This window comes from Ranitomeya variabilis, chromosome 6 (genome assembly GCF_051348905.1).
Source record: "Ranitomeya variabilis isolate aRanVar5 chromosome 6, aRanVar5.hap1, whole genome shotgun sequence".
NCBI lineage: Eukaryota > Metazoa > Chordata > Amphibia > Anura > Dendrobatidae > Ranitomeya > Ranitomeya variabilis.
In genome coordinates, this window is record NC_135237.1 from 447549740 (window position 1) to 447621828 (window position 72089).

The following is a 72089-nucleotide window of genomic DNA, read 5'->3' on the forward strand; positions in this document are numbered from 1 at the left end:
AGGACAATTTTATCTTTTTTGCTGTCATTGGTAATCTTTTGTTGGCATATGGTACGTTTTATGGATTTAACAATGGAGGTTATTAGGTGATCCCAACTGTTCACTGGAGTACATATCATCTTAAATTTCCCTTCCAAACACATTATCTCTTCATTTCTAGGAATTAAATCCATGGACAGTGTTAAAATATATCAAGTCTATAAGTCACAACTGTCCTGATGTATTTATATAGAGATTGACTCCTAACCTTTAAGTCTCAATATAATAATAATAATTGTATTTCTATAGCACCAACATATTCCGCAGCACTTTACATTTTAGAGGGGACTTGTACAGATAATAGACATTACAGAATAACAATAAACACATAGATCAAAACAGATACCAAGAAGAATGAGGGCCCTGCTCACAAGCTTACAATCTATGAGGACATAGGGGAGACACGAGAGGTGGATGGTAACAATTGCTTTCATTGTTCGGACCAGCCATAGTGTAAGGATCGGGTGTTCATGTAAAGCTGCATGAACCGGTTATCAGCCTAAGTATGTAGCAGCACAGACACATAGGGCTATTAACTGCATAAAGTGTATGAGAACAATATAAATTTAGATGACAATTCACACATGTTGATAAATCAGATATTTAACCCCTTTACAAGTATGTGATTGCGGGCAAGATCGTGTATGGAGGGGGGCCGAAGCTGAGTTCTCTCCAGATACAGCAAATACCGGTTTTATTATCAAACGTGTATGAAGGGAGATCTGGCCATGGCTCTTTTAAATACCACTTTAAATCTATGACAGGGGCATTTAAATTGAATAAACGCTGCTGCTCGCGCTTACAGACTCCCAGTGGCGCCATGTGACTAGATCACAGGCTGTCGATTGCTTACCATGGCAGGTGGGGGCCTGCTGAAGGCCAACCTTTGCCAATATAATGGTGCTCCTCTGAAGCTCAGCTATGTGCTGGGCTTCAAAGGAGACCAAGACATAATACTATAGTATTACAGTATATAATGTAAGCTGTCGAATGATCACAGGTTTAAATTCCTTTAAGGGACTGAAAAATAAAGTAAAAAAACAAACAAACATTTTTTAAAATTATAAAAAATTAAAAAATAGGTTAAATCACCCCACATTCCCACCATTAAAAATAAAAAATAAAAAATAAACATATCTGGTATCACTGCATTTGCAAAAATTTAGTTTATCAAACTATACAATTAATTAACCCAATCAGAAAACGCCATAACGAGAAAGAAGAATTAAAACGCTAGAAATGCAGTCACTGCTCCTCCCTAACAGAAATGCAATAAGAAAAGATCAAAAAACCCTGTGTACAACATAAAATGGTATGAATATAACTCTCAACTCTTCACACAAAAAAACACTCATACTGCTCAACCGATGGAAAAATGAAAATGTTACAGGGCTCGGAAATTGGTGACACAAACCAAAATAATAAAAAGAAAATTCAGAATTATTTTTCTCCATCTAAGCAAAAGAAATCTATACAAATCTGATATTTCTGTATTCATACTGATTTGATGAATCATGATTCAGTTTGACTTTCACCACACAATGCACACCATAGGTACAAAACCTAACACTCCATGGTAGAATTGCATTATTATCACAATTTCACCAGAAAATGTAATTTTATTTAGAAATTATGGCCAAACAGATTTCTTTCAAAAACACTTTTCAGGCAAGAAGGCCAGCATTAAATTGTTTCTACAAAATTAGGAAGCACATCTGATTTCTTCTAAAGACAGCAACACTATTGTCCACAGGTTGTGTCTGGTAATTCAGCTTATCCCCAAGGTTGCAAACCATTCAGAAATTCCTGGACTGTCTGTAAAATAATTTGATATGTCCATGATCTTTTTGAAGCTGGAGAGACTTTTACAGATTATTATGACTGTATCTATTGTACAAGTCACAGTGAATGCAGTTTATGTCTTCAAATAATATTTATGGTCTGTAGACATGTATCACTTATAATTAAAGCTGGACAGACCCTTGGATGATTGTGTCTGGCGGGTTCGGCCGAAAAGTAAAAAGAAAAGTTTTGGTTCGGGTACCAGAACATTACCCGGACCCGAACCCAGACCCCATTGACTTGAATGGCGGGCCTGAATATCCAGTGTATGCCACATTGTAATGTGCATTTCAATGCGGATAACACTGCTTTTTATCAGTGGTAAAATCATTACTGCCTGTTAGAAACAGCGTTCCCAAGCTGTCACGCTGTTTTTTTTAAATTATTTATTTAAAGCGCAAAAGCCGGCTGATGAAAACTCCCGTCATCCGCACCTGTTCTCGCTATTATTAGCGGCAGCAGGCGTAGGCTAATGGAAGCAGTAGTCCCATCACACTAGTGACCAGAGGTAAACTTTTTACCTCCAATCACAGCTGCAGGCGCACGCTGTCATTTGACAGCACGTAAAGCGCGGCTGTCTGACCGGCAGTAATGATTTTACCGCTGATCAGAAGCAGTGTTTGCCACACTGTCATACACATGACAGCGCAACAAAAACCCAGTGATCGGGAAGCCAAGCCCGAACAGTAACATGGACATCCAGATGAAGTCCATGTTCACTGTCTGTGCCCAAACAGTAGTTGTTTGGTGCGAACTTTGAACTTTACTGTTCAGGTTTGCTCGTCTCTACTTATCATCGGCATGATTTATTATGGCCATCTATTGTGTTCATAAAAAAAGTTGGCTGTCTGTGAGTTTTTTGAGAAGCTATCTATAAAAAATAAAAAATCAGTTTGGCAACCCTACTTAACCCTAGAGACTTCAATAATGCTGCTTTGCCACAGATACAGTATTACCCATGAACCAGTTTGTCCTGTTCCTAAAATAAAGGACACATGTCTCTCTAATTTCAGATAACAGGGTGATAGTAATTTACTTGAAAGGTTTTTTAATCTTTTAGAGGCAGCCAGTCTAGATCTAGTATTTGTTTTTGGTAACAGAATGTTGAAAGTGGTGGGAAAGCAGAATTTGATGTTGTATTAAGGCATACATCAGTAGTGATATAAATAAACTCACATGTCAAGTGAAATAAATGATGCCAGATGGCCAAATCATAAGAAAAGAACCACTAGGGAATACATTAATTTGTTTACTACAATTACAGGAGATACAAGAAATTCATGAAAAAACTAAATGGAGCCATCCAAAGAATAGAAAATACACAACATTGTTCTAGGATTGAGAATTGTCTACAATTCCTGTAGCAATGAGAAGAAAAATATATATATATAATATTGTAAGAAATTAGCAAAGAACTGCAGAGATAGCCCAGATAATTTCAGTTCATTGTATGCTGGACAAAAGTCAGACATAATTACTCTAGAAGCCAATGTCGGATTAAAGCGCATCAGATGCACCAGAGGAAATAATTCTGAGAGCTTGCCATCAATCTACACAGAACATGTGCATAAATGATGCTATTATTGCTATTATCATTGTGCACACAGGACTTATCAGTAATAGAGATGAGCGAATATATTTGAGTATACAGTATTTGGAATCTACTCAAATATTAGAAATATCCACATTTGTCAAAATGCGGATTTTTTCAACTCGCTTCTGCCTGGATTCAGCAAAATGGCAGATGCTGACTGCCATTTTGTTGAACTATATAGCCATCAAAAGTTTAATAAATATATTTATACTCCCCTTACCACTCACCTCACTGATCTCTGGTCCTCATTGTCACCTGGCTGGTCCTTATCACATCTTCTGACTGCCACTATGAGTGCAGAATTCCTGATCCTCTTCATGCTAAGCTAATATTTTTCGCTTTGATAAGACCTGGAATGGTTCTGTGCCTTCTTGTGCAAGGTCACTTCACATATCATAATGAAATGAAAGTGTGACCTTACGCATGCTTGGTTAGTGCCAACCTGGGGATTCAGCACTCGTGGCGGCAATTAGAAGTGATGCCGAGAAGTGGAGGGGCTGGAAAGGTGAGCGGTAAGGTGAGTGTAATATTTTTTTTCATATTCTACATCATGCGTTTATTATGCTCTGGAGTCTGGAGAGAACTTTTCCTTGGAAGATTTACACAAATGGGTGTATTTTACGTTTGCCTGATATACTCAATCCTAATAATTAATACATTCTAACAAAGAATTTGCAATTAACTAATAAAAATCGTCTCTAGCAGCAACTATTGGGCTCCAAATTGGGATCATATTGGAAAGTCTTCTGGAAATAAAGTACCATAGCAGAAGATCAATTGGTACATTAGTGAGTCTGGTTAAATTTCAAAGAGCTATAAAGCAACTAAAAGTATGTTTTAGTAAGTGATTTTAAAAGCAATCATATTGTTTGAATCTCTTAATAAAAAAAACCCACAGTATCTGCTGAACAGGGTTTCCCTGCTGGACCCCACAGCATTCACCTATAATTTGTTAAAAAACCTGGCTGATATTCAGATAAAGTGTTTCGATACCAAGTTGGTATCTTCATTAGGTAGAAAACCAAAGATCCTTGCGGTATATGACTTTTGTATTTAGATTGTTTTCTGTTCTTTATGATAGGGATCTTTGTACCCAACTACTGGTTTTGTATTGTCTCTGCATATTAATCTGTTTAGATTTTCATAATCAAGTGTGTAGATTATGGCATGGCATGAAAGTTCTTTGTCCTGATGAAGATACCAATTTAGTATTGAAACACATAGCTTGAATATAATACCAAAAATGAAACTTGACTAAATATTCTATCCTCTGGATGTTCATTATCAGCAGTGCCCATTTGTTGCTTTTTTTCTAGATTGTTGTGTATTTTGCTGAATTGTTTGTTCCACCATTGCTCAAAAAAGAGCAGCAGCTTTAAAATCATAATAGTATAATTATAATCGTAATAGCCTTTACCAAGGTTGTGCATGAAGTTGCACAACCACAGAAGCTGAGCACATCCACCTCTTATTTACCTACATTTTTTCCTTGCATTGTGTTTGTTGCACTAGGAGACTCTGTGTCTCTTTTTTATTTTTCGAAGCAACTAAATTCACATTTACACTGGCCAATTATCCATCAGATTGTAATGATAATGTATAATGTGAATGGGTGGAACGACTAATCCATGCGCCGAAAAACATTCGTTCATCGTGCATGAGATTGTTTAGTCGAGAGAAAAAAATTCATGTTCAAACTTAGAAAATCGTGCAATAGTGGTGGAATTGTTTGCCCATTTAACAATTTGACAGACTAAAAGAGGATGTGGAAATTCAAGACCTAAATAATGGGTATCTGTCTGTGTGAACACAGTGCAAATCTTCCATATTCCAATGTAATATTCACAATTTAACCACTTCATATAGGAGTCTTTTCCTGTATAAACACTTGTCTGACATTGTTTGCTAGCTGTGAGTTACAACTGCTTTGTTCATCATTGAAAAGATTATCTTCTAGAGTAACTGAACACTAAATCAATAAGTTGTTTGCGTAATTCAGGACCGGGCAACTTCTCCACTGTAAGAGATACTCTTTCAAAACGGCTTTTGCTATGAATTGAAGGTTTGAACAAAGATTCCTTTGCTATTGAATGAGAATCCCATAATATCTTAAAGGAAAATTTGTTTTGTAAAGCGGACAAAAAGCAAATAAAAAAGTGAAAGAAAAGTACCCCGAAACACAGTGTCTGCAAATTGAGATTCTGGTTTGGCTGTTATCCTAAGTCATGTGACAAGGCTCGCTAAAGGTCAACATTGACTTGTAGGATTGCTACCTTCCAATAGGTGGCACTAGAGTTCTAGCTCTCTTCCTCTCTAAAGAGACAATTTGCATAATTAGTATATTACGCAGAGGAGCATTGCAGCTTTAAGTCTCCTCATCTCGGCATGCTTAGCATGTCGATCTCCGCAAGGAGAAATGCTACTTCTTGGATAACAGTCTGACGCCTCTCAGACAGCCAAACCAGATCTCCGCTTTGCACTGACGAGGGGCAGTACCCCAAAACACAGTTTCTGCAAATTTAGATTTTGGTTTGGCTATTATCCTAAGTCATGTGACAAGGCTCGTTAAAGGGTCGACATTAACTTGTAGGACTGCTAGCTTCCAATAGGTGGCACTAGAGTTCTAGCTCTCTTCCTCTCTGAAGAGACAATTTGTATAATTAGCATATTACCCAGAGGAGCATTGCGGCTTTAAGTCTCCTCATCTCGGCATGCTTAGCATGTCGATCTCCGCAAGGAGAAACTCTACTTCTTGGATAATGATCTGTTTTCTTAAGGTACCGTCACATTAAGAGACGCTACAGCGACATAGACAACGATGCCGATCGCTGCAGCGTCGCTGTTTCGTCGTTGTGTGGTCGCTGGAGAGCTGTCACACAGACAGCTCTCCAGCGACCAACGATGTCGAAGTCCCCGGGTAACCAGGGTAAACATCGGGTTACTAAGCGCAGGGCCGCACTTAGTAACCCGATGTTTACCCTGGTTACCAGTGTAAATGTAAAAAAAACACTACATACTTACATTCCGGTGCCTGTCGCGTCCGCCGGCGTCCGCTTCCCTGCACTGTGTAAGCGCCGGCCCTAAAGCAGAGCGGTGACGTCACTGCTGTGCTTTGCTTTACGGCTGGCACTGACACATTCAGTGCAGGAAGCTCTGAGCAGCAGCGCGGACGCCGGGGGACGTGACAGACATCAGAGGGTGAGTATGTAGTGTTTTTTTTAACTTTTACAATGGTAACCAGGGTAAATATCGGGTTACTAAGCGCTGCCCTGCGCTTAGTAATCCGATATTTACCCTGGTTACCATTGTAAAACATTGCTGGCATCGTTGCTTTTGCTGTCAAACACAACGATACACGCCGATCTGACGACCAAATAAAGTTCTGGACTTTAAGCTCCGACCAACGATATCACAGCAGGATCCAGATCGCTGCTGCGTGTCAAACACAACGATATCGCTATCCAGGACGCTGCAACATCACGGATCGCTATCGTTATCGTTGGAAAGTTGGTCAGTGTGAAGGTACCTTTACTCACACTAAATAAGATTGTTTGCGGAGCTGGACTTATCACTTCTTATCTCTACTTGTTGCATCTAGGCATAGACAGAGTCCAGGTACCGATTCCACAATAGTGAGCTGGATAATCCTGATATGGCATTTGAGTGACTTGTTGGATGTATAAAGATTTGTCTTTCTTCACCTATCTTCGGGCTCAACATATCCCGAAATGATTGGCATGAGATCACCAGCATTGAAAAGCAAAAATATGATTTTTCAATAATCTGTCAGGGTTTTTTCTGTATATATGTCTAGGTGTCCATTCTGTAGTTTTGATAGGAACTGTTAGAAACTGTAATCCTTAAAATTCACATAAAGGTAAATTTGGAGTGGGAACCAGAAGTGAGATAATAATAATAAAGTAAATAGTTATAAGTCACACATACTGAAAATACATTTGCTAATTTAGAAAAAGAATTTTGGAAAATTACATTAACAATTACAAAATATAGCTGAAATGGATGAAATTTATTTATAAGTGCAAATACTGAGAAAGACATTTTGGTGTCCCTGCTGGGCTTCTTATTTTCACATTACAACTTTTTTAATTTAGATTTAACAAACTTTTTCTTTTATGTATTTTGTGTCAGCACTTCTGTGAAATATATTACATATTTACATGGGTGGAAATTAATTTAGTTCTCAATTTGCTTTAGTTCAAATAGCAGAATGTTAGTCAGGAAAGTGGGATTCAGTATGTGGAAACAGAAGGTAGAATTTTATGTGCAGCTTCTCTTTTATGAGGTACTGAACATTAATATTTGCTTTTGATGTCTTTTTATCATTCAAAAAATTAAATTGAAGTTGAAGCAATATTTATTGGCCATATATTTTATGTCTAATTGTACACTACATATGGTACATTAAAATACTTTTATCTACTGAGTTCAGGTGTTTCAGGTTTGTCCATGCCACTGGACTTTAGAGAAATGGAAACGTGTTTCAGGATAACACTTAAAAAAGCTTCCCTAACTAGAAGTCTAATGGATGAATCTAGGTTTGCCTCACATGTGTATAAACCTGCTTACTGGAATAAATAGTGGCTAGCTACTGCTTAAATAGCTATAGCGGTATAGAGCTCTTTATTGGGATTTTAGCCGAGCCCTTTATTTCCAATAGAGTGGCAATGTTAAATGGGATGTCTGGGACTTAAAGATCTTTCACAAATTCTTCGAAAAGTGCTGAGAGAGAAGGAGGACCGCAGCATCAGAGTGAAGTGCAACTGGAAGGAGGAGCATCACGGGAGAAGCTGAAGACGGCACAAGACGGCGGTCCTATTACCGCAAAATATTACTGTCAGTGAGATCAAATTATACAAATAAAGTTTTGCACGATCATGCTGGCACAGTTATGGTATATTAGCCCAAGTTACAGTAGGAATGCAGCATTCTGGCTGCAAACCAGAGCTTACTAGGTCACATAATCGCTGAGTACGTAGGAAGAAACATCGGCAGTTCCTCCTAATATGGCTGTGTAGGCAGCAATCGAGAAGGCAGTTACAGTAACAAATTGTCTTTTGCTTCTCTATATGGTGTCCAACTGTGTCTGAGGGCCAGATTCCCGCTCCTACAACTTCACACTCATAAGCAACTGCTCTACTATGCAGTGATGCTTTGGAACATAAATGCAGAGCAGAACGTGGATCGCCTGAACGTTTATCTATGACCAGTCTGGAAGTAGTTAAAAAATATGAATAAGTTTACTAAATATAGACAATCAACAAAAATATAAGCATTTTGATAGAGGTAGTAGTCTTCTCAAGTGGTTCTTATGTTAAGCATCTATCAAATGTAACCAATGTACGGTATCATCTACAGGGTGAGCCATTTATATGGATACACCTAAATAAAATGGGAATGGTTGGTGATATCAACTTCCTGTTTGTGGCACATTAGTATATGGGAGGGGGAAACTCTTAAAGATGGGTGGTGACCATGGCGGCAATTTTGGATCCAACTTTATTTTGTTCTATGGGAAGAGGGTTATATGACACATCAAACTTATTGAGAATTTCACAAGAAAAACAATGTTGTACTTGGTTTTAACGTAACTTAGCTGCTATACATATAAAGCTCATTTATAATGTGCTGGACACATGGAAGCGAGTAATCGCTAAATGGCCGTCATCCGTCTCTCACCTCCCCCAGCATTCCTCTCACGCCCTGCTTATTCTCTCTGTTGTCCATGGCATGAATGTGAAATAAAGGACATGTAACTTTTCACTTCAGCTGGTGAGTGCTGCATTTTTTTCTTCATGAATCATTGGGACACTTGTTTTTTTATGCAAGCACCTGTGTATTAGCTGAATACCTATACCGCAAAAAGTTCAGATAAATAGCTCTGTCTGTCTACAGTGGTGATTTGTGGTTCCCTAGTTGCCGTTCATTTTCTCTTTTGCTGGACTACTCATTTATAATATGAAATACCCTTATTATGCTATCATTATATAATCTATGACCCCAATTCTTGTCTCAGTTGCCACAACCTGGCTGCAAACCCCAAGGTATTGGATGGTGTTGTCTTGTATTTGAAATCATTCTTGATTGGAGATTTGGGATATTAATCTTATACGTATCAATGAAATGTCATTGCTGGATTTAGTTGTCTTTTTTTGGATCACCTCCAGCTATCATTTTTCTCTGTTGAAAATAATTTCCTAGTGGATGTTTTTATGCTTAGTTCTGTCTCTGTTCAGAAACATTTAAAGTCCCCTGGTTTAATTTGACATATTTGCTGTAATCTCCATGACCTTCTGTACGATGGATGAAGATTTGCTTCTTATTACTTGCCCTTAATGTGTCATTCATCTTTCGATACACCTGTGATCATCAGTATCCACAGCATAACATACATTTATTCTATTCCCAAAAGTCTTCAGTTTAATGCAGTAAAAAATGTGTTTTTAATCATTCAAACTGTATAACGCTGTACTTCTGAAATAAGAAAGTTCATCTTAATATGTTTTATATAGAATTTTGCATAATCTAAAAAACCTGCTGTTTCACTGGAATTGGAAGATTCTATGAAAACTAATATTGGAAGGCAGCAAAATTCAAAACTATTCACATTTTATCAGGTATAGAAATTTGATTTCTAAAACACCTGTACAAGACCAAATTGTCCCTATTATGTTTATGGCTGTCCTGGACAGAGGAAAAGCATGAGCACAAAATTATTAGATAATGAAATGTTTCATGCTTTCTTGGAACACAGTATTTGAGCTAACAATTTAGATTTTCAAATATGGCCTCCTTGATATAGCTAAAATATGAGCACACAATTATTAGACACTGAAATGCCCCTGTGCTTTCTGGAGCATAGTGTTGGAACAAACAATTTCGATTCTCACATGTAGACTCCTGACTCGAGCAGAATATTAGCAACACAAAAGAGTTGTCCCCTGGTGTCTTTGGACCACACAGTGAGCAAAAATGATTGATCTGCAGCAAAGTCCAGCCACAGAGGATCCTACTAGTGATCAGCACGCTCGGTTGACCTCCGAGTATTTTTTAGTGCTCGGAGATTTAGTTTTTATTGCTGCAGCTGAATGATTTACATCTGTTAGCCAGCAAGTACATGTGGGGATTCCCTAGCAACCAGGCAACCTCCACATGTACTTATGCTGGCTAACAGATGTAAATCATTCAGCTGCGGCAATAAAAACTAAATCTACAAGGACTAAAAAATACTCGGAGGTCACCCGAGCGTGCTCGGGAAATCTCGAGTAACCAGTATATTCGCTCATCACCAGATCCTACGCATCTGAACTAGCTGACTGACAATCAACCATCTACATAACTTCCGACTGCCCAGTAGCAGCAGCAGGAGTGGCCTCTCTGCGCTGCTACACTGACAAAATGGCACAAAAGCAACATGCTCGCTCTTTATATGGAGAGGGACATGTGACTTCAGCAGCCAATGACACAAGCCCTTGTTGTGGATGATTCCTGTGCCCTGATTGACTGCTGGAATCACCACACATAAAGTTAAGAAAAGGAAACAAAGGGGCCACCACCACTCCTCTAACCTCTCCACACCCCTCCCCTCATCAAACATGTCCCCCTGATCCCTCCCCACATCATACAGTGCCACTATCTTAGCCAAAGTCATAACAAAAGCATTGGTGGAAATGCAATGATTTACTAACTGTGATCAAATTTTGCCAACTTTGATTAAAAATGCTTGTGAAACTGAACAAAATTCAGAATGTTCTACGTTAGTGCCGAATTTGAAATTGGTGAATGTTTTCCAAACAAGTTCGCTCATCTCTGGTCACCACTTTTAAAAAAAAAGTGTGTTAATCTTACTATGGTTATCTATGCAATAATGTTTAACCTCTTTCGAACATGGACAATTTCCATTTTTGCATTTTTGTTTTTCCTCCCCATAAAAATATGAGGGCTTGTTTTTTCACCGGATGAGTTGGAATTTTTTACCCATCTTCATCTAGCTTAAAATTAAGGGTATAATTCAAAATTACAAGTGCAATAAAATTTACAAATTCTGATAATGTTGTTTGGGAAATTGTTTTTACAGTGTACATTGTGTGGTAAAAATGCCTTGGTAATAATATTCTCCTCATCAGTACGTTTGCAACAATAGCAAATGTGTCCATTTTTTTTTTAAATTATTTTAATGGTGAATAAAAAATTAGAAATTTGTAAAAAAAAAAAAAAAATTATAGTGTTGCCATTTTCCAAGGCCTGTAATATTTTCATTTTTCAGTTCATTAAGCTGTCTGAGAGCTAATATGCATGGGGAAAGAGAACAATTTTATTGAAACTATTTTTGGATAGATATGACAGCTTTTTTGCAATATTGTGATGACCATAATTTTGGGGTTATGCCTATTTTTCTGTTTATTGTGTTTACTTATTGGGTTAATTATTTTTATATTTTGATAAATCAGGTTATTCTAGATAAGGCGATACCACATAGGTGTATTTTTTATTTTTTTTTACTTTTTACTGTATTTATTAATCCCCATAGCGGACTTGAACCTTTGATTGTCTGATTGCTTGTACAACATATAACCATACCACACTGTTGTTACATATAGTGATAATGACGGGCTCCTTTGAAGCTCAGCCATAGGCTAGGTTTGAAAGAAGCTCCATGATGACAGGCATGGAGGAGGTCTTCAAGAGCTCTCCAGCTTTCATTGCAACTTATCAATACTCTCTGATCATGTCATGAGGGCACCCACAGTTACATAGAATGTTGAGTTCCCATGCCCGCGCACTGCCAATGTTGCTGTCAGAGTTTGACAGCTGCATTTTGCAGGTTAGCAGTTTTGGTCGGAGTTCCTTTTCATTTCTGCCTGATAGAGGCAGGTCCTGGCTGTGTGTCACAGCGATTATCTGACAACTATCAGTTGCGTTCACTCAGAGAGCCCACTCCATACACCCAATACTGACTTGCACTGTACATGTATGGTGGATGCCAGTAAAGGGTTAGAGCAGGGGTCTCAAACTTCATTCCTCGAGGGCTGCAAACCATGCGTGTTTTCAAGATTTCCTTAGCGTTGCACAAGGTGCTGGAATCATTCTCTGCAGGTGGTTAAATTATCACCTGTGCAGTACAAGGAAATCCTGAAAACATGACCTGTTTGCAGTCCTTGAGGAATGCAGTTTGAGGCCTCTGAGTTAGAGGAAGTCTGTTGCCCCCTATGAAAAGCACAATGACTCTGTTACACCCGGTTATGGCCCTGCACCTGGTTCTGGCGCTTCCCCAGTTCTGGTCCCTCACCTACTCCTGCTCCCGAGGCTGCCCCTGTACCACTGCGAGGTCCCTGTCAGGATCCTTGCTCTCTGTCAGTCCCTTGGCGTTCTGCTGCTGCTCCTCTCTCCCCTACTTCCTGGCATGCTGCCAGCAGGCCTCCAGGGAGAATGCTTAGGACACGCATGCACTTACCTCCAGTCTCTTAAAGGGACAGCGCACATTTTTTGAAAATTCCAATAAATCAATGGCAGCACACTGATTACTACTTCTGGCCCCTAGGTCATAGGGAGGGTGCTGGAGAAGCAAGCATCTGCTCTTGCTATTTACGGTTCTGTTCCTGTTCTGACTGGGTTGTTATAGCATTCCGTTTTGCACTCTGCTTATACTGTTTGTTTTCACAGAATATCAGTGACCAGTGGTTCTACTATCCTAAAGGTACCTTCATACTCAGCAACTTTACAACGAGAACGACAATGATCCGTGACATTGCAGCGTCCTGGTTAGCGATCTCATTGTGTTTGACACGCAGCAGCGATCAGATCCCGCTGTGATATCGCTGGTCGGAGCTAGAAGTCCAGAACTTTATTTGGTCGTCAGGTCGGCGTGTATCGTCGTGTTTGACAGCAAAAGCAACGATGCCAGCAATGTTTTACATGGAGCTAACGACCTGTGAGAACGATAAGTGAGTCACCGTTACGTCACTGGATCGCTCCTGCATCGTTCTGGAGCTGCTGTGTTTGACGTCTCTACAGCGACCTAAACAGCGATGCTGCAGTGATCGGCTCGTTGTCTATATTGCTGCAGCATCGCTAAGTGTGACGGTACCTTTAGACGACACCTGTACCTTTATACTCAAGTGCCATTCCATTCCGCCACTCGCCATCCGAACCCCTGAACAACACTAAAGGTGCTGGAGCCAGCTTCATCCCATCTACCTGTAATCTGACTTCCCTTGCCAGAGCCAGCTTCATATCTCATACCTGGTGTCCGCCGGTCAGCTCCATCATATCTGTTATATCTGTTTATCCATTTTGTCCCACTGGGACAGCTGCCACATCTCCGGGGTCTAACTGGAGGTAGCACCTGCGTCCCCCAGGTATTCCATTCTGGTCCTGCTTGAGGGATCTTACTACGGATACCTGGGGCCCACTAGTTACACCCCCTTTAGAGCCCCCTGGACCGAGGTCCCGAGGTATCACTCAAAAAATAAGACGAATGTGAACTTCAACACCTGTGCCTCCGCTTCCATTCGTTACAGACTCTATTCTTTGCAAAATAAAATTTATGAAAATATTCTAATTAAGGGGCTCGGTGGCCAACTGGCATTGCCACTAGGCTTAGTACACCAATCCACCCAATGGTTTTGCATACACACTGTTTTGGCACTAAAAATCAACAATGCAGCCTCCAATGCAGAAAAATTTCCCTTATAATACCTTCTATTATTAGGGAATACCTTCTGTATTGCCTTGCCTATGTGAAATAATCTGGAAAAGAAAATAATTCTCTTATTCTTCTTAGTCTAAATACCTTAGCCTTCATAAAGTTAATAAATAAATGTATTTCAACAGCTCCTCAAGTTTTTATTTGGCCTTAATGATTTTATTTTATGACATATGCCCTCTCTCAGATATTAGACACCAGCATTAAGAATGAACCACATTCTACAAGGTTTATTTAGTTAAATGTTTATTCAATTTCCTTCAATTTTCAGCTGAACAATGTATACAGCTGCTATTTAACCGCACTTGAATTGATTTAAGGAAAATCCATGATCTGTTTTTAATGGAATGTGGATGAGACATTTCATGGGACCATGTTAAGCTGGGTAATTTCATTAAGTTTAGCAATTCTAAAAGGTAAATCGATTGTTGTGACCCTTTTTACCTTTCATCCTATCAGTGCCATTGTTTTATTCCACCTGCTGATATTCTACTTTGTAACAGCTATTCTCTCATTACAGAGCACATTTACCGCTGTGTTCAATTTTGTTTTAATTAATTCTAGGTGGTTTTTTTTCATCCAATAAGTTGACTCATTTTACAATAGCACACCTATTCACTACTTAGGCCATGTGCACACGTTCAGGATTGTTAGCGTTTTTTTCGCGTTTTTTTCGCTATAAAAACGTGATAAAAACGCGAAAAAAACGCTAACATATGCCTCCTATTATTTACAAGGTATTCCGCATTTTTTGTGCAAATGTTGCGATTTTTTCCGCGAAAAAATCGCATAGCGGAAAAAAAAGCAACATGTTCATTAAAAATGCGGAATTGCGGGGATTCCGCACACCTAGGGGTCCATTGATCTGCTTACTTCCCGCACGGGGCTGTGCCCACGATGCGGGAAGTAAGCAGATTATGTGCGGTTGGTACCCAGGGTGGAGGAGAGGAAACTCTCCTCCACGCACTGGGCACCATATAATTGGTAAAAAAATAAGAAATAAAATAAAAAACAGTCCTATACTCACCCTCGATGTCCGGCGCTGTGTTCCCGCCTCTGTGCTGCACGCTGGCTGGTTCCTGTAGCTGGTGTGCGCTGAAGGACCTCGCCGAATGACGTCACTGTCCTGTGATTGGTCGTGAGCGGTCATGTGACCGCTCACGTGACCGGACCGTGACGTCACGGAAGGTCCTGTGCGCACACGCCAGCTAGAGAAAGAGGAACGGACGCCGCTGAGGAGATGTCTGGGTGAGTATAAGCATTTTTTTATTTTTTTTATTATTTTTAACATTCTATCTTTTACTATAGATGCTGCATAAGCTGCATCTATAGTAAAAAGTTGGTCACACTTGTCAAACGCTATGTTTGACAAGTGTGACCAACCTGTCAGTCAGTTTTCCAAGCGATGCTACAGATCGCTTGGAAAACTTTAGCATTCTGCAAGCTAATTACGCTTGCAGAATGCTAAAAAAACGCGAAAAAAACGGAAAAAAAACGCAAAAAAAAAAATGCGGATTTCTTGCAGAAAATTTCAGGTTTTCTTCAGGAATTTTCTGCAAGAAATCCGCAACGTGTGCACATACCCTTAATGTTCAGCATCTGAGAAGTTACAAACTATTTTCCATGCTATCAAACTGTTATTTATGTTATGTGATTATTACTAATGATGAGTGAGTGTGCTTGGTGATACTCGGATATCACTCGAGTATCCAGGTGCTTGGATATGCTCGGCACTTGACAAACATTTGGCTGGTGCTTTGATTGAATGCAAAAATCCCCACCCACATGTTTGGCACCTGTTACTCGGCAATAAACATGTGGAGGTTGCCTTCCAGTGACTGTAGCCATCTTGGTAGTAGCATTACTGTGTCTGGCTGACTGCATAACCTCATCAGAGGTTATAAAAGAACTGGGGCTGCCACACTCGGCACAATGTCGCCATAGCACAGCTCAGGGACAGTTCTTGTTGGAGGGAGAAAGTAGTTGCCCAGATCTGTGTGCACAATTTATGAATCAGAGTTCTATAGTTGTGATATTGTACTGCACCATCACAATAAAAATCCTTCTTAAGGCTAATCTCTTGCTTTTCTGTTTCTATGGGATACATTCTGCAATTAGCCTAGGAACAGCTGGAGCAAGGACAGTGGCTGAATACAGCCCATAGGCTGGGCTTAGGGGTTTGTATTCCATTGCTAAAAATATAGCTGCTACAGATGACCACCTTTTTAGGGGGTGAAGAAATAATCTGTATTGTCATCCATACAGTTTAACATGCTTTGAGTGAAATTATGATGGTTTAAAATTTGTATAAAACGCTTGGTCTGCTACAGTTGACCATTTTTTTTTGTTTACAAAATTTAGAATTGTCATTAGTGTTGAGCATTCCGATACCGCAAGTATCGGGTATCGGCTGATACTTGCGGTATCGGAATTCCGATACCGAGTTCCGATATTTTTGTGATATCGGAAATCGGAAGTGTGCGGTGCGTATGATTCCCAGGGTCTGGAGGAGAGGAGACTCTCCTTCAGGCCCTGGGATCCATAGTCATGTAAAAAATAAATAATACAAATAAAAAATATTGATATACTCACCCCTCAGGCGGCCCCTGCTCTTAGCGGTGCCTCCGTTCCTAAGAATGCAGGGGTGAAGGACCTTCGATGACGTCGCGGCTTGTGATTGGTCGCGTGAGCGGTCACATGAGTTGTCACACGACCAATCACAAGCCGTGACCTCATCGAAGGTCCTTCACCCTGCATTCTTAGGAACGGAGGCACAGCTAAGAGCAGGGGCCGCCGGAGGGGTGAGTATATCAATATTTTTTATTTTTATTCTTTATTTTATACATGAATATGGATCCCAGGGCCTGAAGGAGAGTTTCCTCTCTTTCAGACCCTGGGAACCATTCCAATACTTTGTGTCCCATTGATATGCATTGGTATCGGGTATCGGTATCGGCGATATCCGATATTTTTGGGATATCGGCCGATCCAATCCGATACCGATACCTTTGCATATCGGAAGGTATCGCTCAACACTAATTGTCATCCATACAGTTTAACATGCTTTGTACAAAATTACGGTGGTTTAAAATTTTTAAAAACCGCTTGGCATGCTACAGTTTACCAAATTTTTTTGGTCCAAAAATTGACTATTGTCATACATATAGTTCAACATGCTTTGTGTGAAATGACAGTGGTTTGAAATTTTTAAGACATACTGCTAGAGAAGTTAGATTGTAAGCCCATCGATAATAATGTCTGTAAAGCGCTGCGGAATAAAATAGCGCTATATAAGCAATAGATAATAAATAAAATAAATTTAAAAAACGCTTGGTCTACTACAGTTGACCACATTTTTTTATTAAAAAGTCTTAGTTTCAATTAATCAAGGAAATTTGGTCTCCAGAGACCTAGTAATTACCAAAGGTGTAAGGTGTGTGGCAAGGGACAGGGAAGTAGAAGTGTTGCTCATGGTGAACGCAGATGGCGAGGACGTGGGGTAGATTCAACTACATCTGTTTTGCTGGAGCACAAGCAAAACAACCATCCATGACACAAAGGTTACTGTCCCACTTTGCAGGGAGGCACGGGACACCACTTCTGAAGATAAACCAGTGCAAATAGGTGGTTGGTTGAATAGCAGATAATGCTTTCAGCCTGCTTGCCAGCACCACCCAGTCATCTACACAGTCCAGTCTCCCCACTCAAGAGTCTGAATCACTTAATTCTCACTCTGATCTCCTTCCTCCCACCATGCTGAGTACCAGGAGACCAGTGATCCCACACTAGGAAACTCCGAGGGGCTCCATCATCATTTCTTGATTGTGGTGACTCACCCGCATGTTTGTAGAGGGACAGGAGGACATGCTGTTTAGTGATGCACAAAACTTAGAGTAGCCAGGGTCACAAGAAGATGAAGGTGGGGAATGGAACATTTTGTGTAAGGAGGTAGATGAAGATGAAATACAGCTGCCCATAAGTCAGATTGTTGTTAAGTCACCAAGTCAGGAAGACTAGGGTGTGGCGGTGAAGTCGAGGTGGTGGATGACAAAGTCCCTGACCCAACCTGGGAAGCTGGCATACAAGTGAGAACAGCAGCACTGAGTGGGGGGGAATCGGCAGCAGCAAACAGTGGGGAGACAGAGGGAGAAGGCGAGCAACTGTTCTGCTGAGCACCGACACTTGTGAATTTCTCCCTCAAAGAGTTAGGTGTTCCCTGCAACTGTTTTAAAGAGAGTTCTGAGACAAAAAAATGGTCATTTGCACACTGAGTAATGCCAAGATCTGCAGAGGCCTGACCACTAAGAGTCTAACCACCTCCAGTTGACCAGGCACATGTCATTTAAGCAGCCAAATCAGTGGGTTGAACTCCAAAATTGGTGCCAGCGAGTGACACCACTGCCTCTTCCCCTGTGCTAGGTGCTTGCCAATCCCCTGTCTATGACACCGGCTCAGATGCCTCCCACCCTGCACCTGTCATTGTTCAGAGGCCCCATCATCAGTCACTTCCAAATCCTTGCCCCAGCACAGAGTTCAGCTGCTACTACCCCAAGGCCTTGGACCGAAAAAGAAAGTGCCCAGATACCCACATTTGCCCAAATACTAAAGGAACACATTTCCAGGCTGTTTGTCCTGGAAATGTTGCTGTCTTGGCTTACAGAAATGGAGGAATTCCACCAATGGTGACAGCCATTCCTCGTTATTTGGTTCCCAGCCACCACTATTTCTCCCAGGGTGGCATTCCTGCCTTGTATTAGCACGTGTCCAGGAACATCACACATGTCCACTTAACAACTGACATGTGGACAAGCATTTGTTGACAGACACACTACATTTTCCTGACGGCACCCTGGGTGAACACTGTGGAGGCAAATGCCGAGTCACACCCTGGCATGACACATGTGCTACCGACACTGAGGATTTCTGGCACTACTTCTAGCAGGGTTTTCTCTACCTCCTACAGCAGTTCCTGCACCCCATCCTACTCCTCCTCGTCCTCCATCTCCGGTGTGTTATCTCAGAGCACTTATAATAGTCAGATCAAAAGTGGTGCACTCATCTAGTTAGGTGGTGCCAAAGGAAAAAAAAACTAATATATAAAGAGAATAACCTTCGGCACTCAACAAGTCCACAATTATTTTACTCTCAAAAAGGATGAATTTATTAATAGACAGCCGACAAAAAATAGACAGACATTAAAAATTCCAACATTTCGGCATACCATGCCTTTTTCAAGGAAGTCTATAATAACAGAATAAACAAATAAATCTTACATTATTGCAATACATTGAGTCAAACATGACAAAATCTTGACAAAATATGTGGCTGAATAAATTCGTCCAGAGAAAACAAATTTATAGTGAATAACAGAACACTGGAGACCCCATGCAACAGAAGTATCACCGTGAAAAATAATGAAGGAAAAAAGAGTATTGTTTCCAAAATTTTTTTAATTATTTATTGATCCAAACATAGATATCCTATAGAACCAAAAAGAAGGGATGTAAAAAAAATAAAAATAAAAAGAAGGGATACATAATAAAAGAAAATCCCAGGACAGACCAAAAGAAAGTGTGTAACCATGAGCGTATAGCCCAAATATATTCCCCTAGAAAAGTGCATGCATAAAGTGTCACAAAAGGGATAAAAGAACAAACCATAAACGAAGAAATAAAGGAAGAACCTGAGAAAATAAGTCATATACCTGTATATGGTTAATAATGCATGTAATACGTCACCTGCCAATATGGCATAGGGAAAAGTAGCGTTACTGTAGGGAAACCGAAATAAAATGCAATCAATTCAGCTAATGTTGGTAAGACAAGAATAGTAATATACCGAGGATCATAATGATATAAATAGACTAAGAAAAGGTCCCACAAATATAACAAGTGACAAAGGTCACAGTAAATCTATAGCCATAGTAATACCGACGAATAAGGGCAGATCCCAGAAAATATAACAGCGTACCTGCAATAGATGAAGTGCCGGTGTGCGTCCTGTGGCTCAGGGTGAGGTGATATGGGATATGCCATAAATCTGGTATAAATGCTGTGAACTGATTAGATCATATCCGGAATCGCTCGTAGGCGCTCATAAGTGGTACAGAGAAAGCCGAAAACAAAAATAGGCACATGCGCAGTGAGCCGCAAGAGTCCCGCAATAGGGACATAACAAATATGGCGCTGGAAGGTAGTGAGGGAAACAAAAAAAAAATGTAGCGCATGCGTGCTGAGCCGCCTAAGTCTGGCAATGGAAAATATAAAAAAAAAAAGAAATAGAGAGGAAAGATCTCTACAACATAGTTAGAACCGAGAAGGAACTACTCTGCCCAGTATAAAACAGGGGAAAACCCCTAGCAAAAGGATAGCATATGGAAAAATATGATCCAAGGCAATATGTAGACAAGTTTATACAGAAGGTGGTGGACAATATAAATAGATAGCAAAAAAATAAACAATAAAAAATAAATCAAAGAAATATATGTGACACAGAGAAACCTATGCCAAGTGAAAAGAATACTAACAACAGGGTGACAGGAAAGTGATATACACCCAGATTACACCTGATAGTAAATATAAAGATCCTATTTGAAAAACATATTACACTTCAATGAAATAGTGTATATAGAATGGGAAAGGATATAACCCAGTAAGAAAACCAACTTTGAGAGGAAAGTTGCTATCACGCCGGCATCTGAAAGAAGGGAATCACAGAGATTTAATCAATATAAAAATACAATCATTAAAACAGAATTACATAAAATAAATGAATTATATCAAATGATTGAATTAGACCCAATTTTATATAGCCTCGTATTCCTCAGGAGCATTGAAGATAACACCTGGGGTTTGGGATTCACCCCCGTAGTAAACCCTGACACAGTTGACTTCCTTGACCTTACTTTTTTTACAAATTCATACAAGAACCTACTTCAAACCTGTGGATGCGAACAGTTATGTACGCTATCAAAGTGGACAATACACCAAATGGTTGAGAAATATTCCACTCAACAAATACAAAAGAATCAAGAGGAACTGCAGTATGGACATAGATTTTGTTAACCAATCAAAAGTTTTATCACATAGATTTCTTGAAAGAAGCTACCCCCAAAAATTGATCCATAGAGCCTTCTCTGAAAGAAAAAAAATAGAACAGATAGACTTAATTTCTAATAATATAAAAACAAAAAAATCAGCATCTGATACTAAGTTGAGCTTCAATTTTATTACTACTTTTTCAGCCCAGAACAAGAGAATTTGTCTGGTTCTGGAAAAACATTGGGGCATACTTCTTAATGATCCCATATTGGGGAAGCTTCTTCCCAGCAATCCCCTGATAACGTTTCGAAGGGCCCCAACATTGAAAAACATGTTGGCCCCCAGCCGGCTAAAGAAAAAAGAGGATCTCAATCCCTCTACAAAAAAGCCCAGGCAAGGCTCCTATAGATGTGGCATCCCGAGATGCCTATGCTGCTCCAGCATCATTCATGATGCAAAAACTTTTTCATCAAAGTGGAAATTCAGATGAGTTTCAAATCAAATACCATTTGACTTGCCAATCCAGTTTTGTCATCTATGTCATTATATATGAATATATGAAATTATATGTGGGCAGGACAACGCAACAGCTGCATAAAAGAATAAACTCGCACAGGTATAATATAAAAGAAGGATTTTTACAGCATGGCCTTTCCAGGCAATATGCAATACATCACAACAAAAGGATTTCCTTCAGGGTGATCCCTATTGACCATGTCCCCCTTGATAATCCTAATCGAGTCCAGACTCTCAACATAAAAGAGATCTTCTGGATTCACAAGCTGAACACTATAAATCCCCATGGACTCAACGAAACAACTGATTTGTTCAATTGATTTGGATATTTCTATGGATTCTGCTTTGTTCCCCTGTAGAAGCTCAGTATTCCTCTGCACGTTATAACAATTATTTTTATTTATTTCTTTTAGAAAGAGAAAAAAAAATCTCAGGGATTTTTATTTGGAGTTTTTTTGTTGTTTTTTTGTGTTTTTTTGTTGTTTTTTTTGTTTTCCACTGTTATCTCTTTGATTTCACAGACTCTTGTGAAACTACCACCAAAGAAAACAATCCAATCAAATCCACCCACGGCTCAATGGTTCAAAATATCAGTAGCAGGGTACTGACAAAGAATAAATGTTTTAACATCGTAAGTTCTAGCACTCCCCCAGCTTGCAAAAGTTATTCATTTGCTTAACTACTCTTTTTAATGTGTTTTTGTATTTATATTTTTACATGTATGAGCAATGGTTTTAAGGGCTATACTCAATTATATTTTATGATTGTTTCGTGTGTTTTATGATGTACTTATGTGTTTGAATATGTGTTTAAGTCAGATTCCCCGCCCACTGGGTGTGGTGTTTTTTTTGAAAGAAGGCGTCTCCATGTGCCTTCTTTTGCTATAAATACAAGACCCTGTATGTGTATGTGTATAGACTGTCCTGAGGAAGTGGTGTGATCACCATGAAATGCGTAGAAATAAAGTCTATTTTCTATTACATCTACTTGGACTTCTCTGGTACATTATCCTGACAGGCGAGCAGCGCAGTCTGATGCCCCATTCTCTTCACCTAGCAAAGGATCATCACATCGGGGCTTGCAGCAGCCGCCAAGGCTAAGTGCAGTGGTTGTGTCTTACACAACCATAATAGGTGAGTGAATTTATACCATCTCTCACGAATATTCCCTTTATCTCGGATAAGACCCTATTTGCGCTCTATATTCCTTCTAGCTATTTTGTTCTTTCCTGGGATTTTCTTTTATTATATATCCCTTCTTTTTATTCTTTCTTCTTTACATCCCTTCTTCTTGGTTCTATAGGATATCTATGTTTGGATCAATAAATAATAAAAAAAATTTTGGAAACAATTCTCTTTTTTCCTTCATTATTTTTCACGGTGATACTTCTCTTGCATGGGGTCTCCGGTGTTCTTTTATTCACTATAAATTTCTTTTCTCTGGACGAATTTATTCAGCCACATATTTTGTCAAGATTTTGTCATGTTTGACTCAATGTATTGCAATAATGTAAGATTTATTTGTTTATTCTGTTATTATAGACTTCCTTGAAAAAGGCATGGTATGCCGAAACGTCAGAATTTTGATGTCTGTCTATTTTTTGTCGGCTGTCTATTAATAAATTCATCCTTTTTGAGAGTAAAATAATTTTTAACTTGTTGAGTGCCGAAGGTTATTCTCTTTATATATTAGTTTGTTTTCCTTTGGCACAACCTAACTAGATGAGTGCACCACTTTTGATCTAACTATTATAAGTTTATTATAAGTTTCTTTTGAGTTGGTTGCACCACAGTGGACCCGGAACTATGTCGTTCAACATATTATCCTATGGTCAAGCAGAGGCGGATTAAATTATTTCCAACGTTAAGATCCCTGGTGAATTTCTACATACTCCTGTGGAAGAGATTCGCTCAAGAGACTGGGAACGGGAGCTTGGAAGAAAACCTCTTTGGAACTGCATTATGTGACTTTGGCTGAGTATCACAAAGTTAAGCGCATACCTCATGGTTTACGGGTATCTTTGCGACCTACTTTGTTTCAGGAAAAACCGGACTTTTGTTTACAATTTGAGGGGATCCTGAATAATTGTTCTATGGACATTATTCTATTGACTATTGAGTATCCTTAAAAGGAGATCTCTGAGATGGATAAACAGATAGAAGTCATGCAACAACAGCTGAGTGATACACTAGCTAGCGACAAATTTGATAGTCCAAAACAGAAAATTTGATAAGACTATAGATGAATTTAAAAATGTGTTACAGGAAAGGAAACAGTCTAAGTTCCTACGTGACATGGAAGATTATCACTGTAAAACTGTCTATAGATGGCGAGATACTAATGTCCAGTGGGATCGACGCCAATACAGACGTGATTAATTTACCACTTCTTCTAGTTCTGATAACGATTTGAATCCCCGTGCCACCTCTACTTTTTTAGAGCAAAGGTGAGGTCGGTCAAACAGAGGCTGACGAGGAGGGGCTCCAGATCACGTAAACGGCAGCTCCCGAGTCAGAACTCGATCACAGGTAGGGACCAACTGGTCTACAATATCTCCTCATATAACCTCTCACCGTCTGAATTAACCATTTTACAAAAAGTTCTTTCATTTTGTCCCACACCAGCATTCAATGGTTTTCAGTTAGATCAGGAACTTCAGAGAATTTTTAGGAATTTAAGACTCAAGGCACACTTTGCAACAGTTAAACTGAATCCTACTACTGACCGCTCTGATTTATTCTCTAATTAAAATAAAAGCTCTTTTTGTCTTAAAGAACTGGATTTGTCAATACTAGGGTTGAGCGACTTTTACTTTTTTAGGATCGAGTCGGGTTTCGCGAAACCCGACTTTGTCAAAAGTCGAGTCGAGTGAAATCGGCCGATTATCGCGCAAAGTCGGGGATCGACCGAAACACGAAACCCAATGTAAGTCAATGGGGGAGCAAAGTCGGCAGTGAGTGGAGGACAGGAAAACACCTACAGTGCCCATTTTAATGTCAAAAACATCAATTCGTGTCACTTAAGCTTATGAATCTTAATTTACCTTACAATAATAGTTAGGCATTGAAAATTGGGGGTCATTTGGCATAAGTTGTGAGCGGGTATGGCTGGCTCAAGTCTTTTGTGGGCCCAGGAAACGCGGACTACATCACGGCGGTGGAGCTGGGAGAGGTCAGTATTTCTTCTTTGCAAGTGCTGTGATCCTGAGCAAACAGGGGGGGCCACTCGTTCACATTGGCACTGGCACAGGGCCCCTCAAAGTACGGCGTTGTGTTTGACGGCGGGGGCGCCTCCCACCGGCAGAGACACTTTTGCGTACTATGAGGGGCCCAGTGACAGTGACGTCGCCAACGAGCATGCCCTCCCCACCTGATGAAGGAACCTGCACTTTCATCTGTGCCTTCCTCTTTGTCCCCGTGTAAGGTGGTATAGTATGCGGGAAGGGGAACCTGACTTTCAGCAGGGTCAGATTCTGGCTGTGTAGAGTGCAAGGGGAATATAGTGGTCTGGGTCAATGTACTAGCAGACTCATGTAGCAGTGGCTGGGCAATGGGCAGGATAAGGAGGAAACACAGATATAGGCTCAAATAGTAAAGTGGGCTAAATGCAGTTCAAAATTGGTAACAGGACTAACCAGGCGACATTGCTTTGTTCAGTGGAGGACAACTGTAATGAGTGGCAGACTGTCATGATCTCTGCAGGCAGAGATCATAGCAAGCCTATAGAGGGACAAGCTCTCGGAAGATGGAACTATACTGACCATGAACTAAGCCTGCCGCGCAACTAGAAATAGCCAGGTAGCATTTCCTATTTATCGCTAGATGCCCAGCTCTGGCCTAAGACCTAAATAGCTAGCAGAGGGAAATATAAGACCTGGCTCACCTCTAGAGAAATATTCCAAAGAAGACAGTAGCCCCCCACATATAATGACGGTGAGTTCAGATGAAACAACAAACGCAGCAGGAAAATAGTCTTAGCAAATTTGAGGTCCGCTTACTAGATAGCAGAAGACAGATAGTATACTTTCATGGTCAGCAGAAAAACACTAACAAAACACCATCCAGAGATTACCTTAAACTCTGGCATTAACTCATAACGCCAGAGTAGCAATCCCTGATCAACGAGAGCTTTCCAGACACAGTAACAAAACTTCAGCTGTGAACTGGAACAAATAGGCAAAACAAAACATGGACAAAAGTCCAACTTATCTAGTAGTTGTCTAGAAGCAGGAACAAGCACTGAGAGGCATCAGATAACATTGTTGACCGGCAAGAAACCACCAGAGAAATGAGCTTAAATAGCGACACCCACTACTGATGGAATCAGGTGAAACAGGAAAGAGGATGACAAGTCCAATTCCACAAGCGGCCACCGGGGGAGCCCAGAATCCAAATTCACAACAGTACCCCCCCCTCAAGGAGGGGGCACCGAACCCTCACCAGATCCACCAGGGCGACCAGGATGAGCCCTATGGAAGGCACGAACAAGATCAGAAGCATGAACATCAGATGCATTGACCCAAGAATTATCCTCCTGGCCGTAACCCTTCCAGTTGACCAGATACTGGAGTTTCCGTCTGGAAACACGAGAGTCCAAAATTTTCTCCACAACGTACTCCAACTCACCCTCAACCAACACCGGAGCAGGAGGCTCAACTGAAGGCACAACAGGTACCTCATACCTGCGCAATAACGACCGATGAAAAACGTTATGAATGGAAAAGGACGCAGGGAGGTCCAAACGGAAAGAAACAGGATTAAGAATCTCCAATATTCTATAAGGGCCGATGAACCGAGGTTTAAACTTAGGAGAAGAGACCCTCATAGGGACAAAACGAGAAGACAACCACACTAAATCTCCAACACAAAGCCGAGAACCAACACGACGATGACGGTTGGCAAAACGCTGAGTCTTCTCCTGGGACAACTTCAAATTGTCCATAACCTGCCCCCAGATGTGATGCAATCTCTCCACCACCGCATCCACTCCAGGACAATCCGAGGATTCCACCTGACCGGAGGAAAATCGAGGGTGAAACCCCGAATTACAGAAAAACGGGGACACCAAGGTGGAAGAACTGGCCCGATTATTGAGGGCGAACTCTGCCAATGGCAAAAAAGCAACCCAATCATCCTGGTCAGCAGAGACAAAACACCTCAGATATGTCTCAAGGGTCTGATTAGTCCGCTCGGTCTGGCCATTAGTCTGAGGGTGAAAAGCAGATGAAAAAGACAAATCTATGCCCATCCTAGCACAGAATGCCCGCCAAAATCTAGACACAAATTGGGTACCTCTGTCAGAAACAATGTTCTCAGGAATACCGTGCAATCGGACAACATTCTGAAAAAACAGAGGAACCAACTCAGAAGAAGAAGGCAACTTGGGCAGAGGAACCAAATGGACCATTTTAGAGAAACGGTCACAGACCACCCAGATGACAGACATCTTCTGGGAAACAGGCAGATCTGAAATAAAATCCATCGAGATGTGTGTCCAAGGCCTCTTAGGAATAGGCAAAGGCAACAGCAGTCCGCTAGCCCGAGAACTACAAGACTTGGCCCGAGCACAAACGTCACATGACTGCACAAAGACTCGCACATCTCGTGACAGAGAAGGCCACCAGAAGGATCTTGCCACCAAATCCCTGGTACCAAAAATTCCGGGATGACCTGCCAATGCAGAAGAATGTACCTCAGAGATGACTCTGCTGGTCCAATCATCCGGAACAAACAGTCTATCAGGCGGACAACGATCCGGTCTATCCGCCTGAAACTCTTGCAAGGACCGCCGCAGATCAGGAGAAACGGCCGACAAAATTACTCCCTCCCTAAGGATACCTGTGGGTTCAGAATTACCAGGAGAGTCCGGGTCAAAACTCCTAGAAAGGGCATCTGCCTTAACATTCTTAGAACCCGGTAGGTATGACACCACAAAATTAAAGCGAGAAAAAAATAAAGACCAGCGCGCCTGTCTAGGATTCAGGCGTCTGGCAGTCTCAAGATAAATCAAATTTTTGTGGTCAGTCAATACCACCACCTGATGCCTAGCCCCCTCGAGCCAATGGCGCCACTCCTCAAACGCCCACTTCATGGCCAAAAGCTCCCGATTCCCAACATCATAATTCCGCTCTGCGGGCGAAAATTTGCGAGAAAAGAAGGCACAAGGCCTAATGACGGAGCAGTCGGAACCTTTCTGCGACAACACTGCCCCAGCTCCGATCTCCGAAGCGTCAACCTCAACCTGAAAAGGCAGATTCACATCAGGCTGACGCAACACAGGGGCAGAGGCAAAACGGCGCTTAAGCTCCTGAAAGGCCTCTACAGCATGAGGGGACCAATTAGCAACATCAGCGCCTTGTCTGGTCAAATCAGTCAGTGGTTTAACGACATCCGAAAAACCAGCAATAAATCGGCGGTAAAAGTTGGCAAAGCCCAAAAATCTCTGAAGACCCTTAAGAGAGGAGGGCTGAGTCCAGTCACAAATAGCTTGCACCTTGACGGGATCCATCTCAATGGAAGAGGGAGAAAAAATATACCCCAAAAAGGAAATTTTCTGGACCCCAAAAACGCACTTAGACCCCTTCACACATAAAGAATTAGACCGCAGAACCTGAAAAACTCTCCTGACCTGCTGGACATGAGAGTCCCAGTCATCAGAAAAAATCAGAATATCATCCAGATATATTATCATAAATTTATCCAGAAAATCGCGGAAAATATCATGCATAAAAGACTGGAAAACTGAAGGGGCATTAGAAAGACCAAAAGGCATGACCAAATACTCAAAGTGGCCCTCGGGCGTATTAAATGCGGTCTTCCACTCATCCCCCTGCCTGATCCGCACCAAATTATACGCCCCACGAAGATCAATTTTAGAGAACCACTTAGCACCCTCTATACGAGCAAACAAATCAGTAAGCAATGGCAATGGGTATTGATACTTAACAGTGATCTTATTCAGAAGCCGATAATCAATACATGGTCTCAAAGAGCCGTCTTTTTTTGAGACAAAGAAAAACCCAGCTCCCAAGGGAGAAGAAGATGGACGAATATGTCCCTTTTCCAAAGACTCCTTTATATATTCCCGCATAGCAGCATGTTCCGGCACAGACAAATTAAACAAACGACCCTTTGGATATTTACAACCCGGTATCAAATCTATGGCACAATCGCACTCACGGTGCGGAGGTAACGACCCAAGCTTGGGTTCGTCAAAGACGTCTTGATAATCAGAGAGGAACTCAGGGACTTCAGAGGGAATGGACGACGAAATAGAAACCAAAGGTACGTCCCCATGGATACCCTTACATCCCCAGCTCAACACAGACATTGCTCTCCAGTCCAAGACTGGGTTGTGAGACTGCAACCATGGCAATCCCAGTACCAAATCGTCATGTAAATTATACAGCACCAGGAAACGAATAATCTCCTGGTGATCCGGATTGATACGCATGGTTACTTGTGTCCAGTATTGTGGTTTATTATTAGCCAATGGGGTGGAGTCAATCCCCACAATAGAAACACAATCCATTCTTCCGTCTAAAATTCTGTCGCTCGCTCCTGGACAGAATTCTATCACACTGCATACTTTCTGGCGTCTTTTCCATAGACACCGCCAGATGGTGCACCGGTTTGCGCTCCCGCAGACGCCTATCAATCTGAATAGCCATTGTCATGGACTCATTCAGACCTGCAGGCAAAGGGAACCCCACCATAACATCCTTAACGGCATCAGAGAGACCTTCTCTGAAAGTTGCCGCCAAGGCGCACTCATTCCACTGAGTAAGCACAGACCATTTACGGAATTTTTGGCAGAAAACTTCAGCTTCGTCTTGCCCCTGAGATAGTGCCATCAAAGTTTTTTCTGCCTGAAGTTCCAAATGAGGTTCCTCATAAAGCAAGCCCAAGGCCAGAAAAAACGCATCCACATCGCGTAACGCAGGATCCCCTGCTGGCAATGAGAAGGCCCAATCTTGAGGGTCACCCCTGAGCAAGGAAATCACAATCCTAACCTGCTGAGCAGGGTCTCCAGCTGAACGAGACTTCAGGGACAAATAAAGCTTACAATTATTTCGGAAATTCTGGAAGCTAGCTCTATTCCCTGTGAAGAACTCCGGCAAAGGAATTCTCGACTCAGATACCGGAGCATGTACCACAAAATCTTGTAAATTTTGTACTTTCGTGATGAGATTATTCAACCCCGCAGTTACACTCTGGAGATCCATTATTGTCAGGTGCACACAGAGCATACAGAGATTAGGAGGAGAGAGAGAAAAAAGACTGCAGCAAGGCAGACTGGAGGAAAAAAAAAAAAAAAAAATTCCAGCAGACTTCTTATAACTCTCCTTTCTCAACCTGGGTCTTTAACACTTTATTGGCCGGTCAAACTGTCATGATCTCTGCAGGCAGAGATCATAGCAAGCCTATAGAGGGACAAGCTCTCGGAAGATGGAACTATACTGACCATGAACTAAGCCTGCCGCGCAACTAGAAATAGCCAGGTAGCATTTCCTATTTATCGCTAGATGCCCAGCTCTGGCCTAAGACCTAAATAGCTAGCAGAGGGAAATATAAGACCTGGCTCACCTCTAGAGAAATATTCCAAAGAAGACAGTAGCCCCCCACATATAATGACGGTGAGTTCAGATGAAACAACAAACGCAGCAGGAAAATAGTCTTAGCAAATTTGAGGTCCGCTTACTAGATAGCAGAAGACAGATAGTATACTTTCATGGTCAGCAGAAAAACACTAACAAAACACCATCCAGAGATTACCTTAAACTCTGGCATTAACTCATAACGCCAGAGTAGCAATCCCTGATCAACGAGAGCTTTCCAGACACAGTAACAAAACTTCAGCTGTGAACTGGAACAAATAGGCAAAACAAAACATGGACAAAAGTCCAACTTATCTAGTAGTTGTCTAGAAGCAGGAACAAGCACTGAGAGGCATCAGATAACATTGTTGACCGGCAAGAAACCACCAGAGAAATGAGCTTAAATAGCGACACCCACTACTGATGGAATCAGGTGAAACAGGAAAGAGGATGACAAGTCCAATTCCACAAGCGGCCACCGGGGGAGCCCAGAATCCAAATTCACAACAGCAGACAGTTAGTAGGCCCACCCAAACTAGTAGCCCAAATGCAGTTTAAAATTCTAAGTACAGGCCGAAAGCCTGAAGATTGAAGCTCAGGAGAAAAGCACAGGAGAACACCAAGGAGCGGCAGACACCGTTAGTAGGGCCCAACCAAACTAGTAGCCCAAATGCAGTTTAAAATTCTAAATACAGGCCGAAAGCCTAAAGATTGAAGCTCAGGAGAAAAGCACAGGAGAACACCAAGGAGCGGCAGACCCCGTTAGTAGGGCCCAACCAAAGTAGTAGCCCAAATGCAGTTTAAAATTCTAAATACAGGCCAAAAGCCTGAAGATTGAAGCTCAGCTTTAATCGGTGGAGGAGAACACCAAGGAGCGGCAGACCCCGTTAGTAGGGCCCAACCAAAGTAGTAGCCCAAATGCAGTTTAAAATTCTAAATACAGGCCGAAAGCCTGAAGATTGAAGCTCAGCTTTAATCGGTGGAGGAGAACACCAAGGAGCGGCAGACACCGTTAGTAGGGCCCAACCAAAGTAGTAGCCCAAATGCAGTTTAAAATTCTAAATACAGGCAGAAAGCCTGAAGATTGAAGCTCAGCTTTAATTGGTGGAGGAGAACACCAAGGAGTGGCAGACACCATTAGTAGGGCCCAACCAAACTAGTAGATCAAATGCATTTTAAAAATTCCTTTAGGCCGAAAGCCTGAAGATTGAAGCTCAGCTATATTCAGTGGAGGAGAACACCAAGGAGCAGCAGACGCCGTTACTAGGGCCCAACCAAACTAGTAGGCCAAATGCAGGTTAATATCTGATATAGGCCGAAAGCCTGAAGATGGAAGCTCAGCTTTGTTCAGTGGAGGAGAAAAGCAAGGAGCGGCAGACACCATTACTAGGGCCCAACCAAAATAGTAGGTCAAATGCATTTTAAAAATTCCTTTAGGCCGAAAGCCTGAAGATTGAAGCTCAGCTTTGTTCAGTGGAGGAGAAAAGCAAGGAGCGGCAGACACCGTTACTAGGGCCCAATCAAACTAGTAGGTCAAATGCATTTTAAAAATTCCTTTAGGCCGAAAGCCTGAAGATTGAAGCTCAGCTATATTTAGTGGAGGAGAACACCAAGGAGCAGCAGACACCGTTACTAGGGCCCAACCAAACTAGTAGGCCAAATGCAGGTAAATATCTGATATAGGCCGAAAGCCTGAAGATTGAAGCTCAGCTTTATTCAGTGGAGGAGAAAAGCAAGGAGCGGCAGACACCGTTACTAGGGCCCAACCAAACTAGTAGGTCTAATGCATTTTAAAAATTCCTTTAGGCCGAAAGCCTGAAAATTGAAGCTCAGCTTTGTTCAGTGGAGGAGAAAAGCTAGGAGCGGCAGACACAGTTACTAGGGCCCAACCAAACTAGTAGGCCAAATGCAGGTTAATATCTGATATAGTCCAAAAGCCTGAAGATTGAAGCTCAGCTATATTCAGTGGAGGAGAACACCAAGGAGCAGCAGACACCGTTATTAGGGCCAAATCAAACTAGTAGGTCAAATGCATTTTAAAAATTCCTTTAGGCCGAAAGCCTGAAGATTGAAGCTCAGCTATATTTAGTGGAGGAGAACACCAAGGAGCAGCAGACACCGTTACTAGGGCCCAACCAAACTAGTAGGCCAAATGCAGGTAAATATCTGATATAGGCCGAAAGCCTGAAGATTGAAGCTCAGCTTTATTCAGTGGAGGAGAAAAGCAAGGAGCGGCAGACACCGTTACTAGGGCCCAACCAAACTAGTAGGTCTAATGCATTTTAAAAATTCCTTTAGGCAGAAAGCCTGAAAATTGAAGCTCAGCTTTGTTCAGTGGAGGAGAAAAGCTAGGAGCGGCAGACACAGATACTAGGGCCCAACCAAACTAGTAGGCCAAATGCAGGTTAATATCTGATATAGTCCAAAAGCCTGAAGATTGAAGCTCAGCTATATTCAGTGGAGGAGAACACCAAGGAGCAGCAGACACCGTTACTAGGGCCCAACCAAACTAGTAGGCCAAATGCAGGTTAATATCTGATATAGGCTGAAAGCCTGAAGATTGAAGCTCAGCTATATTCAGTGGAGGAGAACACCAAGGAGCTGCAGACGCCGTTACTAGGGCCCAACCAAACTAGTAGGCCAAATGCAGGTTAATATCTGATATAGGCCGAAAGCCTGAAGATTGAAGCTCAGCTTTGTTCAGTGGAGGAGAAAAGCAAGGAGCGGCAGACACCGTTACTAGGGCCCAACCAAACTAGTAGGCCAAATGCAGTTTAAAAATTCCTATAGGCCGAAAGCCTGAAAATTGAAGCTCAGCTATATTCAGTGGAGGAGAACACCAAGGAGCAGCAGACGCCGTTACTAGGGCCCAACTAAACAAGTAGGCCAAATGCAGTTTAAAAATTCCTATAGGCCAGAAGCCTGAAGATTGAAGCTCAGCTTTGTTCAGTGGAGGAGAAAAGCAAGCAGCGGCAGACACCGTTAGTAGGCAGGCACAACCAAACACATAGGCCACATGCAGTTTAATATCTGACATCGGATGAAAACTGAGGCTCAGCTTTGTTGAGTGGAGGACAACTGTAATGGGAGGCAGACACAGTTAGTAGGCATAAATAAGAAAGTAGGCAAAATGCAGTTCACATTTGGTTAGTGGAGTACACAGTGTTATGGTTCTCAATGGCAAGAGAACATAGCCCAGCAAACATAAGAACTAGCTCTTGGAAGGATGGAAACTAAACTGACCATGAACTAAACCTGCCGCACAACTAACAGTAGCCGGGTAGCGTAGCCTGCGTTTTATCCCTAGATGCCCAGCGCCGGCCGGAGGACTAACTAATCCTGGCAGAGGAAAATATAGTCCTGGCTCACCTCTAGAGAAATTTCCCCGAAAGGCAGACAGAGGCCCCCACAAATATTGGCGGTGATTTTAGATGAAATGACAAACGTAGTATGAAAATAGGTTTAGCAAAATTGAGGTCCGCTTACTAGATAGCAGGAAGACAGAAAGGACACTTTCATGGTCAGCTGAAAACCCTATCAAAACACCATCCTGAAATTACTTTAAGACTCTAGTATTAACTCATAACATCAGAGTGGCAATTTCAGATCACAAGAGCTTTCCAGACACAGAAACGAAACTACAGCTGTGAACTGGAACAAAATGCAAAAACAAACAAGGACTAAAGTCCAACTTAGCTGGGAGTTGTCTAGCAGCAGGAACATGCACAGAAAGGCTTCTGATTACAATGTTGACCGGCATGGAAGTGACAGAGGAGCAAGGCTAAATAGCGACTCCCACATCCTGATGGAAACAGGTGAACAGAGAGGATGATGCACACCAGTTCAATTCCACCAGTGGCCACCGGGGGAGCCCAAAATCCAATTTCACAACAGTACCCCCCCCCTCAAGGAGGGGGCACCGAACCCTCACCAGAACCACCAGGGCGATCAGGATGAGCCCTATGAAAGGCACGGACCAAATCAGAGGCATGAACATCAGAGGCAGTCACCCAAGAATTATCCTCCTGACCGTATCCCTTCCATTTGACCAGATACTGGAGTTTCCGTCTGGAAACACGGGAGTCCAAGATTTTTTCCACAACGTACTCCAACTCGCCCTCAACCAACACCGGAGCAGGAGGCTCAACGGAAGGCACAACCGGTACCTCATACCTGCGCAATAATGACCGATGAAAAACATTATGAATAGAAAAAGATGCAGGGAGGTCCAAACGGAAGGACACAGGGTTAAGAATCTCCAATATCTTGTACGGGCCGATGAACCGAGGCTTAAACTTGGGAGAAGAAACCCTCATAGGGACAAAACGAGAAGACAACCACACCAAGTCCCCAACACAAAGCCGAGGACCAACCCGACGCCGGCGGTTGGCAAAAAGCTGAGTCTTCTCCTGGGACAACTTCAAATTGTCCACTACCTGCCCCCAAATCTGATGCAACCTCTCCACCACAGCATCCACTCCAGGACAATCCGAAGATTCCACCTGACCAGAAGAAAATCGAGGATGAAACCCCGAATTACAGAAAAAGGGAGACACCAAGGTGGCAGAGCTGGCCCGATTATTGAGGGCAAACTCCGCTAAAGGCAAAAAAGCAACCCAATCATCCTGATCTGCAGACACAAAACACCTCAAATATGTCTCCAAGGTCTGATTCGTCCGCTCGGTCTGGCCATTAGTCTGAGGATGGAAAGCAGACGAGAAAGACAAATCTATGCCCATCCTAGCACAGAATGCTCGCCAAAATCTAGACACGAATTGGGTACCTCTGTCAGAAACGATATTCTCCGGAATACCATGCAAACGGACCACATTTTGAAAAAACAGAGGAACCAACTCGGAAGAAGAAGGCAACTTAGGCAGGGGAACCAAATGGACCATCTTAGAGAAACGATCACACACCACCCAGATGACAGACATCTTCTGAGAAACAGGAAGATCCGAAATAAAATCCATCGAGATGTGCGTCCAGGGCCTCTTCGGGATAGGCAAGGGCAACAACAATCCACTAGCCCGAGAACAACAAGGCTTGGCCCGAGCACAAACGTCACAAGACTGCACGAAGCCTCGCACATCTCGAGACAGGGAAGGCCACCAGAAGGACCTTGCCACTAAATCCCTGGTACCAAAGATTCCAGGATGACCTGCCAACGCAGAAGAATGAACCTCAGAAATGACTTTACTGGTCCAATCATCAGGAACAAACAGTCTACCAGGTGGGCAATGATCAGGTCTATCCGCCTGAAACTCCTGCAAGGCCCGCCGCAGGTCTGGAGAAACGGCAGACAATATCACTCCATCCTTAAGGATACCTGTAGGTTCAGAATTACCAGGGGAGTCAGGCTCAAAACTCCTAGAAAGGGCATCCGCCTTAACATTCTTAGAACCCGGCAGGTAGGACACCACAAAATTAAACCGAGAGAAAAACAACGACCAGCGCGCCTGTCTAGGATTCAGGCGTCTGGCGGACTCAAGATAAATTAGATTTTTGTGGTCAGTCAATACCACCACCTGATGTCTAGCCCCCTCAAGCCAATGACGCCACTCCTCAAAAGCCCACTTCATGGCCAAAAGCTCCCGATTCCCAACATCATAATTCCGCTCGGCGGGCGAAAATTTACGCGAGAAAAAAGCACAAGGTCTCATCACGGAGCAATTGGAACTTCTCTGCGACAAAACCGCCCCAGCTCCGATTTCAGAAGCGTCGACCTCAACCTGAAAAGGAAGAGCAACCTCAGGCTGACGCAACACAGGGGCGGAAGAAAAGCGGCGCTTAAGCTCCCGAAAGGCCTCCACAGCAGCAGGGGACCAATCAGCAACATCAGCACCCTTCTTAGTCAAATCAGTCAATGGCTTAACAACATCAGAAAAACCAGCAATAAATCGACGATAAAAGTTAGCAAAGCCCAAAAATTTCTGAAGACTCTTAAGAGAAGAAGGTTGCGTCCAATCACAAATAGCCTGAACCTTGACAGGATCCATCTCGATGGAAGAGGGGGAAAAAATATATCCCAAAAAGGAAATCTTTTGAACCCCAAAAACGCACTTAGAACCCTTCACACACAAGGAATTAGACCGCAAAACCTGAAAAACCCTCCTGACCTGCTGGACATGAGAGTCCCAGTCATCCGAAAAAATCAAAATATCATCCAGATACACAATCATAAATTTATCCAAATAATCACGGAAAATGTCATGCATAAAGGACTGAAAGACTGAAGGGGCATTTGAAAGACCAAAAGGCATCACCAAATACTCAAAGTGGCCCTCGGGCGTATTAAATGCGGTTTTCCACTCATCCCCCTGCTTAATTCGCACCAAATTATACGCCCCACGGAGATCTATCTTAGAGAACCACTTGGCCCCCTTTATGCGAGCAAACAAATCAGTCAGCAGTGGCAACAGATATTGATATTTAACCGTGATTTTATTCAAAAGCCGATAATCAATGCACGGCCTCAAAGAGCCATCTTTCTTAGCCACAAAGAAAAAACCGGCTCCTAAGGGAGATGACGAAGGACGAATATGTCCCTTTTCCAAGGACTCCTTTATATATTCTCGCATAGCCGCATGTTCAGGCACAGACAGATTAAATAAACGACCCTTAGGGTATTTACTACCCGGAATCAAATCTATGGCACAATCACACTCCCGGTGCGGAGGTAATGAACCAAGCTTAGGTTCTTCAAAAACGTCACGATATTCAGTCAAGAATTCAGGAATCTCAGAGGGAATAGATGATGAAATGGAAACCACAGGTACGTCCCCATGCGTCCCCTTACATCCCCAGCTTAACACAGACATAGCTTTCCAGTCAAGGACTGGGTTATGAGATTGCAGCCATGGCAATCCAAGCACCAACACATCATGTAGGTTATACAGCACAAGAAAGCGAATAATCTCCTGGTGATTCGGATTAATCCGCATAGTTACTTGTGTCCAGTATTGTGGTTTTTTGCTAGCCAATGGGGTGGAGTCAATCCCCTTCAGGGGTATAGGAGTTTCAAGAGGCTCCAAATCATACCCACAGCGTTTGGCAAAGGACCAATCCATAAGACTCAAAGCGGCGCCAGAGTCGACATAGGCATCCGCGGTAATAGATGATAAAGAACAAATCAGGGTCACAGATAGAATAAACTTAGACTGTAAAGTGCCAATTGAAACAGACTTATCAAGCTTCTTAGTACGCTTAGAGCATGCTGATATAACATGAGTTGAATCACCGCAATAGAAGCACAACCCATTTTTTCGTCTAAAATTCTGCCGTTCACTTCTGGACAGAATTCTATCACATTGCATATTCTCTGGCGTCTTCTCAGTAGACACCGCCAAATGGTGCACAGGTTTGCGCTCCCGCAGACGCCTATCGATCTGGATAGCCATTGTCATGGACTCATTCAGACCCGCAGGCACAGGGAACCCCACCATAACATCCTTAATGGCATCAGAGAGACCCTCTCTGAAATTCGCCGCCAGGGCGCACTCATTCCACTGAGTAAGCACAGCCCATTTACGGAATTTCTGGCAGTATATTTCAGCTTCGTCTTGCCCCTGAGATAGGGACATCAAGGCCTTTTCCGCCTGAAGTTCTAACTGAGGTTCCTCATAAAGCAACCCCAAGGCCAGAAAAAACGCATCCACATTGAGCAACGCAGGATCCCCTGGAGCCAATGCAAAAGCCCAATCCTGAGGGTCGCCCCGGAGCAAGGAAATCACAATCCTGACCTGCTGAGCAGGATCTCCAGCAGAGCGAGATTTCAGGGACAAAAACAACTTGCAATTATTTTTGAAATTTTGAAAGCAAGATCTATTCCCCGAGAAAAATTCAGGCAAAGGAATTCTAGGTTCAGAAATAGGAACATGAACAACAAAATCTTGTAAATTTTGAACTTTCGTGGTGAGATTATTCAAACCTGCAGCTAAACTCTGAATATCCATTTTAAACAGGTGAACACAGAGCCATTCCAGGATTAGAAGGAGAGAGAGAGAGAAAGGCTGCAATATAGGCAGACTTGCAAGAGATTCAATTACAAGCACACTCAGAACTGAAGGAAAAAAAAAAAAAAAAACTTCAGCAGACTTCTCTTTTCTCTCCTTTCTCTGTCAATTAATTTAACCCTTTAGGGCCGGTCAAACTGTTATGGTTCTCAATGGCAAGAGCACATAGCCCAGCAAACATAAGAACTAGCTCTTGGAAGGATGGAAACTAAACTGACCATGAACTAAACCTGCCGCACAACTAACAGTAGCCGGGTAGCGTAGCCTGCGTTTTATCCCTAGACGCCCAGCGCCGGCCGGAGGACTAACTAATCCTGGCAGAGGAAAATATAGTCCTGGCTCACCTCTAGAGAAATTTCCCCGAAAGGCAGACAGAGGCCCCCACAAATATTGGCGGTGATTTTAGATGAAATGACAAACGTAGTATGAAAATAGGTTTAGCAAAATTGAGGTCCGCTTACTAGATAGCAGGAAGACAGAAAGGACACTTTCATGGTCAGCTGAAAACCCTATCAAAACACCATCCTGAAATTACTTTAAGACTCTAGTATTAACTCATAACATCAGAGTGGCAATTTCAGATCACAAGAGCTTTCCAGACACAGAAACGAAACTACAGCTGTGAACTGGAACAAAATGCAAAAACAAACAAGGACTAAAGTCCAACTTAGCTGGGAGTTGTCTAGCAGCAGGAACATGCACAGAAAGGCTTCTGATTACAATGTTGACCGGCATGGAAGTGACAGAGGAGCAAGGCTAAATAGCGACTCCCACATCCTGATGGAAGCAGGTGAACAGAGAGGATGATGCACACCAGTTCAATTCCACCAGTGGCCACCGGGGGAGCCCAAAATCCAATTTCACAACAACACAGGCAGCATAGCTTTGTTCAGCGGAGGACAACTGTAATAAGCGGCTCAGACAGACAGAGTAGGCCTACAATTAAAAAAGGTGGCTAATTGCAGTTCAAAATTTGTAATAGGAGTACACAGTTGGCATGGTGTGGTTCAGCGGAGGAGGACAAGTGTAATTAGTGGCTCTGACACACTGAGTAGGTGTAAAATAAAAAAGAAGGCTATATACAGTTCACAATTGGTAAGAGGAATACACAGGCGGCCTTGCTGGGTTCTTCGGTGGAGGACAACTGTTGTGAGAGTGTGACACAGTTACGAGGGCAAAATAAATAAGTCGGCTAAATGCTGTTCTAGATTGGTAAGAGGAGTACACAGGCGGCCTAGCTTGTTTCAGGGGGGGACGGTTGTAATGTGTGGCGAAGACAGACAGACAGAGGCCTAACCTAAAAAAAGGTGTCTAAATGCAGTTCAAAACTGCTAGCAGGACTAAGCAGGCGGCCTAGCTTGTTTCGGGGGGGGGGGGACAGTTGTAATGTGTGGCGAAGACAGACAGACAGACAGATAGAGGCCTAACCTAAAAAAAGGTGTCTACATGCAGTTCTAAACTGCAAGCAGGACTAAGCAGGTGGCCTAGCTTGTTTCAGGGGGGGGGACAGTTGTAATGTCTGGCGAAGACAGACAAACAGACAGACAGAGGCCTAACCTAAAAAAAGGTGTGTAAATGCAGTTCAAATCTGCTAGCAGGACTAAGCAGGCGGCCTAGCTTTTTTCAGGGGGGGGACAGTTGTTAAGTGTGGCAAAGACAGACAGACAGAGGCCTAATCTAAAAAAGGTGTCTAAATGCAGTTCAAAACTGCTAGCAGGACTAAGCAGGTGGCCTAGGTTGTTTCAGGGGGGAGCAGTTGAAATGTTTGGCAAAGATAGACAGACAGAGGCCTAACCTAAAAAAAGGTGTCTAAATGCAGTTCAAAACTGCTAGCAGGACTAAGCAGGTGGCCTAGCTTGTTTCAGGGGGGGCAGTTGTTAAGTGTGGCGAAGACAGGCAGACAGACAGAGGCCTAACCTAAAAAAAGGTGTCTAAATGCAGTTCAAAACTGCTAGCAGGACTAAGCAGGTGGCCTAGCTTGTTTCAGGTGGGGACAGTTGTAATGTGTGGTGAAGACAGACAGAGAGACAGACAGACAGAGGCCTAACCTAAAAAAAGGTGTCTAAATGCAGTTCTAAACTGCTAGCAGGACTAAGCAGGTGGCCTAGCTTGTTTCAGGGGGGGGACAATTGAAATGTGTGGCGAAGACAGACAGACAGACAGAGGCCTAACCTAAAAAAAGGTGTCTAAATGCAGTTCAAAACTGCTAGCAGGACTAAGCAGGCGGCCTAGCTTATTTCCGGGGGGACAGTTGTAATGTGTGGTGAAGACAGACAGACAGACAGAGGCCTAACCTAAAAAAGGTGTCTACATGCAGTTCTAAACTGCTAGCAGGACTAAGCAGGTGGCCTAGCTTGTTTCAGGGGGGGGGGACAGTTGTTATGTGTGGTGAAGACAGACAAACAGACAGACAGAGGCCTAACCTAAAAAAAGGTGTTTAAATGCAGTTCAAAACTGCTAGCAGGACTAAGCAGGCGGACTAGCTTTTTTCAGGGGGGGACAGTTGTTAAGTGTGGCGAAGACAGACAGTCAGACAGACAGAGGCCTAACCTAGAAAAAGGTGTCTAAATGCAATTCAAAACTGCTAGCAGGACTAAGCAGGCGGCCTAGCTTGTTTCAGGGGGGACAGTTGATAAGTGTGGCGAAGACAGACAGACAGACAGACAGAGGCCTAACCTAAAAAAGGTGTCTAAATGCAGTTCTAAACTGCTAGCAGGACTAAGCAGGTCGCCTAGCTTGTTTCAGGGGGGGACAGTTGAAATGTGCGGCGAAGACAGACAAACAGGCAGAGGCCTAACCTAAAAAAAAGGTGTCTAAATGCAGTTCAAAACTGCTAGCAGGACTAAGCAGGCGGCCTAGCTTGTTTCAGGGGGGGACAGTTGTTAATTGTGGCGAAGACAGACAGACAGACAGACAGAGGCCTAACCTTAAAAAAGGTGTCTAAATGCAGTTCAAAACTGCTGGTAGGACTAAGCAGGTGGCCTAGCTTGTTTCAGGGGGGGACAGTTGAAATGTGTGGCGAAGACAGACAGACAGACAGAGGCCTAACCTAAAAAAAGGTGTCTAAATGCAGTTCAAAACTGCTAGCAGGACTAAGCAGGCGGCCTAGCTTGTTTCAGGAGGGGGGACAGTTGTAATGTGTGGCGAAGACAGACAGGCAGACATACAGAGGCCTAACCTAAAAAAAGGTGTCTAAATGCAGTTCTATACTGCTAGCAGGACTAAGCAGGAGGCCTAGCTTGTTTCAGGGGGGGACATTTGAAATGTGTGGCGAAGACAGACAGACAGACAGAGGCCTAACCTAAAAAAAGGTGTCTAAATGCAGTTCAAAACTGCTAGCAGGACTAAGCGGGCGGCCTAGCTTGTTTCGGGGGGGACAGTTGAAATGTGTGGCGAAGACAGACAGACAGAGGCCTAACCTAAAAAAAGGTGTGTAAATGCAGTTCAAAACTGCTAGCAGGACTAAGCAGGCGGCCTAGCTTTTTTCAGGGGGGGGACAGTTGTTAAGTGTGGCAAAGACAGACAGACAGAGGCCTAATCTAAAAAAGGTGTCTAAATGCAGTTCAAAACTGCTAGCAGGACTAAGCAGGCGGCCTAGGTTGTTTCAGGGGGGAGCAGTTGAAATGTTTGGCGAAGATAGACAGACAGAGGCCTAACCTAAAAAAAGGTGTCTAAATGCAGTTCAAAACTGCTAGCAGGACTAAGCAGGCGGCCTAGCTTGTTTCAGGGGGGGCAGTTGTTAAGTGTGGCGAAGACAGGCAGACAGACAGAGGCCTAACCTAAAAAAAGGTGTCTAAATGCAGTTCAAAACTGCTAGCAGGACTAAGCAGGTGGCCTAGCTTGTTTCAGGGGGGGACAGTTGAAATGTGTGGCGAAGACAGACAGACAGGCAGACAGAGGCCGAACCTAAAAAAGGTGTCTAAATGCAGTTCAAAACTGCTAGCAGTACTAAGCAGGTGGCCTAGCTTGTTTCAGGGGGGGACAGTTGTAATGTGTGGCGAAGACAGACAGAGAGACAGACAGACAGAGGCCTAACCTAAAAAAAGGTGTCTAAATGCAGTTCTAAACTGCTAGCAGGACTAAGCAGGTGGCCTAGCTTGTTTCAGGGGGGGACAATTGAAATGTGTGGCGAAGACAGACAGACAGACAGAGGCCTAACCTAAAAAAGGTGTCTAAATGCAGTTCAAAACTGCTAGCAGGACTAAGCAGGCGGCCTAGCTTAATTCCGGGGGGACAGTTGTAATGTGTGGTGAAGACAGACAGACAGACAGAGGCCTAACCTAAAAAAGGTGTCTACATGCAGTTCTAAACTGCTAGCAGGACTAAGCAGGTGGCCTAGCTTGTTTCAGGGGGGGGGGGGACAGTTGTTATGTGTGGTGAAGACAGACAAACAGACATACAGAGGCCTAACCTAAAAAAAGGTGTTTAAATGCAGTTCAAAACTGCTAGCAGGACTAAGCAGGCGGCCTAGCTTTTTTCAGGGGGGGACAGTTGTTAAGTGTGGCGAAGACAGACAGTCAGACAGACAGAGGCCTAACCTAGAAAAAGGTGTCTAAATGCAATTCAAAACTGCTAGCAGGACTAAGCAGGCGGCCTAGCTTGTTTCAGGGGGGGACAGTTGTTAAGTGTGGCGAAGACAGACAGACAGACAGACAGAGGCCTAACCTAAAAAAGGTGTCTAAATGCAGTTCTAAACTGCTAGCAGGACTAAGCAGGTCGCCTAGCTTGTTTCAGGGGGGGACAGTTGAAATGTGCGGCGAAGACAGACAAACAGGCAGAGGCCTAACCTAAAAAAAGGTGTTTAAATGCAGTTCAAAACTGCTAGCAGGACTAACCAGGTGGCCTAGCTTGTTTCAGGGGGGGACAGTTGAAATGTGTGGCGAAGACAGACAGACAGACAGACAGAGGCCTAACCTAAAAAAAAGGTGTCTAAATGCAGTTCAAAACTGCTAGCAGGACTAAGCAGGCGGCCTAGCTTGTTTCAGGGGGGGACAGTTGTTAATTGTGGCGAAGACAGACAGACAGACAGACAGAGGCCTAACCTTAAAAAAGGTGTCTAAATGCAGTTCAAAACTGCTAGTAGGACTAAGCAGGTGGCCTAGCTTGTTTCAGGGGGGGGACAGTTGAAATGTGTGGCGAAGACAGACAGACAGACAGAGGCCTAACCTAAAAAAAGGTGTCTAAATGCAGTTCAAAACTGCTAGCAGGACTAAGCAGGCGGCCTAGCTTGTTTCAGGAGGGGGGACAGTTGTAATGTGTGGCGAAGACAGACAGGCAGACATACAGAGGCCTAACCTAAAAAAAGGTGTCTAAATGCAGTTCTATACTGCTAGCAGGACTAAGCAGGTGGCCTAGCTTTTTTCGGGGGGGGGACAGTTGTAATGTGTGGCGAAGACAGACAGACAGACAGAGGCCTAACCTACAAAATGGTGTCTAAATGCAGTTCAAAACTGCTAGCAGGACTAAGCAGGCGGCCTCGCTTGTTTCAGGGGGGGACAGTTGAAATGTGTGGCGAAGACAGACAGACAGGCAGACAGAGGCCGAACCTAAAAAAGGTGTCTAAATGCAGTTCAAAACTGCTAGCAGGACTAAGCAGGTGGCCTAGCTTGTTTCGGGGGGGACAGTTGTAATGTGTGGCGAAGACAGACAGAGAGACAGACAGACAGAGGCCTAACCTAAAAAAAGGTGTCTAAATGCAGTTCTAAACTGCTAGCAGGACTAAGCAGGTGGCCTAGCTTGTTTCAGGGGGGGACAATTGAAATGTGTGGCGAAGACAGACAGACAGACAGAGGCCTAACCTAAAAAAAGGTGTCTAAATGCAGTTCTATACTGCTAGCAGGACTAAGCAGGAGGCCTAGCTTGTTTCAGGGGGGGACATTTGAAATGTGTGGCGAAGACAGACAGACAGACAGAGGCCTAACCTAAAAAAAGGTGTCTACATGCAGTTCTAAACTGCTAGCAGGACTAAGCAGGTGGCCTAGCTTTTTTCGGGGGGGGGACAGTTGTAATGTGTGGCGAAGACAGACAGACAGAGGCCTAACCTACAAAAAGGTGTCTAAATGCAGTTCAAAACTGCTAGCAGGACTAAGCAGGCGGCCTCGCTTGTTTCAGCGTGGGAGGACAACTGTTATGAGAGGCTGACACAGTTACTAGGCACAAATAAGTAAGTAGGCTACATGTAGTTCACATTTGGTAACAGGAGTACAGAGGTGGCATAGCTTTGTTCAGCGGAGGTCAACTGTTAGAAGTGGCTGACACAGTTAGTAGGCCAAAATACAAAAGTGGGCTAAATTTCAGCCAAGGAATTGGTCATAAATAAACTGGTGGCATAGCGAGGTACAGGGGTGGGCTCCTCTGCAGAGTGGCAGACAGGGGTAGTTGGCACAAAATACTAAGGGGTCTAAATGGAGACCTTGGCCCATGTATATTTTTACTATAATCTATCATTGCAACAAATTTGTTATGGCTGTGCCATTTAAGGATTTAACAGCACAGACTACACAGGGGTGGGGCAGGGGGACGTAAGTTTTGCAAGTGGTAGAGCACAGTTCGAGCTGGGGGGGAATACTCTCTCGTGGGCGGCGGTACTGGCCCAGGGCCCCTCATATTACGACGGTGTGTCTGACGTTGGTTGTGCACCACCACCGTCAGAGACACTTCATTGTACTATGAGAGACCCTGTGCCAATGCCGTGGCCCAAGAGTGGGCACACCCACCTGTCCAGGCAAACGGCACTTGCACGGGTGCTTGAGCCACATTGTGACCACGGCCCTGTGGAGGGAATCAGCCCATTTAGGGAGGTATACAAATGGCCTATGGTGGACATTCGGCACCTGCAAATGGTGGAATTGGAGCAGTCAGTAAGAGGAGGCCAAAAACAAGAAATTTTTCTGGCAAGCTACGTGTCAGCAGGGGAAGGTGGGGCAAAATAATTCAAAATCCATGATTGGCTCATTTTAATGAAGGTTAGATCATTAACATTTCGGGGAGCAAGACGTGTCCTTTTTTCGGTCAGTATTGAACCAGCAGCACTGAAGACTCTTTCTGAGAGCACACTAGCAGCTGGGCAAGCGAGCTCCTGTAATGCATATTCTGCCAATTTGGGCCAGGTGTCTAGTTTAGATACCCAGTAATCAAAGGGGAATGACCTGTGAGGGAGAACATCGATAATGGCGGAAAAATAGTTGGTAACCATACTGGACAAATGCTGTCTCCTGTCACTTTGAATCGATGCAGCAGTACCTGCCGTGTCTGCGGTCATTGCGAAATCACTCCACAATCTGGTGAGAAATCCCCTCTGTCCAATGCCACTTCAGCTTTGTGCACCTCTAGCACCTCTGCCATGTTGCCCCCTACAGCTCGTGTGAGAACCATCAGCACCGCTGTGTGCCGGGAATGCCTGAAACAAACGGTCTACAAGAGTTGCTTGTTTGGTAGCCAATATTTGCTCAAGGTTCTCATGTGGCATGATATTTTGTAATTTGCCTTTGTATCGTGGATCCAGGAGGCAGGCCAACCAGTAATCGTCATCGGTCATCATTTTGATAATGCGGGGGTCCCGTTTTAGGATACGCAAGGCATACTCTGCCATGTGGGCCAAAGTTCCAGGTGTCAATTCAGTGCTTGTGCGGAGCACTTTCTTGAAAATCTACCTCACTTGTGGCCCGCAAAAACCCTATACCTGACCTTGCAATGCTACCAGTTTCTATTGCCCCCTGAGAAGCATCCTCCTCCCATAAATATTCAGCCCCATCATCCTCCTCTTCCTCCTCCTCCTCTTCATCCGCCACCTCGTCCCGGAGATTTCCCTGACCAGACAATGGCTGACTGTTATCAAGGCTTCCCTCCTTCTCGGCCGCAGACGCCTGCTCCTTGATGTGCATTAAACTTTGCATCAGCAGACGCATTAGTGGGATGCTCATGCTTATGATGGCGTCGTCTGCACTGACCAGCCGTGTGCATTCCTCAAAACACTGAAGGACTTGACAGAGGTCTTGGAGCTTCAACCACTGCACACCAGACAACTCCATGTCTGCCATCCAACTGCCTGCCCGTGTATGTGTATCCTCCCAGAAATACATGACAGCACGCCTCTGCTCGCAAAGCCTTTGAAGCATGTGCAGTGTAGAGTTCCACCTTGTTGCAACGTCTATTATTAGGCGGTGCTGGGGAAGATTCAGCGATCGCTGATGGTTAAGCATACGGCTGAAGTGTACGGACGACCGGCGGATGTGCGAGCAATGTCTGCGCACCTTCAGGAGCAGGACTGGTAAATCAGGGTAATTCTTGAGGAAGCACTGCACCACAAGGTTCAAGGTGTGAGCCAGGCAAGGTATGTGTTTCATTTCGGAAAGGGCTATGGCAGCCATAAAATTCCTTCCTTTATCACTGACTACCTTGCCTGCCTCAAGATGTACACTGCCCAGCCATGACTGAGTTTCTTGCTGCAAGTACTCGGCCAGTACTTCCGCGGTGCGTCTGTTGTCGCCCAAACACTTCATTTGCAGCACAGCCTGCTGACGCTTACCACAAGCTGTTCCATAATGGGACACCATGGGTGCAAATCTGGCAGCTGCGGATGGAGTGTTCATGTGACTGAGCTCTGTGGATGAGCTTTTGCTTCTGGAGGAGGAGGAGGAGGGGCAAACGCCTACAGCCTACTGTTTCCTACACCGTGGGCTAGGCAGAACTGTGCCACTATGGCTGTCCCCTGTGGACCCAGCATCCACCACATTAACCCAGTGTGCCGTGATGGACACGTAATGTCCCTGGCCATGCCTACTGGTCCATGCATCAGTTGTTAGGTGCACCTTTCTACTGACCGATTGCCTCAGTGCATGGACAATGCGTTCTTTCACATGTTGGTGGAGTGCTGGGATGGCTTTTCTCACAAAGAAGTGTCAACTGGGTAGGTCATAGTGTGGTACTGCGTAGGCCATCAGGGCTTTGAAAGCTTTGCTTTCAAACAACCGGTAAGGCATCATCTCTAACGAGATTAGTCGAGCAATGTAGCCGTTCAAACCCTGTGTATGCGGATGAGAGGAAGAGTACTTTCTTTTCCTATCAGGAGTCTCTTGTAGGCAGAGCTGGACTGGAGAGCTGCATATGGTGGAACTAGCGAGCGGGGTGGACATGGCAGATTGAGAGAGGCTTGGTGATGGTATTCTTGATGTGGGCCTACCTACAGTGTTTCCAACCAAGAACCTTGTGATTCCCTGACTGCTTTGGCCTTGCGACAATACCTGCACATTTGTTACTGGTGGTGCCATAACTGGTGGGCTTCCAGTGAGGGAAGCAATGTTGCTGACTAACTTCAATATGAGGAGGTGCATCAATGGTACGGGAAGTTTGGTAGTTAGTCCATGCTTCCAAGTGCCTGCTGGTTAGATGTCTACGCATGCACATTGTATTTAAACTTTGTAGATCCTTCCCTCTGCTAAAGGTCTTGGAGCATTTCTTACATATTACTTTGGACTGATCATTTGGTTCTTGGTTAAAAAATTGCCACACTGCACTCGTCCTACTATGGAATACCTATTCAGGCTTTGCACGCCGTGCTACTATCACCGGATTGCAATGCTGTCCTACACCTGTTGTGGTTTTTGACACACATTTTGGGCCTGAGGCGGGCCTGCCAGATGAAAGCTGTTGCAATGTTGATGCCTGCTGCTGCTCATCCTCCTCTGCTTCAGATCTACTGCCAGTGGCACCCTGTTCTCCCAATGGCTGCCAATCGGGGTCAACAACTGGGTCATCTATCACCTCCTCTTCTATGTCCTGTGCACCTTCCTCTGTGTCACCGTGTAAACCGGTACTATAGCTTTCGGGACAGGGCACCATAGTCTCATCAGGGTCAGATTCTGGCTCAGTACACTGCAAGGGCAATGTTGTGATCTGAGTCAATGGAACAGCATAATGATCTAGCTGTGGCTGTGCATCTGTGCACTCCATGTCCGATTCATCTTGTAATGGGCATGCCCTGTTAACAATTTTGGCGACTTTTGAAATTGTCCGATCCGTTTCGCTCAACCCTAGTCAATACCCAGTAACTATAATCCCCCTAAATCTTACCACCCAGTGGAGACTTACATCTTATTGGTGACACAGGACATACAGAGGGAATGTGCACAGATCAATCAGGGCTTGCTACCTATCAAACGAAATTGTACCACACTTGATAAGAGGGCCCTCGATAACCTTAAAAATAACAGCTCTATTACTATCAAACCGGCGGACAAGGGGGGAGCGATTGTCGTCATGGACACCTCGTTTTATTTGTGAATGGTTCATCAACATCTTGATGATAGGAATACTTACTTGCCCGTAGACAGGGATCCTACTGGGGAGATTTTTAAAGAAATTCAACAAATAGTAAAGATATATAGAGAACAGAATGTAATCGATTCCAAATTGAGTGAATTTCTCTTAAACTTACACCCGGATGTCCCTGTATTTTACGCGTTACCTAACATTCATAAACATCAGACCCATCCTCCGGGGCAACCAATAGATGCATCTACTAATTCAATACTTTCACCATTGGCCAGAACAGTTGAGAAAATTTTGACTCCCCTTCTTGTACATGTTACTTCATTTATCAGGGATACTTCAGATTTTTTTGAGGGTCTAAAATCAGTGAGTACCCTACAGAAGGATTGTTTTATTGTGACAATGGATGTTAATTTTTTGTACACTAGCATTGACCACAATAAAGGCCTTGAGGCCGTCCAATGGTTCCTTGACACGTATATCAACTTTTCCTCTATTCAGAAAGATTTCTGTTTGACATTGTTGAACTTGATCCTAACAAAGAATTTTTTTTCTTTTTGCCGACCAGTTCTACATACAGAAAGTTGGGACCGCAATGGGATCAAATGTAGCGCCTCCATACGCTAATATTTTTATGGCATCTTTCGAGGAGAATTTCGTATATACTTATGGTCTCTTTCAGAAATATTGCATATACTGGAAGAGATTTATTGATGATGTCTTTTTGATATGGAAGGGTGATGAAATCTCTCTATTACAATTTTTTCATGACATGAATTCCCGAGTCTCTAACTTGACGTTCTCTATTTCTAAGGATCAGCATAGCTTGAATTTTTTGGACACATTGGTGGCAGTGAAGGAAGATGGCACACTTGAGATTGATCTCTATACGAAACCCACAGACAGAAATGGTCTATTACTTTATTCTAGTTGTCATCCTTCTCATGTGAAGCAATCACTACCTAAGTCCCAAGTGCAACGTGTTAGACGTATAGTGACTAATCCTGATCTGAGAGCACAGCGTATCAAGGAAATGAACTATAAATTCTCTGAACGTGGGTATCGACCATCTGTCCTGTCAACCTGTAATCAGAGGGAGAAACTTAACAGGATTACTTTCGTCACTACCTATCACCCCTATACCAACCTTTTTAAAAACTGTGTGCTTGAACACTGGCCACTATTGGGTAAAGAGTATCCTTCCATTTCAGAGTTTTCCATTCCACCTCTGATATGTTACAAGAGACCACACAACATCAGAAATATGCTAGTAAGAGCAGATATACTGTAGGTTCAACCAAGACATTACAACGACAAACCCTCTTGGCCACACAAAGACAAGGCACATTCCCCTGTTTACATTGTCCACAATGTTCAAATGTAACTAAGGGGAATACTTTTTCCCATCCTAGATCTGGGAAACTTTTCCCGATCAAAGGGTTTTTTATATGTGATTCGACCTATGTAATTTACTTAATTAAATGTCCCTGCGGTCTCGGATATGTCGGGGAAACTACCCTGCATGTCCGAGACCGCATCTCCCAACAAAAGTCCACCATTCGGTGTAAACGCACTATGCTACCGGTTCCATTACATTTTATTTCAGCGGGACATTCTATATCCCAACTGAAATTTCAAGTGCTTGAGAGTATTTCCTCATCTAGACGTGGTGGGAACAGGATCCAGAGATTAAAGGAAAGAGAGGCATTCTGGTTCTTTACCCTTCAAACACTTCATCCATGAGGGATGAATAGGGAATTCGAGGCTATATAAAATTGGGTCTAATTCAATCATTTGATATAATTCATATATTTTATGTAATTCTGTTTTAATGATTGTAGCAACAAAAAAGGATAAACACACCGGCGCTCCCAAAAAGATAAACTAAAAAGCTGCAGGTGCCTAGACAGCTACTGTGCTGGCTCTGTCATGAAAAAGGGAACAAAATACATAGATAAGGACACCGCGCTAACTAAATGAAACAGTACATCTGTATAAAATGAACGTCTGGCTAGACAAAATGTGTAACAACCTGAAAAAGACGTGCGGCACACTGGAAATGAAAATGAAAATGAAACTTATGTCCACACTGCAGTGGACAATAATCAAAGCAACAATACCACAGAAAAAACCAATGTAAGTGCCTGGTGAGGGCACAATAAACCATGAAAGTGTGTGTATAATAGAGGAATGCACACTTACTGGATGATGGTGTTGTTGCTGTGTAAAATGCTGGCGGTTATTCAGCAAGGGCTGTCAGCGTTCTCTTAGATATTAGAACAGAGCCACCAGCGGTTCAGGTGTCTGACGGTGAAGTGTCCAAAACAGCAGCGCCGGGCGGCACAAACACCTGAAAGTGTGGGGAGCGTCCTCCCTGGTGAATGTACGCCGCGCGCGCCTGGAACACAGAAGACCGGCACACGTGGGCAGGAAGCACACCGCTGCAAGGAGCGGTGAGAAGAGGGGGCGTAGTTGCGGTGACGTCACCAAAAAGCAAAAAAGGCAAGGAGCTAAGGACGGATGCCGCACAGGTACACAATAGCCTACGCGTTTCGAAGGTCTCCGGACCTTCTTCGTCAGGGTTGAGGGTGCCGGCAGTCTCTTGCTCTTTTTAAAGCCCCAGATGCCCACAAAAAAGCGCCGAAATAGGGAACACTGTAATATAACTGGGCCACTAGCTAAATAAAGAGAAAATAGTAGGATATTACTAGATACAATGTGCATAATAAAAACAGAATATGCCCCTAACTAAAGTGGCCTTTATTTAATTAAATGGAAAACAAAAAATAACTTTATTTAATTAATTAATTATAAAAGCGTAAAACATGCACAAACAGCAATAAAAACCAATAAAAACCAATAAAATCAGGGACAGGAAACACCCTATATATCAGGGAAATCGGGCACTGATGTGAAATATAAAATGTAATAATATATGGTGAATATATAGGGTGTTTTTGGTGACGTCACCGCAACTACGCCCCCTCTTCTCACCGCTCCTTGCAGCGGTTTGCTTCCTGCCCACGTGTGCCGGTCTTCTGTGTTCCAGGCGCGCGCGGCGTACATTCACCAGGGAGGACGCTCCCCACACTTTCAGGTGTTTGTGCCGCCCGGCGCTGCTGTTTTGGACACTTCACCGTCAGACACCTGAACCGCTGGTGGCTCTGTTCTAATATCTAAGAGAACGCTGACAGCCCTTGCTGAATAACCGCCAGCATTTTACACAGCAACAACACCATCATCCAGTAAGTGTGCATTCCTCTATTATACACACACTTTCATGGTTTATTGTGCCCTCACCAGGCACTTACATTGGTTTTTTCTGTGGTATTGTTGCTTTGATTATTGTCCACTGCAGTGTGGACATAAGTTTCATTTTCATTTTCATTTCCAGTGTGCCGCACGTCTTTTTCAGGTTGTTACACATTTTGTCTAGCCAGACGTTCATTTTATACAGATGTACTGTCTCATTTAGTTAGCGCGGTGTCCTTATCTATGTATTTTGTTTTAATGATTGTATTTTTATATTGATTAAATCTCTGTGATTCCCTTCTTTCAGATGCCGACGTGATAGCAACTTTCCTCTCAAAGTTGGTTTTCTTACTGGGTTATATCCTTTCCCATTCTACAGTATATACACTATTTCGTTGAAGTGTAATATGTTTTCAAATAGGATCTTTATATTTACTATCAGGTGTAATCTGGGTGTATATCACTTTCCTGTCACCCTGTTGTTAGTATTCTTTTCACTTGGCATAGGTTTCTCTGTGTTACATATATTTCTTTGATTTATTTTTTATTGTTTATTTTTTTGCTATCTATTTATATTGTCCACCACCTTCTGTATAAACTTGTCTACATATTGCCTTGGATCATATTTTTCCATATGGTAGCCTTTTGCTAGGGGTTTTCCCCTGTTTTATACTGGGCAGAGTAGTTCCTTCTCGGTTCTAACTATGTTGTAGAGATCTTTTCTCTCTATTTCTTTTCTTTTTTTTATATTTTCCATTGCCAGACTTAGGCGGCTCAGCATGCATGCGCTACATTTTTTTTTTGTTTCCCTCACTACCTTCCAGCGCCATATTTGTTATGTCCCTATTGCGGGACTCTTGCGGCTCACTGCGCATGCGCCTATTTTTATTTTTGGCTTTCTCCGTACCACTTACGAGCGCCTATGAGCGATTCCGGATATGATCTCATCAGTTCCCAGCATTTATACCAGATTTATGGCATATCCCATATAACCTCGCCCTGACCCACAGGACACACGCCGGCACTCCATCTATTGCAAGTACGCTGTTACATTTTCTGGGACCTGCCCTTATTCGTTGGTATTACTATGGCTATAGATTTACTGTGACCTTTGTCACTTGTTATATTTGTGGGACCTTTTCTTAGTCTATTTATATCATTATGATCCTCGGTATATTACTATTCCTGTCTTACCGACATTAGCTGAATTGATTGCATTTTATTTCGGTTTCCCTACAGTAACGCTACTTTTCCCTATGCCATATTGGCAGGTGACGTATTACGTGCATTATTAACCATATACAGGTATATGACTTATTTTCTCAGGTTCTTCCTTTATTTCTTCGTTTATGGTTTGTTCTTTTATCCCTTTTGTGACACTTTATGCATGCACTTTTCTAGGGGAATATATATGGGCTATACACTCATGGTTAGGGTTGAGCGAAACGGATCGGTCATTTTCAGAAATCGACGACTTTTAGGCAAAGTCGGGTTTCATGAAACCCGAACCGATCCTAGTGTGGGATCGGCCATGCGGTACACGATCAGAGCGCCAAAGTCGCGTTTCGTATGACATTTTTCATCCAATGAATGAGGACGCAGAGTGTGGGCAGCGTGATGACATAGGTCTCTGTCCCCACCATCTTAGACAAGGGCATGGCAGTGATTGGCTTGCTGACTGCGGCGTCACAGGGGCTATAAAGGGGCATGCACGCCGACCGCCATCTTACTTCTGCCGATCTGAGCATAGGGAGAGTTTGCTGCAGTTAGTCAGAAGCAGGGACAGAGTTAGGGAGGAAATATAAACCCCCAAACCGCTTGTGCTGTAGTGATTTTCACTGTTCAACACCACCTTTTTGTGCAGGGACAGTGGAGGTCGTATTTTAGTGCAGCAGCTGCATAGCTGTGTGCACAGTGCTGTGCAAACCAACTGCTCTTTTCAAAGCAAAAATCCTGTTGCTCCTTTCTGCACAGTTACCTGTCTTGTTTATTTGTCCACACTTTTTTGTTCTGAAGTCCTTTTTATTGCTGCCATACTTGTCCTGAGATCATTGTAGGGACTAGGGAGCGTGTTATTGCAGTAATTTTTTTTTTTTTTTATAATAATTACAGCCACTTTCTGCCACGTTCATAGTGTTGTGTTACACCACTGGGCCAGAGTTGTGGTTCAGTGTCTCCCCCCAAAAGTGAGATAGTATTTCTCACACAGTTTATATTCTGCTGTACTGCTAGTGTGTCATATATCAGGCAGCCACTTTCTGCCAGGTTCATAGTGTTGTGTTATACCACTGGGCCAGAGCTGTGGTTCAGTGTCTCCCCCCAACAGTGAGATAGTATTTCTTACACAGTTTATATTCTGCAGTACTACTAGTGTGTCATATATCAGGCAGCCACTTTCTGCCATGTTCATAGTGTTGTGTTATACCACAGGGCCAGAGTTGGGGTTCAGTGTCTCCCCCAAAAGCAAGTCATCTTTCAGGCAAGCTACGTGTCAGCAGGGGAAGGTGGGGCAAAAGAATGTGAAATCCATGATTGGTTAATTTAAATGAAGGTTAGCTAATCAACATTTTTGGTAGCCAGACGTGTCCTTTTTTCGGTCAGTATTGAACCAGCAGCACTGAACACTCTTTCTGAAAGCACACTGACAGCAGGGCAATCGAGGTCCTGTAATCCATATTCTGGCAATTCAGGCCAGGTGTCTAGTTTAGATGCCCAGTAATCAAAGGGGAATGACCTGTGAGGGAGAACATCGATAAGGGCGGAAAAGTAGTTTGTAACCATACTGGACAAATGCTGTCTCCTGTCACTTTGAATCGATGCAGCTGTCCCTGTCGTGTCAGCGGTCATTGCGAAATCATTCCACAACCTTGTCATAAAACCCATCTGTCCAACGCCACTTCGGATTTCTGCACCTCTTGCACCTCTGCCATGTTGCCCCCTGCAGCTCGTGTGAGAACCATCACCGCCGCTGTGTGCTGGGAATGCCTGAACCAAACGGTCTACAAGAGTTGCTTGTTTGGTAGCCAATATTTGACCTAGGTTCTCATGTGGCATGATATTTTGCAGTTTTCCTTTATATCTTGTATCCATCAGGCAGGCCAACCAGTTGTCGTCATCGGTCATCATTAGTGTTGAGCATTCCGATACTGCAAATATCGGGTATCGGCTGATATTTGCTGTATCGGAATTCCGATACCGAGTTCTGATATTTTTGCGATATCGGAAATCGGAATCGGAAGTGTGCGGTGCGTATGGTTCCCAGGGTCTGGAGGAGAGGAGACTCTCCTTCAGTCCCTGGGATCCATATTCATATAAAAAATAAATAATAAAAATAAAAAATATTGATATACTCACCCCTCCGGCAGACCCTGGACATTAGCGGTGCCTCCATTCCTAAGAATGCAGGGAGTGAAGGACCTTCAATGACGCGGCTTGTGATTGGTCGCGTGAGCGATCACATGAGTGGTCACGCGACCAATTACAAGCTGCGACGTCATCGAAGATCCTAGTTCACTCTGCATTCTTACGAATGGAGGCAGACGCTTGGACCGGTGAGAGCCGGGGCCATCAGAGGGGTGAGTATATCAATATTTTTTATTTTTATTCTTTATTTTATACATGAATATGGATCCCAGGGCCTGAAGGAGAGTTTCCTCTCCTTCAGACCCTGGGAACCATTCCAATATTTTGTGTCCCATTGATATGCATTGGTATCGGGTATCGGCGAGATCCGATATTTTGCCGGTATCGGCCTATCCAATCCGATACCGATACCTTTGCATATCGGAAGGTATCGATCAACACTAGTCATCATTTTAACAATGCGGCGGTCCCTTTTTAGGATACACAAGGCATACTCAGCCATGTGGGCCAATGTTCCAGGTGTCAATTTACTGTTTCTGCTGGGTTGAGGACCACTTTCTTGCAAATCAACATCACAAGTGTCCCGCAATAAACCTGTACCAGATCTTGCAATGCCACCAGTTTCTATTGCCACCTGAAAATCATCCTCCTCCGATACATATTCATCCCCATCATCCTCTTCCTCATCCTCTTCGTCCTCCAATTCGTCCTGGACAGTTCCCTGAGCAGACAATGGCAGACTGTCATCAAGGCTTCCCTCCTCCTCGGCTGCAGACGCCTGCTCCTTAATGTGCATCAAACTTTGCATCAGCAGACGCATAAGTGGGATGTTAATGCTTATGATGGCATCGACCACTGCACACCAGACAACTCCATGTCTGCCATCCAAGTGCCTGCCCGTGTATCCTCGCACAAATTAATTACAGCACGCCTCTGTTTGCACAGCCTCTGAATCATGTGCAGTGTGGAGTTCCACCTTGTTGCAACATCGATTATTAGGCGGTGCTGGGGAAGATTCAGTGATCGCTGATGGTTCAGCATACGGCTGGAGTGTATGGGCATCCGGCAGATGTGCGAGCAAAGTCTTTGCACCTTCAGGAGCAGGGCTGGTAACTTTGGATAATTTTTGAGGAAACCCTGCACCACCAGGTTAAAGATGTGAGCCAGGTAAGGTATGTGTTTCAGTTCTGAAAGGGCTATGGCAGCCATAAAATTCCTTCCGTTATCACTGAATACCTTGCCTGCCTCAAGATGTACACTGCCCAGCCATGACTGAGTTTGTTGCTGCAAGTACTCCACCAGTACTTCCGCGGTGTGTCTGTTGTCGCCCAAACACTTCATTTGAAACACAGCCTGCTGACGCTTACCACTAGCTGTTTGATAATGGGACACCCCGTGTGCAACACTGGCAGCTGTGGATGGAGTGGTAGGGCGACTATGCTCTGTACACGAGCTTTCGCTTCTGGAGGAGGAGGAGGAGTGGCGAACGCCTTATGCCAACTGTTTCCTTAGACTGTGGGATAGGCTGAACTGTCCCACTATGGCTGCCCCCTGTGGACCCTGCATCCTACACATTAACCCAGTGCGCCGTGATGGACACGTAACGTCCGCGGCCATGCCTACTGGTCCATGCATCTGTTGTGAGGTGCACCTTTCCACTGACTGATTGCCTCAAGGCATGGACAATGCGGTCTTTGACATGCTGGTGGAGGGCTGGGATGGCTTTTCTCGCAAAGAAGTGGCGACTGGGTAGGTCATAGCGTGGTACTGCGTGGGCCATCAGGTCTTTGAAAGCTTCGCTTTCAACCAAATGGTAGGGCATCATCTGTAATGAGATTAGTATAGAAATGTGGGCGTTCAAATCCCGTGTATGCGGATGAGAGGATGAGTACTTTCTTTTCCTAATGAGAGTCTCTTGTAGGGTGAGCTGGAATGGAGAGCTGCATATGGTGGAACTAGCGGTGGTGGTGGTGGACATGGCGGATTGAGAGAGAGTTTGTTATGGTATTCTTGTTGTTGGCCTACATACAGTCTTTCCTACCAATAACCTTGTGATTCCCTGACTGCTTTGGCATTACGGCGATACCTCCACATTTGCTGCTGGTGGTGTCCTAACCGGTAGGCTTACAGTGAGGGAAGCAATGTAGTATTGCTGACTACCTTCATTCCGAGCAGGTGCACCAATGGTACGGGACGTTTGGTAGTTAGTCCAAGCTTGCAAGTGCATGCTGGTTAAATGTCTAAGCATGCACGTTGTATTTAAATTTTGAAGATTCTTCTCTCTGCTAAAGGTCTTTGAGCATTTCTTACAGATAACTTTTGACTGATCATTCTGATCTTGGTTAAAAAATTGCTACACTACTCTTCCTACTATCGAAAACCTTTTCAGGCATTGTGAGCTGTGCTACTTTCACCGAATGGCCACGCTCTCCTAAAACTGTTTTTGTTTTTCGCAAACATTTTTGGCCTGATACGGGTCTGCCAGATGACAGCTGTTGCAATGTAGATGGCTGCTGCGGATCATCCTCCTCCGCTTCTGAGCTAGTGGCAGCGGCACCCTCTTCCCCCAATGGCTGCCAATCTGGGTCAACAACTGGGTCATCTATCACCTCCTCCTCAATGTCATGTGCAACTTCCTCACTGTCACCGTGTAAGGTGCTATAGCGTTCGGGACAGGGCACCATAGTCTCATCAGGGTCACATTCTGGCTCAGTAAACTGCGAGGCCAATGTAGTGATCAGAGTCAATGGAACAGCATCACAATCTTGCTGTGGCTGTGCATCAGTGCACTCCATGTCCGATTCTTCTAGTAAATGGCAGTGTACAATTTCCCTTTCTAACCCAGGCACGGTATGTGTAAAGAGCTCCATGGAGTAACCTGTTGTGTCGCCTGATGCATCCTTCACTTTTGGTTTGGGAGAAGGACACAAGGAAACATCTTTTTCCTGACCGGGAGCATCCACTGACGACTGGCTGCTCTTACATTTAGAACTTTGGGAAGAGGAGGCGAAATAGCTAGAGGGTGAGTCAGCAAGGAAAGACAACACTTTTTCCTGCTTCTCCGGCTTTAAAAGCTGTTTTCCTACTCCCAGGTAAGGGAGCCTTCGAGGCCTTGTGTAGCCAGACGATGACGCAGGTACCTCCAGCCTTAGGTGCTACTGTGCTTTTGCCACTACCACGAGATGCAGCACCACCAGCACCATCAGTATCAGCTGGCCTCTTCCACCAGACTTCCTCATTTTTTGGGGGGAGACACTGAACCACAACTCATATTACACTGTTGTGATATGAGGGGCCCTGTGCCAGTTCCGCCACCCACGAGAGAGTGTTCCCCCCCAGCTTGAACAGTGCTCTACCACTTGCAATACTACCTCTCCCAGCTCCACCACTGTGTAGTCTGTGCGGCTAAAACCTTAAATGGCACTGCCAATACAAATTATTTGAAATCATAGATGATAGTTAAAATATACAGGGGCCCTGGCCTCCATTTAATACTTTGCGCCTACTACCACTGTCTTTATTATTTGGGCGTAATAACGGTGTCTGCTGCTGCTTCTTTTTTTTCCTTCACTGAACAAAGCTGAACTTCAACTGTTGCCCTATTTCAAATATTAAACTGCATTTGGCCTACTTGTTGGGTTGGGGCCTACTAACGGTGTCTGCCGCTCCTTGGTGTTCTCCTGGTTTATTTTTCTTGCACTTCAATCTTCAGGCTTTCGTTTAAATATTTTTTATATTAAACTGCATTTGGCCTACTTGTTTTGTTGGGCCTAGTAACATTGTCTGCTGCTGCCTCTTGTTTTCCTCTACTAAACAAAGCTGAGCTTGAAGCTTCAGGCTATCGGCCTGTAACAACAATATGAAACTACATTTGGCCTAGTTCTTGGTTTGGGCCTAGTAAATTTGTCTGCTGCTGCCTCTTGTTTTCCTCTACTACACAAAGCTGAGCTTCAATCTTCAGGCTTTCGGCCTATATTTAGAATATGAAACTGCATTTGGCCTACTTGTTTGGTTGGGCCTACTATCGGTGTCTGCCGCTGATTGTTGTTCTCCACTGAACAAACCAATGCCGCCTCTTTACTCCAGTTACCAATTTTTAACAGCTTTTAGCCTACTTTTTTTTATTTTGGGCCTATATCTGTGTTTCCTCCTCATTCCTGCCCATTGCCCAGCCACTGCTAGATGAGTCTGCTGGTACATTGACACAGACCACTACATTCCACTTGCACTCTACACAGCCTGAATCTGACCCTGCTGAAACTCAGGTTCCCCTTCCCGCATACTATACCACCTTACATGGGGACAAAGAGGAAGGTGCAGATGAAAGTGCAGGTTCCTTCAACAGGTGGGGGGGCATACTCATTGGCGACGTCACTGGCACAGGGCCCCTCATAGTACGCAAAAGTGTCTCTGCCGGTGGGAGGCGCCCCTGCCGTCAATCACAACGCCATACTTTGAGGGGCCCTGTGCCAGTGGCAATGCGAACGAGTGTGCCCCCCCTGCTTGCTCAGGATCACAGCACTTGCAAAGTTGAAATACTTACCTCTCCCTGCTCCACCGCCGTGACGTAGTCCGCGTTTCCTTGGCCCACGAAAAACTTGAGCCAGCCCTACTCCCCCCACAACTGTTGCCAAATGACCCCCAAATTTTCAATGGCTAACTATTATTATAAAGTAAATTAAGATTGACAAGCTTAAGTAACAAGAATTGATGTTTTTGGCATTAAAATGGGCTCTGTTGGTGTTTTCCTGTCCTCCACTCACTGCCGACTTTGATTCTCCATTGACTTGCATTGGGTTTCGTGTTTCGGTCGGATCCCCGACTTTTCGCAATAATCGGCCGATATCACCCAGCCCGACTTTTGACAAAGTCGGGTTTCGCGAAACCCGACTCGATCCTGAAAAAGTAAAAGTCGCTCAACCCTACTCATGGTTACACACTTTCTTTTGTTCTGTCCTTGGATTTTCTTTTATTATGTATCCCTTCTTTTTATTCTTGGTTCTATAGGATATCTATGTTTGGATCAATAAATAATAAAAAAATTTTTGGAAACAATACTCTTTTTTCCTTCATTATTTTTCACGGTGATACTTCTGTTGCATGGGGTCTCCGGTGTTCTTTTATTCACTATAAATTTCTTTTCTCTGGACGAATTTATTCAGCCACATATTTTGTCAAGATTTTGTCATGTTTGACTCAATGTATTGCAATAATGTAAGATTTATTTGTTTATTCTGCTATTATAGACTTCCTTGAAAAAGGCATGGTATGCCGAAACGTCGGAATTTTGATGTCTGTCTATTTTACGTCGGCTGTCTATTAATAAATTCATCCTTTTTGAGAGTAAAATAATTGTGGACTTGTTGAGTGCCGAAGGTTATTCTCTTTTTATCTCAGAACACATCATCCACATCAGCCAGAAGGGGGAAGCTCTGCTGCATGGCTTCAGCAAAGTGGCAACAGGCTCTGATGAAGCCAATTTAGTCTAGGAGACAAACTGCACACTGCATCAGAGTTATTGAAAGGAATAACAGACCAGACAGATCTGTGACTCTCACCGCTGAACCTCCAACCATGCATGGTCATGTGTGATGATAGCTGTAACCTGCTGGCTGTGAAATTTGACAAGCTCACACATGTGCCGTGCATGGCCCACATGCTGAACTTGATAGTTCAGTGGTTTCTAAAAACCTTCCCAGATTTGCCAAAGCCTCTGCTCAATGTATGCCATGTCAGCGCAAATTTCTGCAAGTCAGCTACAGCTGCCGTCCATCTGGAAGTCCTACAGCAGCGCATGTACATGCCAGTTTACCAACTGTGTGCAACGTGACCACATGCTGGAATTCCACACTGCACATGCTGGCACAGCTTTGTGAGCTGTAGAGCCCAGTTGTGGAATACCAGCTCCACCATGCCCATCGGTATTCTGATCAACCTCCACAAATAACAACTGATGAGTGGACATGGATGTCTGACATTTGTGCAGCTCTTCAAGACTTCGAAGACTCCATAAAGATAGTGATTGGTGATGATGCCATCATCAGCGCAATGATAAAGCTTCTGTGCCTACCTAAACAGTCACTACTGACAATTAAGCATGAAGCTTTGCATGCAGACCAGGTGTATATAGTGGTACACATGAGACAGGGAGATACTACCCAGCCTAGCCTCATATCATCTGCTCAGCACGGATTGGGTAACATTGAGGAGGAAGAAAGGGAGAAGGACATGTAGAGTCGTCATCTTGATGGGGAAAGGGAAGTGTTGGCTGTATGGAGATGGGCATATATGGCCGACTTTATGTACTGCTGCCTTTCCCATGACCCTCGCGGTACATTCATCTTGGCTGAAAAAGGTTACTGGTTGTTCACCCTGCTAAATCCACGCTATAAGGAGAAACTTGAATCTCTGCTTCCTGAAGTGGAGAGGTCTACTAAAGTGGTCCTATATTAGAAGGCCATTGTGGAAAATATGTTGAAAAAATTCCCATCAGACACCACTAGCAGCAGGGGGCATACTTTCCAAAGCAAGGAGGAGAGGTGAGGCAGCACACACCAGGCACAGCAGAAGCAAGAATACACTGTCAAAGGCCTGGGACAATTTCCTGACACCCTACCAGCGTCCAGGTCCTGATGACCAGGTATTTTTGACAAGGAGGGAAACGTTTTTATTGATGGTCAAGCAATACCTGGATGACAAAACCAGCATATTCCCTAATTCCTCTGCAACCTTCAGCTATTGGGTCTCAAAGCTGGACACTTGGCATAAGCTGTCCCTGTATGCCTTGAAGGTGTTGTGCTGCTCTGCCACTCGCATCTTGTTTGGCAGGCTTTTAGTGCTGCCAGGGGGGTCATAACATAATTTTTGGCAGGCGTTGCACTTAGAACAGATCTTTTGAGTATGGGAGTACCACAACTACACTTCATTCATAATATTTGAATGAGATACTACAGTTGGTGCCTTGAAGGGTTTAAAGAGGTCCCTGCTTGTAATTCTTAGAAGGCTTTGCACATAGTTCAGACATTTTATGAGTGTGAGAGTACAATAACTATACTTTGTTAGGCTTCTTTCACACTAGCGTTGTACTCGGCCCGTCGCAGTGCGTCGAGCCGACGTACCGACGCTAGCAGTAAATGCGCCACACAACGGGGGCAGCGGATGCATTTTTCCAGCGCATCCGTCACCCCATTGTGAGGTGCGGGGAGGTGGGGGTGGAGTTCCGGCCGCGCATGCGCGGTCGGAAATGGCGGTCCGTCGGCAGCAAAAAACGTTACATGTAACGTTTTTAGCAGCCGACGGTCCGCCACAACACGGCGCAACCGTCGCATGACGGTTGCGACGTGTGGCAAAGCGCCGCAATGCGACGCTAATGCAAATCAATGGGGAAAAAACGCATCCTGCAAGCACTTTTGCAGGATGTGTTTTTTCAACCAAACGACGCATAGCGACGTGCAGTGCACGACGCTAGTGTGAAAGTAGCCTTAACAATATTTGAATGAGGTACTACAGTAGTTGCCTTGAGCAGTGTATAGCTGACCCTGCTTGTAATTTTTGGCAGTCTTTTCACTTTGTACATAGCCTTTATGAGTCTAGGAGTACCACTACATGCCAATTTGAACAGAATGTGCATGAGTAGTGTTGAGCATTCCGATACCGCAAGTATCAGGTATCGGCCGATACTTGCGGTATCGGAATTCCGATACCGAGTTCCGATACTTTTGTGACATCGGGAATCGGTATCGGAACCATATTCATGTGTAAAATAAAGAATTAAAATAAAAAATATGGATATACTCACCTCTCCGGCGGCCCCTGGATCTTACCGCTGTAACCGGCAGCCTCCGTTCCTAAGAATGAGCGCGTGAAGGGCCTTCGATGATGTCGCAGCTTCTGATTGGTTGCGTGAGCGCTCATGTGACCGCTCACGTGACCAATCACAAGCCGCGACATCATCGCAGGTCCTTCACGTGCTCATTCTTAGGAACGGAGGCTCCCGGTTACGGCGGTAAGGTCCAGAGGCCGCCGGAGAGGTGAGTATATGGATATATATATATATGGATATACTCACCTCTCCGGTGGCCCCTGGTCCTTACCGCCGTAACCGGGAGCCTCCGTTCCTAAGAATGAGCGCGTGAAGGACCTGCGATGACGTCGCGACTTGTGATTGGTGCGATGACGTCGCGACTTGTGATTGCTCGCGTGAGCGGTCACATGAGCGCTCACGCAACCAATCAGAAGCTGCAACATCATCGAAGGCCCTTCACGCGCTCATTCTTAGGAACGGAGGCTCCCGGTTACATCGGTAAAGTCCAGGGGCCGCCGGAGAGGTGAGTATATCCATATTTTTTATTTTAATTCTTTATTTTACACATGAATATGGATCCCAGGGCCTGAAGGAGAGTTTCCTCTCCTTCAGACCCTGGGAACCATTCCGATACTTTGCGTCCCATTGAAATGCATTGGTATCGGGTATCGGTATTGGTGAGATCTGATATTTTGCCTGTATTGGCCGATACTATCCGATACTGATACCAATGCATATCGGAAGGTATCGCTCAACACTATGCATGAGGCTTTCCTTTATGTCTAATGCAGCATGTATCTTTGTGCCTTTTCCATTATCCAAGAAGTATTGTTTCACCTTGCGGAGATCGACATGCTAAGCATGCTGAGATGAATAGACTTAAAGCCGCAATGCTCCTCTGGGTAATATGCTAAATATGCAAATTGTCTCTTAAGAGAGGAAGAGAGCTACAACTCTAGCACCACCTATTGGAAGGTAGCAATCCTATAATTCAATGTTGACCCTTTAACGAGCCTTGTCACATGACTTAGGATAATAGCCAAACCAGAATCTCAATTTGCAGACACTGTGTTTCGGAGTACTGCCCCTTGTCAGTGCAAAGCGGAGATCTGGTTTGGCTGTGTGAGAGGCGTCAGACCGTTATTCAAGAAATATCGTTTGTCCTTGCGGAGATCGACATGTAAGCATGCCTAGATGAGGAGACTTAAAACTGAAATGCTCCTCTGGGTAATATGCTAATTATGCAAATTGTCTCTTCAGAGAGGAAGAGCGCTAGAATGCTAGTGCCACCTATTGGAAGGTAGCAATCCGTCAGACTGTTATCCAAGAAGTATTGTTTCTCCTTGCAGAGATCGACATGCTGTGCCTTTTCCTTCAAATTTTTGGCTGTTCTTGCTTCCTTCATAAAGTACACTGAAATTTCTAATTTTTTAAAAAAGATTTCAATTTTAGTTTACTGAAAATAATTATTTAGTTTGCTTAAATTATTTTTTTTTTTTTAAAGTTTTTTTTAATTAATTAATTTTGCCTTACATCCAATTTATTATACAGGAAATAATGTGACTTAACATTTTTTTTTCCTGTAATCTGCAATTTTTTGTCGTTTTTGAATGTTTTATTGTCAGTCCTTAAAGTGTAGTAACAGTGTGACACCATTGTTCTCAACAGTGATCTGTGAGTCAGAGATGCTTCCAGGGGTCACCCCATGCTCTTCTCCTTCCATTAAACACTTTTCCCATCCATTTCAACATTTTCACTGCCCTCAGACCTCCTTGTAGGGTCTGCCGAATAAATGCTCAGATTTCTCATTGACTTCCACTATACTCGTTACTCTCACATTTTAGCGGGACAAAAAGCTTCCCAAAAAGCTCATATTAGGGGCAGACATCATGAAAAGTAGCATAAATTGACTCAGAGTACAAATAATTTAATTGTGTAGCATGGATGTATGGGACAGGGCTTGGACCAGCTTTTCTAGCTTAAGCATTGATCAGTAACAGGTGGATGAGTGACAAGTGTAGGCCTGAAGCTCTGAGAACCCTGCCATATTCAGGCAACACACATTTAAGGGACCCAAATTTGAGTTCCAACATTTCCAAAAATTAGTGACACATAACAAGGAAAAGTGGCATCAATTGACCCACAGTAGAAATTTGATAATGGCACAGAAGCAGTCAGCCATGGGCCAGATATCAGGGTCTGGGCCAGCATTTACAGCTTTCAATTGAAGTTTCAATAATGATGAGGCGGGTAAGGGGCTAGTATAAGCCTGATGTGCCGGGAGCCCTGATACATCATGCAACAGCTCAAAATGCTTTTCTGTGCAGCCACACTCGGGTGGCACAAATATCACTGTCAGGACTCTGAACATTTTTTACCTTTTGTGCATTACTGCCCTTTTCCAAGATGGCGTCTTTGGTCTCATGTGTAGTGTTGAGCATTCCGATACTGCAAATATCGGGTATCCGATACCGAGTTCCGATATTTTTGCGATATCGGAAATCGGAATCGGAAGTGTGCGGTGCGTATGGTTCCCAGGGTCTGGAGGAGAGGAGACTACTCACCCCTTCGGCGGATCCTGGCTGTTAGCGGTGCCTCCGTTCCTAAGAATGCAGGGAGTGAAGGACCTTCGATGACGTCGCGGCTTGTGATTGGTCACATGAACGGTCACATGAGCGGTCACGCGACCAATCACAAGCCGCGACGTCATCGAAGGTCCTTCACTCCCTGCATTCTTAGGAACGGAGGCAGACGCTTGGACCGGTGAGAGCCGGGGCCGTCGGAGGTGTGAGTATCTCAATATTTTTTATTTTTATTCTTTATTTTATACATGAATATGGATCCCAGGGCCTGAAGGAGAGTTTCCTCTCCTTCAGACCCTGGGAACCATTCCGATATTTTGTGTCCCATTGATATGCATTGGTATCGGGTATCGGTATCGGCGATATCCGATATTTTTTGGATATCGGCCGATCCAATCCGATACCGATACCTTTGCATATCGGAAGGTATCGCTCAACACTACTCATGTGCACTGTGTCTTCCTGCTATAAAACTCCACCCCAGCCTTCAGTCTGTGCTAGAGTATTCTGCATTGCATCCAGCTCCTGACCTCTGATTACTCCCTGGCTATATACCTGCTCCTGTTAACCTGTGTGGTGATCCTGCTACTCTGCTCTGAGTTCCTGCTGCATACACCAGTTTCCAGTAATCCTCCTTCATTTGCTGATCGTGTTTACTTCCATCTAATTTGCTGGACATGTAAGCTGTTTCTGCTCTGCAAAAACCTGAGACTATTAACCAGGCCTCCCTGGTTGAGCTAAGATATGATTTGAACTGCCTTATAAGCTTATCTATCTGTGTTTGGACTAAGTCAAGGATTTATTCGTGTCAATTATCCTTAAGAATAACTGTGCTTCATAGACTTTCTGCTTGATTGCATTTTCCTCTGAAGTTTCCTATAGACTGCTAAGCTGCGTTTAATATTTACACCAAGTGTTGTGGACTTGAGTTTCTCTCTGCACCTGTTTGAATCACCGTGCGATAATATAGACTTTACCACTTATAAAACTGTGTCCTGTAGTTGTCTTGTTCCACGCAAAGAGTCTCCTGAGTTATCCCCTATAATTATTACAATCACCTTGGTAGACCACTAATGTTAGAAAAATATAAGGATGGTAACACAAGTAGTTGACTGAAAATAAGTGCAAGCCTGGTGGTCTGGGAGTCCTACTGCTACAGGCAACACAGATGAAGGAGACCCAACTGTACAAACATTTCAAAAAATTATTGTAACACACCACTAAAGTGGTCTCAATTTCACCAGAGTATAAATAGTATAATGGGCATCTGACAACCCTTCCACTACAGGCAACCCACCAGATGGAGACCCAACTATGAGTCTCTATATTTCAAAAAATAGTTTGTGAAAGTAATCAGCAGTAGCAACAGCAGGCAGAGAAGACAAAACAAATGTGTCACAGACTGCAATAACACAAGTTCAATGCATCACACTAAAAACTACAACATCACGTTGACTGGGGTGCAAAATTCATTGGTGATATATAACTTGTACATCTTGGTGAAAGTTAGGCAGTCTACACTTTCAGGGGACATCCAGGTGCACTTATCCATCAAGACACCAGAAGAAGCACTGAATACACATCTGAGAGAACGCTGTCTGCCTGGGGTGACAAAACCTCCGAAGTGTGGAAGGTGAGCTCAAGTCACTCTTCCATTTTTGAAGGCCCAAATGAAAAATAGCCCAAATTACCCTTAATGGCATTGATATTGAGCTCGAGATACTGCACCATCCTCTCCAGTCGCTCACGAAGTGTCAGACTTGTACTCTGTTCTGCTGGTGCACGGACTGGTCTAAAAAAAATGTGTGAAATGATTTACAGAGATTGCTTATGCCACTTACACTGCTGCTGCTAATATTTTTGCTTTGACGACTTGACTTTCCCGCGGTTGGAAGTCTAAAACTGTGATGCACACTGTGTGCCTCATTGCTGTCTTGGGGAAGACCACAATTAAGATTGTCTACAAGCATGTTTTGATACTCCAGCATTCACGCGTCCTCTTCCAGGGAGGGAACCATCTGGCAAAATTTACTATTGTACCGTTGATCTAACAGAGTGGCAGCTCAGTAGTCAGCACTATTTCTAATCCTAACAATATGGGCATCATGTTGTAGATAGTGAAGCAAGAAGGTGCTCATATGTCGGGCGCTTCCATGATGTCTAAATCCATGGTGTGTTGTTGGTGGGGTAGCACTTAAGGTTGCTTCCTCCATCACCTCCTGCCTACCAGGGACAACAGAGAGGGGATCAGTATACTCTTTATCTCCTGACTGTTCCGCATCCATCACCTCATCCTCCTCCATTTGTTCCTTGGTTCCTGCACCTTCACTAACAGTTTGTCTGGTACCATGAGCCAGATATTATTTGAGATATTATTGTTAGCTCTTCTGCATACTCCTCTGCTTACTCCTCTTCCTCTGAGACCACCACCTCCTACCGCAACCTGTTCAAAGTGTTCTCCAGCATGTAGATGAGAGGAATAATGATGCTGATCATGACATCTTCAGAACTAAGCATCTTAGTAGCCATTTCAAAACTGTGCAGAAAGGTGCAGAGGTCCTTAATCTGTACCCACTCCGCAAATGTGATCTACAGCACATCCTTATTGCATTGGCTCAGGCTATACTGATGTAAATAATGATATTCCTGCTGAATGATTCATCAATTTGGTTGCCTTAAATACTCTGCACATGCATATTTGTAACTGCTTGAGAAAGGTCTACACTTAGGACTAACACGTTGCCATATGGGCCACTGAAGAGCACCTTACAACTGCATTATGCAGTGCTGCTTCAACTTTTTTAACTATATATATATATATATATATATATATATATATATATATATATATATATATATACTGTATATGAAATTGGAGATGAGCAGATAAGGCAATATTCAAATTCACCTGTTACTCTTTGAGAATTTAATGTCCATTATTATGCTCTGGAGTCTTTCCAGACCCCAGAGCTCAATAAATGTAAAAAATAAAAAAATACTTATTCCCACTCCTGCTGTTTGCTGCCCACTGTCAGGTTCTTCACACTTCCCTAACATCACATTTCCATCCACTCTAGGCTGGGGCTTCTGGCTGTGAGCAGGCGTTGGAGTTAACTATGCATATGCAGTGATCTCCAGCGTCTGTGTCCAGAAGTCACGGCCTGGTATTCATTCAAGGCCAGGACTTCCAGACTCAAGGCTCTAGAGCATGAAAGGGAAATCCAGGGCTTTCTCTTGGCTGGAAGGCCATTCCTAAAATGAACAGCGGGCTGGAAATGTGACTTTGGCAAAGATGTGGAGGACCAGTCAGTAGGTAGGGAGCAAAAGGAGTCACCGGATAAGTAAGTGGTGAGGTAAGGTTTTTAACCTTTTTCTGGCTCTCTACTATCCAGCAAGCCACAGCTGGCCACCATTTTACTGAATTTGTGAGGAGAAAATTAAAAACAAATTCTTATTCTACAAGATGTGTTTTTTAAAATTTTAGTATAATTTAATTTTACTCAAACTTGTCCATCTCTAGTTGAAATAATATTGTTTCCCACAAGACAAAAAGGGCTAGTCTTTGGGAGAAGGTCTGTTTTGTGGCTCCTTCACAAATTCTGTCAATGGTTGACAGATATCTCCCTGTAAGCACATTAGTCATTGTAGTGAGAAAACCTGTTGCCATTTCATGTTCAAGGAAGCATTAATAACTTGTAGCTTTGCTTCAATATTTAATCCAACACTGTAAAAGTTATAGATAATTTGTTCATCTCAGTGCACCTCCTAAATCCTTCCACCATAGGCACCAACCCATAAGTGACTGTTATAAATATGCCTTTATCCTTTGACCTTACTCTGCAATGTAATTGTCATGCACCACAATATTTTAATGACAAAGCCTGTGTGTTCCCTTTTATGAGAGGTGGTATTTCTTCTTGTAAATAAAACTAGTAATATGGCATATGTAGTGAATTACAGAAGCAATGTTAAAAACTTGAACTGTTTCAAAAGACTAACTGCTACATCAAGATCTTTTTCTTCAAATATGTCACACACATTTCCGGACTGCTGTGGCTTCCTATCCCATTGAGAAAGCATTTTCTGTAATTTCTAGGACACCTGTGACAAATCACTGGTAAAGTGCTGGAGGTGAGATATTTGACAATACACTTAATGGTGTCAATGATATAAAGCCAAAGTATTTTTCTCTACCACCCTAACGTGTGATCAGTAGTGTTGAGCATTCCGATACTGCAAGTATCGGGTATCGGCCGATACTTGCTGTATCGGAATTTCCGATACCGAGATCCGATACTTTTGTGGTATCGGGTATCGGGTATCGCAACAACATTAATGTATTAATGTGTAAAAAAGAGAATTAAAATAAAAAATATCGCTATACTCACCTGTCCGACGCAGCCGGGACCTCAGCGAGGGAACCGGCAGCGTTGTTTGTTTAAATTTCGCGCTTTTACTTGGTTACGTGAAGTCCCGGCTTGTGATTGGTCAGGGCGGCCATGTTGCCGGGACGCGGACCAATCACAGCAAGCCGTGACGAAATTACGTCACGGCTTGCTGTGATTGGTCCGCGTCCCGGCAACATGGCCGCCATTAACCAATCACAAGCCGTGACGTCACGGGAGGCTGGACATGCGCGTATTTTGAAAAGCGCGCGTGTCCAGCCTCCAGTGACGTCCCGGCAACATGGCCGCCATTAACCAATCACAAGCCGTGACGTCACGGGAGGCTGGACATGCGCGTATTTTGAAAAGCGCGCGTGTCCAGCCTCCAGTGACGTCCCGGCAACATGGCCGCCATTAACCAATCACAAGCCGTGACGTCATGGGAGGCTGGACATGCGCGTATTTTGAAAAGCGCGCGTGTCCAGCCTCCAGTGACGTCCCGGCAACATGGCCGCCATTAACCAATCACAAGCCGGGACGTCACGGGAGGCTGGACACGCGCGTATTTTGAAAAGCGCGCGTGTCCAGCCTCCCGTGACGTCACGGCTTGTGATTGGTTAATGGCGGCCATGTTGCCGGGACGCGGACCAATCACAGCAAGCCGTGACGTAATTTCGTCACGGCTTGCTGTGATTGGTCCGCGTCCCGGCAACATGGCGCCGTGACCAATCATAAGCCGGGACGTCACTGGAGGCTGGACACGCGCGCTTTTCAAAATACGCGCATGTCCAGCCTCCCGTGACGTCACGGCTTGTGATTGGTTAATGGCGGCCATGTTGCCGGGACGCGGACCAATCACAGCAAGCCGTGACGTAATTTCGTCACGGCTTGCTGTGATTGGTCCGCGTCCCGGCAACATGGCCGCCCTGACCAATCACAAGCCGGGACTTCACGTAACCAAGTAAAAGCGCGAAATTTAAACAAACAACGCTGCCGGTTCCCTCGCTGAGGTCCCGGCTGCGTCGGACAGGTGAGTATAGCGATATTTTTTATTTTAATTCTTTCTTTTACACATTAATATGGTTCCCAGGGCCTGAAGGAGAGTTTCCTCTCCTTCAGACCCTGGGAACCATCAGGGATACCGTCCGATACCTGAGTCCCATTGACTTGTATTGGTATCGGGTATCGGTATCGGATTGGATCCGATACTTTGCCGGTATCGGCCGATACTTTCCGATACCGATACTTTCAAGTATCGGACGGTATCGCTCAACACTAGTGATCAGACTTAAGCAAAGTTGCATAAATAGGCTGTTTTTTGTGGACATTCATAGAGCGGGTGGGAGAATGTGTCAGGACTCTGAACATTTTTTTACCTTTTGTGCATTACTGCCCTTTTTCAAGATGGCGTCTTTGGTCCATTGTGCACTGTGTCTCCTGCTATAAAACTCCACCCCAGCCTTCAGTCTGTGCTAGAGTATTCTGCCTTGCATCCAGCTCCTGACCTCTGATTACTCCCTGGATTTATACCTGCTCCCGTGAACCTGTGTGATCCTGCTACTCTGCTCTGAGTTCCTGCTGCATACACAAGTTTCCAGTAATCCTCCTTCATCTGCTGTTCGTGTTTACTTCCATCTGCATTTGCTGGTCATGTAAGCTGTTGCTGCTTTGCAATAACCTGAGACTATTAACCAGGCCTCCCTGGTTAAGCTAAGATATGATTTGAACTGCCTAATAAGCATATCTATCTGTGCCTGGACTAAGACAAGGATTTATTCGTGTCAAGTATCCTCAAGAATAACTGTGCTTCATAGACTTTCTGCTTGATTGCATTTTCCTCTGAAGTTTCCTATAGACTGCTAAGCTGCGTTTATTATTTGCACCAAGTGTTGTGGACTTGAGTTTCTCTCTGCACCTGTTTGAATCACCGTGTTATAATATAGACTTTACCACTTATAAAACTGTGTCCTGTAGTTGTCTTGTTCCACACAAATAGTCTCCTGAGTTATCCCCTATAATTATTACAGGGGATAACTCAGGAGACTATTTGCATGGAACAAGACAACTAC